Source organism: Podarcis vaucheri, assembly GCF_965113315.1.
Source record: "Podarcis vaucheri genome assembly, chromosome: 13".
NCBI classification, from domain to species: domain Eukaryota; kingdom Metazoa; phylum Chordata; class Lepidosauria; order Squamata; family Lacertidae; genus Podarcis; species Podarcis vaucheri.
The window spans coordinates 8,367,903-8,439,991 of NC_138751.1; the positions used below are offsets into that span (position 1 = coordinate 8,367,903).

Here is a 72,089-nt window from a genome sequence, read left to right on the forward strand (position 1 = left end):
TTCTGCTATGTGCATTTTTCTGCTATTATATTTTTATTTTTGAAAAGTAAGGGTTTAGCATAGAATGATATGGCTATTATATTAATCACACAATTTTATCTAAAATTATTTACTAATCTCTCCAGAAAGTTTCTGACGCTCCTAACCTCTGCTATTGCACCAATTGCCTGCACCACATAACTGTCACTAGGCCTGCCCCATGTGTTGGATTCTGCACATTTAAGTGAGCCAGGGAGCCAGCTGCACTGTTCAATTGTAGGAGAGCCAGCTTCATTGCAGCATAATATGGGATAGAATGGCATGGCTGTTAAATAACAGGACAATATGAAGATAAAAGATCGAATTCAACACAACAAAATGATGCTGAGGAGAGCTACAAACATGTGTAGCGGAGAACAGGCACAAGACACAAGGTTTCAAAACATCAGTGCCTTTTGATGGCTCATTTAATTGAGCTGAGACACAGTACATGTAGGATCTCCCCTCTTTCCCTGTTCTCATTCTTGAGGCTTTACTTTTGGAACAGGTATAAGGAAAACATTTTCCTTCTAATTTAGGGACTCATGAGCCAATTTGCATGAGAGGAAAGGTGAGTGTTCCTGCCCGCCCCTCTATGCCATCCACTACTGATTAAGTCCTAGACGTTTACCTTTTGTCACCACCTTTGCCTCAGTTCCTCACATTCCATTCCTGAGAAAGTTACTTCAGGCAAAAGGACCTGTCCTAAATCTTCTCCTGTGGTGACAACATATGGAAAAAATTCATTCAGTTTTTCTACAGTCTCTTTTTCTTCCCTTCACTTCATTGTTATTGAAAGGCCTAACTTTGGCAAAGGGTGTTTAAAGAGTTAACTGGAGTTAAAGCTGACTGAAAGTCCAGAGGTAGCATTACTATCAATTATATGGTGGGGTGGAAGGTACACAGACTATGAAGGACTTGCTCACATATTTATTGACAGCTGCACAAGTTATTATAGGTAGGAAGTGGAAGGGGCAAGGTGAATATAAAATGGAAGAATTGTACGAAGAGGTGTGGGATATAGCTATTAAGGATAAATTAACATGTGCTATTAAGGTAAGACAGGGGATATGCAGGAGAAAGGATTCTGAGGAGATATGGAAGGTGTTTGCAGAATTTGTACTGTTAAAACGGAAAGGGGTCAAACCATTGTAAGAGGTGTTGAAATTTTGGGATGTTGGATTGTTACAATAGTTTTGGGGGTGGGGTGCACATTTTCATTCTTATTTATTTACTATTACTACTTTGTCAAAATAAAAATAAAATTATTAATTAAAAAAAGCTACTAAAAGTAAAAGAAAGAAAGGCCTAACTGCCATCCAAGTGATCATCTGTTTCTTATGCATTGAAATAATGTTTTATTGTTGGTCTTTGTATCTATCATCTATCTATCTATCATCTATCTATCTATCTATCTATCTATCTATCTATCTATCTTGCAAAATCCTCTTTGAATTGTGCTTGCACTTCTTTTGCAGGATATGTTTCCTTTCATCTTTCTTATTTGGAAAAGGCTTTCTTTTTCTGAAGGAAGCTTTCTTGCAGCTTATAGCTTCCTTGACATTACTCATTAATGATACATGAATCCTGTTGGCCCTGAACCGTGGTATGCAGTCCAATAAAATTGCATTAAAAATATATTGATACAAAGACTCTCCTTCCTGCAAGAGAGGGGAGTGGTTGTGGCCGGGAGCCGGACTCCGCCTCAAGCAGGGGGCGTTTGCCCCCTGCCTCCCACTCACCTGGCTGGCGCCCATGCCCTCGGTCAGGCACCCAACCAGGTGCCTTCAAGGGGGCGTGTACAGCAGCCTGAATTGCTGCGGTGCCAGCCTCCAGCCCTCACTTTTGTCGTCCCGTCGCGAGTCACCCACCCTCCACTCCCTTAGAGCAGGGTTTCCAGTTTTCTCTTGGCCTTGCTATGGACCTTAGGTTGGTCGCCCTGGTTGTCCGGGGGGCCTGGTAGGAATTTTTCCATTTGGCATTAGGCTTTTTGGTTTTTTTCGCCTACCTCATAGCAATCGTCACAACTTTCGTGGTATTGGTGGGTAGGTTAGGCATTGGAATAATGTGTTGTGGTGTCAAAGGGCTAGGTGTGGCCATCGCCTGCGCCTTCAATTTCTGGGTATTCCGTTCAAGGAATCTGGCGGTCGTGTATTCTGTCCGATGCCTGCTTGGCGGAAGGCCATGGCACGACCCTCGGTGACATCAGGGGAGAACCTATAGTTGGATTAGCATCAACAGGCTCCACCTACTGGTGAATAAACCCCCTTTGTTTTTTAGACTCACCCCTCTCCGAGTGGGTGGAGTCAGCTGATGTAATCCAATGCCTAAGCCAATACCTTTTCACTTGCTGTAATCAATAAAGTTGTGGCCTTTTCTTGCCCATTAACCTTATATCACGTGTCCTTGTGTTACATTCCGCTGCGCGGGGTTCGGGTCCTCGAACCACAAATCAAACCGATTATATATATATATATAGAGAGAGAGAGAGAGAGAGAGTCACAGAATCATAGAGTTGGAAGGGACCCTGAGAACCATCTAGTCAAACCCCTGAAATGAAGGAATATGCATCTGTCCCTTACAGGGATCAAATCTGTAACCTCGGAGTTATCAGCACCATACTCTGAGCAAGATGATGTACATGATTCTTCCTATCCACATGTTTACAACAACCTGATGAGGTAGGGTAGGCTGAGAGAGAGAAAGCAGCTAGCCCAAGGACACAGAACAGGGCTTTCTAAACTTTGTGTCATGACAGGTTAGTAATTTGGCCGCAGTGTGCAGGTGTGTCACACAAACGGTCCCCACACTCCCACCCACCCACCCTGGGCTGGCAAGGGGTTAGCTTAACCTCTGGTTTGCAAGTAAAATTGAATTATTATGCCAAAAAATGATGCATGTTTAAAAAGTGTGTCACCAATATGAAAAGTTTGGAAAGCTCTAACCCAGAGTGAGCTTCATGACTGCATGGGGATTGTAACTCTAGTCTGAACCACAACCATAATGGTGTGTGTGTGTGTAATGGCTTTGCACAGCCTTTAACCCCGTCAGCCCAATAGCTCAGATATGGGGGCATCAGGTTGGCCCACCATGGATCAAACTGGGGGACAAGCCACACCCCATCCCAGCTGCACTCCTGAATAAATTTTGGGACATGGCTAATGCTTAATTTAAATAAATTATTCACATTCCACAGTATGTGTTTTCCCCAAAAAATATTTTATAAAATTTTAGTAACTAGACACAGGTTACATAGAAAAGAAAAGAAAAAGAATTGAACAAAATACATTCTCAGAAAATTGTTTGTCTGAAGCCTTCCAAAAGGCATACATGGAAGGAAAGTCAGCTTAGAATCATAGAATCATAGAATCATAGAATCATAGAATCATAGAGTTGGAAGAGACCACAAGGGCCATCGAGTCCAACCCCCTGCCAAGCAGGAAACACCATCGGAGCACTCCTGACATATGGTTGTCAAGCTTCTGCTTAAAGACCTCCAAAGAAGGAGACTCCACCACACTCCTTGGCAGCAAATTCCACTGTCGAACAGCTCTTACTGTCAGGAAGTTCTTCCTAATGTTTAGGTGGAATCTTCTTTCTTGTAGTTTGGATCCATTGCTCCGTGTCCGCTTCTCCGGAGCAGCAGAAAACAACCTTTCTCCCTCCTCTATGTGACATCCTTTTATATATTTGAACATGGCTATCATATCACCCCTTAACCTCCTCTTCTCCAGGCTAAACATGCCCAGCTCCCTTAGCCGTTCCTCATAAGGCATCATTTCCAGGCCTTTGACCATTTTGCTTGTTTCTTTACAGTACTAAACACACATTCAACTGTTCGGATATCTGAGTCTGTGGTGCATATAACAAGGTTTGGGTCCTAATTACTCATGTTAGAATACGAGATTTTTTCATATAAAAAGTATTTGGATAGTGGGACCTGTGTATTGAAAATATAAACAAATGGCAAAAAAGTGATCTCAGGTACGTTTGCTACTGGAATATATACAGAGGGAGAGAGAGAATTTGGTCTTCAACTTTTAACTATCACATATTTAAAATTTACCAGAGTGAAGGGAGAAAAACCTGTTTAATTCTTTTTTCTTATAAGTTGCTCCCTGTTGTTCAGTTCTGGCCTCAGAATAATGATGTAGCATTTAGGGGCAAAGATGCAGCCCAATAACCCAGCACTGGAGGCCAAGATGGAGAAGATCTCCACAGCCACCATGCTCTTTCCACTTGTGCTCAGGTAGGCTGGAAAAAAAGACAGCCAAACACTGCAAAAGAGCAACATGCTGAAGGTAATGAACTTGGCTTCATTAAAACTGTCAGGTAACTTGCGGGCTGCAAATGCGGCAATGAAGCTGGCAATGGCCAAGAGGCCCATGTAGCCCAGGACACAGTAGAACATGGTGACTGAGCCTTCATTACATTGCACAATGATTTCTTCTGTTGAAGAGTGCATGTCCAGATCAGGGAATGGGGGACATGTCATCAACCACACAGTACAGATAGTTGATTGAATAAGAGAACAGGGAATCACAACTGAGTAGGCCAGTCTTTTCCCTACCCACTTCCTTATGCTGGACCCTGGCTTGGTGGCCATGAAAGCTACAACTACAGTGATAGTTTTGGCCAAAACACAAGAAACGGCTACAGAGAAGATAATGCCAAAAGTTGGTTGCCGAAGGAGGCAGGAGACTGTGCTAGGTTCACCCAGGAATAATAAGGAAGAGAGGAAGCAGAGCAGGAGAGAGACAAGGAGAGAGTAGGTGAGGTCCCGATTGTTGGCTTTGACTATGGGAGTGTCTTTGTACTTAATGAATGTTCCTAGCACCAAAGCTGTGATGAAAAAGAAAGAAAGGGCAACCGATGCTAAACTGATCCCTAAAGGTTCTTCATAAGAAAGAAAGGTCATCGTTTTTTCAATGCAGGCAGTTTTGTTCTTGTTAGGATACTGAGTTTTGGGGCATCTGAAACAGTCATTCATATCTGAAAAATAAACAAGGTCAAATTTCATTACTGATTGAACAGCACTTTGTCTGCTATGTGACTGCTTCACTGAAATAAAATTATACCTATTGAAATGCATGTATTTTAGTGCTCCAATATAAATGCTTTGATCTCACTTATTCTGAAAGCTATCATACTTTTCAACAGTATTTTATCTTCCATATTGCTTCTTTGCGGGCATGAAATGAAACCTATTGGTTCCATATTTCTCAGTGTTCATATATGAGTGTTTTAAACTCAGTGTATTTTTTAGGCTTATTAAAATCATTTGTGTGCTAAGTTTATAATATCTGCGTTGAAATCGTTCTAACTGCCTTTCTTTTTCACAAAAGAACATAAGTGCCTGCTACATCAGGACAGTGACCCATCTCATTTAGATTCCTGATTTCACAGTGACCAACCAGATTCCTATGGGAAGCCTGCAAGCAGGACCTGAGTGAAACAGAAGTCCACCCCCCCAATGACCACACTTTCCAGCAACTGGTATTTGGAAGATTTCAGTCTCTGATGATGAAGGCACAGCAAAACCACCAGAGGTCATAGCCATTGATAGCCTTGTTCCCCATGACTTTGCCTTATCCTCCTTTAAAGGCTTTCAAGTTATTGCTTCCCACTGCATCTTATAGGAATGAATTCCATGGTTAAATCACGAACTTCATGAAGCAGTTAATTTTCTTTAGCCTGTACTGAATCATCCAGCACTCAATTTCCAAAGATGCCCACGAGCTCTAGTTTTCTGTTTATCGAGATTTTCCCATGCATTGAAGAATTTTAATCATTTTTATCATGTTGCTCCTTTCTTGCTTTTTGCTCTAAAATAACCCCCTGAAATGCTACCATCTAGCCTTGCTACTGTCCTTAGAGGAAGAAAAATATGAGCGCTGCATGACTTACCATCCTGGTTTGAAATTTCCCCTTCTGAACACGGAGCACAACCATAGCAGCAAAACTTTTCTCCTTCTTTTTTCTTCTTCTGATTGCCAGGGTGGCAGTGGGCATTACACAGAGAAAGGGGAATCACCTATCCATAGCAGAAAAGCCGTTCAGAAGGTCAGAAAAACTGATTGTTTATTTGACTTCTATTAATGAAGTTCACTACTCAGCAAATAAAGGTTTAATATAAAAGAGCTGCATTATGCAGTTGTGTTAACTATGAATCACGCTATTTGGGATTCCCTCCAAACCTATGACAAACTTTGCAATCATTTTGCAGCGAAATCCCCACATTTTGAAGTGTCCCAAAATATTGTCAAACTTCCCCAACAAGGTGCAATGCTGGTAACCCACAATCCAATATTCTTCAATTCACACCAAACCTGTGCCAAAGTTTTGCATTAATGGAGAGGGGGGACCAGTAGGGCACTAAGTTTGTCAGGTCAGCCATACAGTTCAAGGGCTATCCGAAATGTTAAGTTTGTTCTGCAAAATGCTGCAAAACAATTGAAAAACAGCTCACCAGGACTTCATTTTAACCCTGCCTGGAGAGGCAATGGATTGAACCTGGGAACTTTTGCATGCAGTACGTGTTCTATTACTGAGTTATTGTCTCCATGCAATAAGAAAAGAGGTTACCGAATGGGCACCTATGTAGTAATTTCATTTATGTATGCCAAGGCTTTGCTTTAGGTATATGGAAGATATAGTTACCGTATTTTTCTTCCTATAGGGCGCACCGGCCCATAGGATGCACCTCATTTTTTTGGGGGGGGGAAATGAATAAAATAAAATTATTTCCCCCCCCTCCGCCCTGGCTGCCGCCCCAAGCCTTGCGCTCACCTGCCCGAAGCACGGGAAACCCTCCAGAGCGCTCCCTGTGCTTCGGGTGACAGGCTGCCGCCCCAAGCCTCCCGCGCTTGGCGGGACCACCTGCTGGGCGCGCAAGGCTCACAGACACTCGCCCAAAGCACGGGGAGCCCTCCGGAGCGCTCCCTGTGCTTCGGGTGACAGGCTGCCGCCCCAAGCCTCCCGCACCCGGCGGGACCTCCTGCTGGGCGTGCGAGGCTTGCAGACACTCGCCCAAAGCACGGGGAGCCCTCCGAAGGGCTCCCTGTGCTTTGGGCGACAAGCTGCCGCCCCAAGCCTCACGCACCCGGCGGGACCTCCTGCCGGGCGCGCGAGGATTGCAGACACTCGCCCAAAGCACGGGGAGCCCTCCGAAGGGCTCCCTGTGCTTCGGGCGACAGGCTGCCGCCCCAAGCGTCGTGAGCTTGGCGGGACCTCCTGCCGGGCGCACAAGGCTTGCGGACACTCGCGGGGGCTGCAGGCTGCTGCCCGCAAGCCTTGTGAGCCCGTGGGAACTCCCACCCAGCTTGCAAGGCTTGCGGATAGCTTCCTGAAGCCTGGAGAGCGAGAGGGGTCAGTGCGCACCGATGCCTCTCGCTCTCCAGTCTTCAGCGCAAGCCTGCATTCGCCCCATAGGACACACACACGTCCCCTTCATTTTTGGAGGGGGGAAAGTGCGTCCTATGGGGCGAAAAATATGGTATAGAAAAATGTAATGTTTTTTCCTTTGCCATATTAGATAGAAACAACAGTTTTAAAGAAAATGGAATTTCCAACACCTAAAGAACATGTCATAAGACCAGTGAGGAACAGAAGGATTTGTAAACTGCAGACCTGATTAAAACCTCTGTGCCATACAAGCATATCTTCATGAAAATTGAATGCTTCTCCTTCAAAAGTATCAGGATCAACTCGTCCAACTTTCATTTGAAGGAAAGACTTGTTTGGAAATGTGATCATGTTTGTGATGTCAAATCCACCTCTCAGTTCCCTTTTATCATTAAAGGACATTGTTTCTCCTGCTGAGTTGTTAAATAAAGTGCCTTGCAGAAAATGGTGCAGCTGATTAAAAGAGAAAAGGGAAAAGAAGGAATATATATATCTAGAATGAAGGCCAAATATCAACAATGGGCTAAATTCATATAGCAGATGTAAAAGTTATGACAAAGCAACAGAAGGCAAAAATTCTGTACATACAAAATATATAGGAAATAATCACAATCACAAAATGTTATCACGTGATGTCTTGCCTCAGAGAAATTCACTCACTGAAATAATATTTTGTTTGCAGCAGGTTACCTGCCAGGGTTGCAGATCTTGAAGTTCAAACCTTTTGCCTCCAACCATTGCTCTTTGCTTTGATCTGTATGAATAAATAGCATGCAAAGCATGGGCGACAACATAGACAGCGTTGTGGATACTGTAGCTGTGGCCAGTCATGTCCATTTCAAACACATGCCCAGGAAGACACTCTAACTTCTCCTCCCCTGTACATGTTTCAATATCTTGCATGAGCAGATCTGGAAATGGACAGTCAAATGCTTGCTCCCAGAAGTCCTTGAGAAAACCATCACCTGAATTCCAGTAAGGTTTTATGATCTGAAGAAATTCATTGAACTTGAGAAGCTTTTTGGAGTGTATGGTGAAGGAAATGGCACCTTGAAAGAGCTCAAGATCCCAAGACTTTTGAAAACTCAATAATATGAAATCAATCTGTGTTGTCATGATCCACACCTTTCTAAATGATGCGCTTTCCTTATTTTCAGGATCTCGTAGATACATAACGGATCTCAGCCAGCTCAATGTCAGAGAATCTCCATAGACAATGAATGCATTGGCTTTATCATTTGTGACACCCACGTAATACTTATCAAGCATATCAAAAATTTCACCCACCATATCAAAACGAGCTATTTTTTCCATTCTTTGTGTGAAGGCTGAACAGATCCCATGCTGGTAAAGCATGGGCTCCAGGGCCTGCAGGAAATTTTCTCCTCCATCATCATCTGTAACAAAGAGTCCAACCCATATCCATCCAAAATGCTGGAGCAAGCTGATAATCGCCATATACTGATGAGCTTCATTGGGCACCATGCGGTAAAAGGAAAGGAAGTGATCTATATCACTCTCCTCTTGGGGGAATGAGCCATATGCAAGCTAACAGGAAAAGAACAGATATTATCAATATTATACAGCACCTCTCTAGCCCTGCAAATGACCAATAGTGCAAAATAAATTAGGTCCCTTTAATCCGTTACCCAGACTCTCCAATGAGGCAGGGCCTATGGTCAGCTTTGTAAGTCTTCAGGTCAACCTGGCCTCCTTGCAGAGACAACTTCTCTTGAAGTTGTTGTGTGGAACAGGTTGGTGGTATGGGAAGTGTCCAAGGTGCTCCTGCTGCCTGTTTGACTCAGAGTTTCACTGGTGTAGCAATATCTGCTGGTAAGGAGTAATCTACATTTTTTACAGACATTCCAGCTTGCAATGCTTCAGCATCAGTCATGTTTACTTTCTGAATCTCAAAATCACTTTCAGAATGATAAGAGAAGAGTGTGATTTGTGGAACAAAAATTTATGACCCTACTCATAAAACCTAAGAACTAATCAGAACCTGGATGCAGGTGGCACTGTGGTCCAAACCACAGAGCCTAGGGCTTCCCAATCAGATGGTCGGCAGTTCAAATCTCCACATCAGGGTGAGCTCCCATTGTTCAGTCCCTGCTCCTGCCCACCTAGCAGTTCGAAAGCATGTCAAACTGCAAGTAGATAAATAGGTACTGCTCCGGCAGGAAGGTAAACAGCATTTCTGTGTGGTGCTCTGGTTCACCAGAAGCAGCTTAGTCATGCTGGCCACATGACCTGGAAGCTGTCTGTAGACAAACGCCGGCTCGCTCGGCCTATAGAGCGAGATGAGCATGCAACCCCAGACTCATCCGAGACTGATCCTAAGTCAGGGGTACCTTTTACCTTTTACTGATAAAACCTACCTGTGGAATCTTGTAGAGGCTTAAGGTATCAGCCATCTGGAAGGAGGTATCAAAGTTAAGTCCTCCGATTATGGCTATGAGGTTTTCCTGCAAGTCACATTTGTAGTTGGGAGCAAATCTATGCATTTTAAAGAGCAGGTCCATGGTGTTACGATAGGTCATCCTTGCATCATAATAGCTGTCATAGATGTGGAACCCCAGTGTGGCATTGGGCAAGAGGTTGGGATTCTCATTTATCACTTTTACAGCAAATGCCAAGGCCAGGATGTGCTGGTAGAATTTTGTTATCATGCTGCAAATGAGGTTAGTTTAAAATTTCAGAGGAGAATTCTACAATGCAGGAAGTAGACAAAACAAATTGCCGTTCTGTCTTAAACTGATACATATCTTAAAATAATAAATATCAAACTCTTCAGCCCAAATAAAATATATTACTCATCATGCCATTTCTACATTTCTTTTACCACCATTTAGTTAGCTCTTGTTTGGTCTTTACTATCCACCCCCCACCACCCGCCAAAAGACTGCAACAACACCCAACTCTTTCTCTTTCTGCTCCAAATGGACATGAAGGTGATTATTCTATGTATCTAGACCAGGAAAGCAACAATATTTCATTGAATTAGTTACAGTTACTACCATCCTTATACAAGGCAGTTTCTGGTAGTCATTTATAGGACTGCACTATGCATTTGCTTTAAAAATAGTTATCAGTTTAATAAACAAGTTAAAATAAGACAAGTTAATGATTACTTTAAAAGCAATATTGTTATTAAAAAGAACTAATCAGAACCAACCTACCATAGTGTTATCCAATACATTTCTACTCAAATGCAAGTGCAAATGAGTTCAATGGGAATAACTTCCAAGTATTTTTGTATAAGATTGCAGACTTAGTTTAGGTGCAATCATTCACTTCTAATATACCAGAAGTCACCTCTTCTATGTAAGACAGGTATAGAAAAATAGGGTGAAATGTTTCTCTTCATCACAATTTTAAGTTTCTTTCCATCACCACTATCAAATATATTCAATTCTAAACCTCATAGAAGAATAAACTAACTCCTTTAGAGTTCACTTCTCTATCACTATACCATGGTCAGAAATGCATACAGAGCATATTGCTCCATATTTCACTAATTTAATGACTGTGTTCTTAAGCCACAAAATCTCCACAGGATTCAAACAATTTTGAAGCTTGCATTTGGAGTTCAAGGAATTGGAAAGACAAAAGTTTTGGAATACAAGTTCATGTCATTGAAGTATTTTAATTCAAACAAAAATTAGGAATTTTGCATATTAGAATGAAGAAAACATCCATATTAGTGCATGTAAATAATTGCAAGTAGCACACTCTAATAATATTTTTTGATCATTTATTATTTATACTTCATGCTAACAAGAGCAAAGCTCATACCTTTTTTTTAATCACCCATGCTTTGGGAAAGGAATTAATCTCCCATCAACTTACTGATGCTACAATCAGTTTAACAGACTCCCAACACATACATTTTGTTAAAATTTCTAGATTTCACTTATCAGCCAGTGCCAGGTGTCACTTCATAGATGAATGAAATATATTGAAACAGGTTTATATCTCACAAAGCAATTCTCAAACCATGAGGTCAATATCTCACAAATGACACTCAAACAGTGTCTGATTCATGGCATTTTTTCTAGGAAGATTGGACACTTTCAGATTAGGTGCCCCAAGAACATGCACAGCAGTAACCCTATTATCACAGAGAGCAAAGCAATTATTTACTGCCGGTCATTTTAGGAGAATACACAATACTAAACAAACAAACAAACAAACAAACAAACAAACAAACGCTGGAAGGATTAATCCCAAAAATGAAGGAGGAGGGAGAGTCTCTTACTGTGGATTATTATCAAACAGATTCTGTGAAGGATTTTCAACGAAGCGTTCTTCAATGATGGAATAATAGAACTGAGAAGCTATTCCACCAATGATGAGGCCACCTGACTGGTACCATTCATGTGGAACAGGAAATGTATCAGTCTCAGGGCACCTCATAGCTGCTTTGCACACAACAGGAGGCAGCAGAAAAATCAAAGTGAATGACCACAGCATCCTAGTAGGCAAGCTTCTCTGCAATCTTGGATGCTCTTTGCCTATCAGTCCCTGCAGAATGAGTTAAGCAAACTAGACGGCATGATACCTGGCTCTGTCAATAGAGCAGAACAAGAGAGATTGGCACACCTTATTTAAAAATCAAAGCAGTATAAACACATGCTTTGGATGCTAGGTTGATTTCCAATGCTCAACACTCAGATTTCAAGGCAGACCAATAATATGATGAAAATACTAAATGGGAGAAAGAAAATTGGGAGCCATGGCTACCTCTTGATACTATTCCTATCTCCTCATGATACAGAGATTCATCATTATAATCCCTTTCATGGCTGTTTATTGACAGTTTTCTTATGCCTCTGGTGTTCTGACCAGGTGGACAAATTATAGTGATTTGGATAATTGTACGTTGACTTAATAACTTTTGAAAAGTTTTAGTTCCAATGAGGGTTGGAGTCTTTTTCTTTTACTGCAACATGTTGAGTTTGGTGTTTATTCTCAGATCTGCCTATGATGCCCTACGCGCTACCTCTTCCCCTTTGTGGCACAAAAAGTGGCAATTAGCTTGAAGTGTTCCATGGTATGTGAAAACATCAGCAGGAAAGTCAAAGTGAGTCTATTTTGTTTTGTAACTCAAGGCAGCAAATCTTGAATGAAAGGTGACTGTCCAACTCCAGTTTTGCCACATGATCTGGCAGCTCTTCTTTTTCTATGTGATAAATTTGTGGCAAAATCCAGATGTGTCATCAAGATGAGGGAAACTATACTATTGTGACAATAGCCATGAAATAAAGAGGTGTGACGCAAGTGAAGTGTGTTTATTTAAATTGTACTAATTCTCTTCAGTGTGATTTTGCTCAAACTCAGCTGTTAACAATTCTGGGAAAGCACACACTGCCACCTAGAAGGGGTTGGATTTAACTTCACCTACTTCCATCAGACCCACACCAAAGGGGAGAGGGAGGCCTTCTTGACCCACCCCTTCTTGGTAGTTCCAAAGGTGATCTGTACTCAACGTATAGGCCCCAGAACCAAAAAGAAAATAATTAGGTCTCACATTTCTCTGCATCTGTAATTCCAAAAGGTTTCATGATCTATATCAACCCAATTACAAATGTTTATTCCAAAAAAGAAGTTTAAAATAACCTTGAACTTGTCTAAAGCCTTATCATCATCATCACCACCAACACCATCATGACCATTATTTTATTTATAGCCCACCCATCTTGCTGGGTTTTCCCAGGCACTCTGGACAGGTTACAGCATATCTCAAATCATATTAAAAACAACAAGCATTAAAAACTTCCCGATACAGGGCCGCAATCAGATGTATTCTAAAGGTTGTGCAGTTCTTAATTCCTTTACAGCTGAAGAGAGGCTTTTCCACAGGGAACTCAGGTATAGCGGTGATATCTGACACTCCTAAGCTGTTGTATTTGTCTACTTACAGATCACACTATTTGAAAAAAATACATTCTCAGAAAATTGTTTGTTAGGTGAGTGTTTCCCTAAGGAGCCAACAGTTTCCATTAATACCTATGAGAACATTCTAATGTGTTCTTGACCTCAAAATTTTGACCCTTAAAGTGTGAAAACCCCATGAAAACATTCTGAAGCCTTCCAAAAGGCATACATGGATGTAAAGTCAGCTTGTTCCTTTATAGTACTAAACACACATCCAACTGTTGCAATATCTGAGCCTGTGGTGCATATAACAAGGTTTGGGTACTAATTACTCATGTTAGAAAAAGTGATTTTTCATATAAAAGGCATTTGAATAGTGGGACCTGTGTTCAGAAAATATAAATAAACAAATGGCAAAAAAGTGATCTCAAGTACGTTTGCTACTGTAATATGCACAGAGAGACAGAGAGAGAGTGAGTATTTTGTCTTAACTTGTCTTAACTCTTAACTATCACATATTTAAAATTTACCAGAGCGAAGGAAGAAAAACCTGTTTAATTCTTTTTTCTTATAAGTTGCTCCCTGTTGTTCAGTTCTGGCCTCAGAATAATGATGTAGCATTTAGGGGCAAAGATGCAGCCCAATAACCCAGCACTGGAGGCCAAGATGGAGAAGATCTCCACAGCCACCATGCTCTTTCCACTTGTGCTCAGGTAGGCTGGAAAAAAAGACAGCCAAACACTGCAAAAGAGCAACATGCTGAAGGTAATGAACTTGGCTTCATTAAAACTGTCAGGTAACTTGCGGGCTGCAAATGCAGCAACAAAGCTGGCAATGGCCAAGAGGCCCATGTAGCCCAGGACACAATAAAACATGGTGACTGACCCTTCATTACATTGCACAATGATTTCTTCTGCTAAAGAGTGCATGTCCAAATCAGGGAATGGGGGACATGTCATCAACCACACAGTACAGATAGTTGATTGAATAAGAGAACAGGGAATCACAACTGAGTAGGCCAGTCTTTTCCCTACCCACTTCCTTATGCTGGACCCTGGCTTGGTGGCCATGAAAGCTACAACTACAGTGATAGTTTTGGCCAAAACACAAGAAACGGCTACAGAGAAGATAATGCCAAAAGTTGGTTGCCGGAGGAGGCAGGAGACTGTGCTGGGTTCACCCAGGAATAACAAGGAAGAGAGGAAGCAGAGCAGGAGAGAGACAAGGAGAGAGTAGGTGAGGTCCCGATTGTTGGCTTTGACTATGGGAGTGTCTTTGTACTTAATGAATGTTCCTAGCACCAAAGCTGTGATGAAAAAGAAAGAAAGGGCAACAGATGCTAAACTGATCCCTAAAGGTTCTTCATAAAAAAGGAAGGTCATCATTTTCTCAATGCAGGCAGTTTTGTTCTTGCTAGGATACTGAGTTTTGGGGCATCTGAAGCAGTCATTCATATCTGAAAAATAAACAATGTCAAATTTAAATACTGGTTGAACAGCACTTTGCTATTTGATTGCTTCACTGACATGAAATTATACGTATTGATATGCATGTATTTTAGTGCTCCAGTATAAATGCTTTGATCTCACTTATTCTGAAAGCTATTATACTTTTCAACAGTATTTTACCTTCCATATTGCTTCTTTGCTGGCATGAAATGAAACCTATTGGTTTCATCTTTCTCAGTGTTCATATATGGGTGTTTTAAACTCAGTGTATTTTTAGGCTTATTAAAATCATTTGTGTGCTAAGTTTATAATATCTGTGTTGAAATCCTTCTAACTGCCTTTCTGTTTCACATACGAACATAAGTGCCTGCTACATCAGGACATTGACCAATCTTATTTAGATTCCTGATTTCACAGTGGCCATCCAGATTCCTATGGGAAGCCTGAAAGCAGGACCTGAGTGAAACAGAAGTCTCCCCCAACGCCCACACTTTCCAGCAACTGGTATTTTGAAGATTTCAGTCTCTGATGATGGAGGCACAGCAAAGCCACCAGAGGTCATAGCCATTGATAGCCTTGTCCTCCATGACTTTGCCTTATCCTCCTTTAAAGGCTTTCAAGTTATTGCTTCCCACTGCATCTTATAGGAATTAATTCCACGGTTAAATCACGAACATCATGAAGCAGTTAATTTTCTTTAGCCTGTTCTGAATCATCCAGCACTCAATTTCCAAAGATGCCCACGAGCTCTAGTGTTCTGTTTATCCTATTTTCCCATGCATTGAAGAATTTTATTCATTTTTATCATGTTGCTCCTTACTTGCTTTTTGCTCTAAAATAACTGTCTGAAATGCTACCTTCTAGCCTTGCTATTGTCCTTAGAGGAAGAAAAATATGAGCGCTGCATGACTTACCATCCTGGTTTGAAATTTCCCCTTCTGAACACGGAGCACAACCATAGCAGCAAAACTTTTCTCCTTCTTTTTTCTTCTTCTGATTGCCAGGGTGGCAGTGGTCATTACACAGAGAAAGGGGAATCACCTATCCATAGCAGGAAGGCCATTCAGAAGATCAGAAAAAACTGATTGTTTATTTGACTTCTATTAATGAAGTTCACTACACAGCAAATAAAGGTTTAATATAAAAGAGCTGCATTATGCAGTTGTGTTAACTATGAATCATGTTATTTGGGATTTCCTCCAAACCTATGACAAATTTGCAATCATTTTGCAGCAAAATCCCCACATTTTGAAGTGTACCAAAATATTGTCAAACTTCCCCAACAAGGTGCAATGCTGGTCACCCATAATCCAATATTCTTCAATTCACACCAAACCTGTGCCAAAGTTTTGCATTAATGGAGAGGGGGGACCAGTAGGGCACTAAGTTTGTCAGGTCAGCCATACAGTTCAAGGGCTCTCCAAAATGTTAAGTTTGTTCTGCAAAATGCTGCAAAACAATTGAAAAACAGCTCACCAGGACTTCATTTTAACCCTGCCTGGAGAGGCAATGGACTGAACCTGGGAACTTGTACATGCCGTATGTGTTCTATTACTGTGTTATTGTCTCCATATATTATAAAAAGAGGTTACTGTATGGGCACCTATATAGTAATTACATTTATATATGCCAAGGCTTTGCTTTATGTATTTAGAAGAAATACAAAAATGTAATGTTTTTCCCCCTGTTATCAATTTTTAATGTGCTGGGCAGCCACATTTTTACTTGGCCATATCAGATAGAAACAACAGTTTTAAACAAAATGGAACTTCCAACACCTAAAGAACACGTCGTAAGACCAGTGAGGACCAGAAGGATTCATAAACTGCAGACCTGATTAAAACCTCTGTGCCATACAAGCATATCTTCATGAAAAATGAATGCTTCTCCTTCAAGAGTATCAGGATCAACTCGTCCAACTTTCATTTGAAGGAAAGACTTGTTTGGAAATGTGATCATGTTTGTGATGTCAAATCCACCTCTCATTTCCCTTTTATCATTAAAGGACATTGTTTCACCTGCTGAGTTGTTGAATGAAATGCCTTGCAGAAAATGGTGCAGCTGATTCAAACAGAAAAGGGAAAAGAAGGAATATATATATATCTTGAATGAAGGCCAAATATCAACAATGGGCTAAATTCATATAGCAGATGTAAAATTTATGACAGAAGGCAAAAAATCTGTACATACAAAATATATAGGAAATAATCACAATCACAAAATGTTATCACGTGATGTCTTGCCTCAGAGAAATTCACTCACTGAAATAATATTTTGTTTGCAGCAGGTTACCTGCCACGGCTGCAGATCTTGAAGTTCAAACCTTTTGCCTCCAACCATTGCTCTTTGCTTTGATCTGTATGAATAAATAGCATGCAAAGCATGGGCGACAACATAGACAGCGTTGTGGATACTGTAGCTATGGCCAGTCATGTCCATTTCAAACACATGCCCAGGAAGACAATCTAACTTCTCCTCCCCTGTACATGTTTCAATATTTTGCATGAGCAGATCTGGAAATGGACAGTCAAATGCTTGCTCCCAGAAGTCCTTGAGAAAACCATCGTCTGGATTCCAATAAGGTTTTATGATCTGAAGAAATTCATTGAACTTGAGAACTTTTTTGGAGTGTATGGTGAAGGAAATGGCACCTTGAAAGAGCTCAAGATCCCAAGACTTTTGAAAACTCAATAATACGAAATCAATTGGTGTTGTCATGATCCAAACCTTTCTAAATGATGCACTTTCCTTATTTTCAGGATCTCGTAGATACATAACGGATCTTAACCAGGTCAATGTCAGAGAATCTCCATAGACAATGAATGCATTGGCTTTATCATTTGTGACACCCACGTAATACCTATCAAGCATATCAAAAATTTCACCCACCATATCAAAACGAGCTATTTTTTCCATTCTTTGTGTGAAGGCTGAACAGATTCCATGCTGGTAAAGCATGGGCTCCATGGTCTGCAGGAAATTTTCTCCTCCATCATCATCTGTAACAAAGAGTCCAACCCATATCCATCCAAAATGCTGGAGCAAGCTGATAATTGCCATATACTGATGCACTTCATTGGGCACCATGCGGTAAAAGGAAAGGAAGTGATCTATATCACTCTCCTCTTGGGGGAATGAGCCATATGCAAGCTAACAGGAAAAGAGCAGACATTATCAGTATTATACAGCACCTCTCTAGCCCTGCAAATGACCAATAGTGCAAAATAAATTAGGTCCCTTTAATCCGTTACCCAGACTCTCCAATGAGGCAGGGCCTATGGTCAGCTTTGTAAGTCTTCAGGTCAACCTGGCCTCCTTGCAGGGACAACTTCTCTTGCAGTTGTTGTGTGGAACAGGTTGGTGGTATGGGAAGTTTCTAAGGTGCTCCTGCTGCCTGTTTGACTCAGAGTTTCACTGGTGTAGCAATATCTGCTGGTAAGGAGTAATCTACATTTTTTACAGACATTCCAGCTTGCAATGCTTCAGCATCAGTCATGTTTACTTTCTGAATCTCAAAATCACTTTCAGAATGATAAGAGAAGAGTGTGATTTGTGGAACAAAAATTTATGACCCTACTCATAAAACCTAAGAACTAATCAGAACCTGGACGCAGGTGGCACTGTGGTCCAAACCACAGATCCTAGGGCTTGCCAATCAGAAGGTCGGCAGTTCAAATCTCCACATCAGGGTGAGCTCCCATTATTCAGTCCCTGCTCCTGCCCACCTAGCAGTTCGAAAGCACGTCAAACTGCAAGTAGATAAATAGGTACTGCTCTGGCACGAAGGTAAACGGCATTTCCGTGTGGTGGTCTGGTTCGCGAGAAGCAGCTTAGTCATGCTGGCCACATGACCTGGAAGCTTTCTGTGGACAAACGCCAGCTCGCTCGGCCTATAGAGCGAGATGAGCATGCAACCCCGGACTCATCTGAGACTGATCCCAAGTCAGGGGTACCTTTCACCCTTTACTGATAAAACCTACCTGTGGAATCTTGTAGAGGCTTAAGGTATCAGCCATATGGAAGGAGGTATCAGAGCTAAGTCCTCCAATTACGGCTATGAGGTTTTTCTGCAAGTCACATTTGTAGTTGGGAGCAAATCTATGCATTTTAAAGAGCAGGTCCATGGTGTTACGATAGGTCATCCTTGCATCATAATAGCTGTCATAGATGTGGAAGCCCAGTGTGACATTGGGCAAGAGGTTGGGATTCTCATTAATCACTTTTACAGCAAATGCCAAGGCCAGGATGTGCTGGTAGAATTTTGTTATCATGCTGCAAATGAGGTTAGTTTAAAATTTCAGAGGAGAATTCTACGATGCAGGAAGTAGACAAAACAAATTGCCGTTCTGTCTTAAACTGATACATATTGAACTATGACCTTCTTATCTTTTATGGTGGTCTTAAAATAATAAATATCAAACTCTTCAGCCCAAATAAAATGTATTACTCATCATGCCATTTCTACATTTCTTTTACCACCATTTAGTTAGCTCTTGTTTGGTCTTTACTATCCACCCCCCACCGCCCGCCAAAAGACTGCAACAACACCCAACTCTTTCTCTTTCTGCTCCAAATGGACATGAAGGTGATTATTCTATGCATCTAGACCAGGAAAGCAACAATATTTCATTGAATTAGTTACAGTTACTACCATCCTTATACAAGGCAGTTTCTGGTAGTCATTTATAGGATTGCACTATGCATTTGCTTTAAAAATAGTTATCAGTTTAATAAACAAGTTAAAATAAGACAAGTTAATGATTACTTTAAAAGCAATAATGTTATTAAAAAGAACTAATCAGAACCAACCTACCACAGTGTGATCCAATACATTTCTACTCAAATGCAAGTGCAAATGAGTTCAATGGGAATAACTTCCAAGTATTTTTGTATAAGATTGCAGACTTAGTTTAGGTGCAATCATTCACTTCTAATATACCAGAAGTCACCTCTTCTATGTAAGACAGGTATAGAAAAATGGGGTGAAATGTTTTCTCTTCATCACAATTTTAAGTTTCTTTCCATCACCACTATCACATATATTCAATTCTAAACCTCATAGAAGGATAAACTAACTCCTTTAGACTTATCTTCACTTCTCTATCACTATACCATGGTCAGAAATGCATACAGAGCATATTGCTCCATATTTCACTAATTTAATGACTGTGTTCTTAAGCCACAAAATCTCCACAGGATTCAAACAATTTTGAAGCTTGCATTTGGAGTTCAAGGAATTGGAAAGACAAAAGTTTTGGAATTCATGTTCATGTCATTGAAGTATTTTAATTCAAACAAAAAATAGGAATTTTGCATATTAGAATGAACATCCATATTAGTGCATGTAAATAATTGCAAGTAGCACACTCTAATAGTATTTTTTTGATGATTTATTATCTATACTCCATGCTAACAAGAGCAAAGCTCATACCTTCTTTTTAATCACCCAAGGCTTGGGAAAGGAATTAATCTCCCATCAACTTACTGATGCTACAATCAGTTTAACAGACTCCCAACACACTACATTTTGTTAAAATTTCTAGATTTCTCTATTTCACTTATCAGCCAGTGCCAGGTGTCACTTCATAGATGAATGAAATATATTGAAACAGGTTTATATCTCACAAAGCAATTCTCAAACCATGAGGTCAATATCTCACAAATGAGACTCAAACAGTGTCTGATTCATGGCATTTTTTCTAGGAAGATTCGACACTTTCAGATTAGGTGCCCCAAGAACATGCACAGCAGTAACCCTATTATCACAGAGAGCAAAGCAATTATTTACTGCCGGTCATTTTAGGAGAATACACAATACTAAGCAAACAAACAAACAAACAAACAAACAAACACTGGAAGGATTAATCCCAAAAATGAAGGAGGAGGGAGAGTCTCTTACTGTGGATTATTATCAAACAGATTCTGTGAAGGATTTTCAACGAAGCGTTCTTCAATGATGGAATAATAGAACTGAGAAGCTACCCCACCAATGATGAGGCCTCCTGACTGGTACCATTCATGTGGAACAGGAAATGTATCAGTCTCAGGGCACCTCATAGCTGCTTTGCACACAACAGGAGGCAGCAGAAAAATCAAAGTGAATGACCACAGCATCCTTGCAGGCAAGCTTCTCTGCAATCTTGGATGCTCTTTGCCTATCAGTCCCTGCAGAATGAGTTAAGCAAACTAGATGGCATGATACCTGGCTCTGTCAATAGAGCACAACAAGAGAGATTGGCACACCTTATTTAAAAATCAAAGCAGTATAAACACATGCTTTGGATGCTAGGTGAGATTTCCAATACTCAGATTTCAAGACAGACCAATAATATGATGAAAATACTAAATGGGAGAAAGAAAATAGGGAGCCATGGCTACCTCTAGATACTATCCCTATCTCCTCATGATACAAAGATTCATCATTATAATCCCTTTCATGGCTGTTTGTTGACAGTTTTCTTATGCCTCTGGTGTTCTGACCAGGTGGACAAATTATAGTGATTTGGATAATTGTACGTTGACTTAATAACTTTTGAAAAGTTTTAGTTCCAATGAGGGTTGGAGTCTTTTTCTTTTACTGCAACATGTTGAGTTTGGTGTTTATTCTCAGATCTGCCTATGATGCCCTACGCGCTACCTCTTCCCCTTTGTGGCACAAAAAGTGGCAATTAGCTTGAAGTGTTCCATGGTATGTGAAAACATCAGCAGGAAAGTCAAAGTGAGTCTATTTTGTTTTGTAACTCAAGGCAGCAAATCTTGAATGAAAGGTGACTGTCCAACTCCAGTTTTGCCACATGATCTGGCAGCTCTTCTTTTTCTATGTGATAAATTTGTGGCAAAATCCAGATGTGTCATCAAGATGAGGGAAACTATACTATTGTGACAATAGCCATGAAATAAAGAGGTGTGACACAAGTGAAGTGTGTTTATTTAAATTGTACTAATTCTCTTCAGTGTGATTTTGCTCAAACTCAGCTGTTAACAATTCTGGGAAAGCACACACTGCCACCTAGAAGGGGTTGGATTTAACTTCACCTACTTCCATCAGACCCACACCAAAGGGGAGAGGGAGGCCTTCTTGACCCACCCCTTCTTGGGGCCCCACAGTAGTTCCAAAGGTGATCTGTACTCAACGTATAGGCCCCAGAACCAAAAAGAAAATAATTAGGTCTCACATTTCTCTGCATCTGTAATTCCAAAAGGTTTCATGATCTATATCAACCCAATTACAAATGTTTATTCCAAAAAAGAAGTTTAAAATAACCTTGAACTTGTCTAAAGCCTTATCATCATCATCATCACCACCACCATCACGACCATTATTTTATTTATAGCCCACCCATCTTGCTGGGTTTTCCCAGGCACTCTGGACAGGTTACAGCATATCTCAAATCATAATAAAAACAACAAGCATTAAAAACTTCCCGATACAGCGCCGCAATCAGATGTATTCTAAAGGTTGTGCAGTTCTTAATTCCTTTACAGCTGAAGAGAGGCTTTTCCACAGGGAACTCAGGTATAGCGGTGATATCTGACACTCCTAAGCTGTTGTATTTGTCTACTTACAGATCACACTATTTGAAAAAAATACATTCTCAGAAAATTGTTTGTTAGGTGAGTGTTTCCCTAAGGAGCCAACAGTTTCCATTAATACCTATGAGAACATTCTAATGTGTTCTTGACCTCAAAAATTTGACCCTTAAAGTGTGAAAACCCCATGAAAACATTCTGAAGCCTTCCAAAAGGCATACATGGATGTAAAGCCAGCTTGTTCCTTTATAGTACTAAACACACATCCAACTGTTGCAATATCTGAGCCTGTGGTGCATATAACAAGGTTTGGGTACTAATTACTCATGTTAGAAAAAGTGATTTTTCATATAAAAGGCATTTGAATAGTGGGACCTGTGTTTAGAAAATATAAATAAACAAATGGCAAAAAAGTGATCTCAAGTACATTTGCTACTGTAATATGCACAGAGAGGCAGAGAGAGAGTGAGTATTTTGTCTTCAACTCTTAACTATCACATATTTAAAATTTAACAGAGCGAAGGAAGAAAAACCTGTTTAATTCTTTTTTCTTATAAGTTGCTCCCTGTTGTTCAGTTCTGGCCTCAGAATAATGATGTAGCATTTAGGGGCAAAGATGCAACACAGTAAACCACCACCAGAGGCCAAGATGGAGAAGATCTCCACAGCCACCATGCTCTTTCCACTTGTGCTCAGGTAGGCTGGAAAAAAAGACAGCCAAACACTGCAAAAGAGCAACATGCTGAAGGTAATGAACTTGGCTTCATTAAAACTGTCAGGTAACTTGCGGGCTGCAAATGCAGCAACGAAGCTGGCAATGGCCAACAGACCCATGTAGCCCAAGACACTATAAAACATAGTGACTGGCCCTTCATTACACTGCACAATGATTTCTTCTGTTGAAGAGTGCATGTCCAGATCAGGGAATGGGGGAGATGTCATCAACCATGCAGTACAAATTGTTGCTTGAATAAGAGAACAGGAAAAGACAATGGAATTTGTCATTTTTTTCCTTATCCACTTCCTCATGCTGGACCCTGGCTTGGTGGCCATGAAAGCTAGAATCACAGTGATAGTTTTGGCTAACACACAAGAAACGGCTACAGAGAAGATGATGCCAAACATTGGTTGCCGGAGGAGGCAGGAAACTGTGCTAGGTTCACCCAGAAATAACAGTGAAGAAAGGAAGCAGAGCAGGAGAGAGACCAGGAGAGAGTAGGTGAGGTCCCGGTTGTTGGCTTTGACTATGGGGGTGTCTCTGTACTTAATGAATATTCCTAGCACCAAAGCTGTGATGACCAAGAGAGAAAGGGCAACTGATGCTAAACTAATCCCTAAAGGTTCTTCATAAGAAAGGAAGGTAATCGTTTTCTCAATGCAGGCAGTTTTGTTCTTGTTTGGATACTGAGCTTTTGGGCATCTGAAGCAATTAGTCATATCTGAAAAATAAACAAGGTCAAATTTCAATACTGATTGAACAGTACGTTGTCTTTTATGTGACTGCTTCACTGACATAAGAACATTAAGAACATAAGAGTCAGCTTAATCAGGCCAATGACCCATCTCATTCAGCTTACTTTTCTCTCTGTGGCCAACCAGATGCCTATGGGGATCCAGCAACCAGGACCTGAGTGAAACAGAAGTCTCCCTTGACCCCTCACGCTTCCCAGGAACTGGTATTTGGAATGATACAGCTTTTGACCATGGAGGCATAGCAGAGTTCATAACCATTCATAGACTTCTCCTCCCTTAGTTTCTAAAATTCTTTTAAAATTCTTTTAAAGCCTTCCATGTCCATGTCTATCCTGGCCTCTTGTGGGCGGAAATTTCATAGTTTAATCATGTGCTGCATGAAGAAGATAGTTTTCTTCTGTTTGTTCTGAATCATGCAACATTCAATTTCATAAGATGCCCCTGAGCTCTCATGGTATTAGAGAGGGATATCCTCCCCCCCTTATCTGATTTCTCAATGCCCAATTGAATTGATTTCTCAATTCCGTTATCTGATTTCTCAATGCCTAGATTTATACATTGTCATTATCTTGCCCCTTACCCACTTTTTGATCTATAATAACCCCCTCAAATGCTATTGTCTATTCTTGCCATTGTCCTCATAGGATGAAAAATATGAGTGCAACATAGCTTACCATCCTGGTTTGAAATTTCCCCTTCTGAACATGGAGCACAACCATAGCAGCAAAACTTTTCCCCTTCTTTCTTTTTCTTCTGATTGCCAGGGTGGCAGTGGTCATTACACAGAGAAATAGGAATCACCTATCCATAGCAGGAAAGCAGTTTCAGAGGATAGGAGAAACTGTGTTTAGTTCCCTACTCAGCACAGGTCTTTTTAAAAGAATTTTCCTATGCAGCTGTAAAATTCCATTATTTGGGATCCCCTCCAAACCTATGACAAAATTTGCAATTATTTTGCAGCAGAAACCCTAAATTTTGCAGTGCCCTCAAAACTGTATGGCTGATATTCCCAGCATGGTGCTCTATCGGTTACCACAAATGGAATATTTCCAAAATCACTCCCCCTTGTGCTATAGTCTTGCAATAGTTTTGCAGTGTTTATAGCATAACTTAGCACTGTCCGAAACACTTCAAAACTGTGCCAAAGTTTTGCAGTCATGGATTGGGGGTAACCTATGCCAAAGTTTTGCAAATGTTTTACAGCATTTTATAAGTTAAACTTCACCATTTGACTTATGAAATGCTGTAATACAATTGCAAAGCTTTGGCATAGGTTAGGAGCGGATCCCAATGTTTTTCATAGTTCACCCAGCTGCCTTATGCCAAGTCTGACTTTTGGTCCAAAAATCTCACCAGTATTTCCTTTCTAAACCTGCCTGGAGATGAAAGGGACCTTTTCCCAGCAGCACATGTGTTGTTACTAAGCTATTGATAAAGAGATTGACAAATGGGGGAATCTGAATAAATTTCATGTGGATATTCCAGAACTTTGCTTTATATATATGCAAGGCACTGTAAATATAAACCCCAAATTTAGCTGTTCAAAGTTACGTAGGGCTGCCATACCTCTAGATTTTCCTGGACATTACAGGGATTTCAAAGGTGGAAGTTATGTCTGGGGGGGATTTTACAGAAGGCGGTGGTTTCTCCAGGATCGTAGGCAAGTAAACAAAAAAATTGTGTTTTTTTTTGGGGGGGGGTTATTTAAAAAACCCCAAGTCATCAATTTTGGGATCTTGCTAAGGAAATGCTCAACAACAGTTGAAATATGGCAACCCTAAAGTTGCATTAGGGACGCGGGTGGCACTGTGGTCTAAACCACAGAGCCTAGGGCTTGCCGTTCAGAAGGTTGGCAGTCCAAATCCCCGCAATGGGGTAAGCTCCTGTTGTTCAGTCCCAGCTCCTGCCTACCTAGCAGTTTGAAAGCACGTCAAGTACAAGTAGATAAATAAGTTCCACTCTGGCAGGAAGGTAAACGGCGTATCCATGTGCTGCTCTGGTTTCTCCAGAAGCAACTTAGTCATGCTGGCCACATGACCCAGAAGCTGTCTGCAAATGCCGGCTCCCTCAGCCTATAGAGCAAGAGGAGTGCGCAACCCCAGAGTCATCCATGACTGGACCTAATGGACAGGGGTACCTTTACCTTTAAAGTTGCATTGAATGTGCCAGAGAACCAATTTCCCCCCTCTGCCCTATCAGATAGAAACAGCAATTTTAAAGATGGGAATTTCTGACACCCAAAGAACATGTCTTAAGAACAGTGGGCACCAGAAGGATTCTTAGAATGCAGACCTCATTAAAACCTCTGTGCCACACAATCATATCTTCATGAATGATGAATGCTTCTCCTTCAAGAGCATCAGGATCAACACATCCAACTTTCACTTGAAGGAAGGACTTGTTTGGAAATGTGATAATGTTCGTGATATCAAATCCACCTCCCATTTCCCTTTTTTCATCAAAGGACATTGTTTGCCTTGCTGAATTGTTAAATGAAATGCCTTGCAGAAAATAGTGGAGCTGATTCAAAGAGAACAAGGGGGGGAAAGAAAAAAGAAAAATATATACTGAAGGCCAAATATAAAAAATGAGCAATTTCAATCCAGTGCATAGAAAAGTTAGAATATTGCAGTAAAAGGCTAAAATTCTGTACATGCTAAATATACAGGAAAACGGGTGCACACAAAATGTTATCACTTTAAAAATATCATATTTCATGATTTGTGGCTTTGGAGTAATTGGCTAACTGAAATAATATTTTGTTTGCATTGTGTTACCCCCTTTTATATGAATATTGCTTATGAATCTGCACCTAACATAGACCACATATTTTAAATGAGCTATTTTCATACAGCAGATAGAAATGTTACAAAATGATATCACTTTAAAAATGTCCTGTGTCACGAAGTTCAGACTTGGGGTAATTGGCTCATGGAAATAATATATTGTTTGCAGCATGTTACCTGCCAAGGCTGCAGATCTTGAAGCTGAAACCTTTTGTCTCCTGCCAGTGCTCTGTGCTTTGATCTGAATGAATAAATAGCATGCAAAGCATGAGCGACAACAAAGACAGCATTGTGGATACTGTAGCTGTGGCCAGTCATGCCCATTTCAAATTGATGCCCAGGAAGACACTCTAACTTCTCCTCCCCTGTACATGTTTCAGTATCTTGCATGAGCAGATCTGGAAATGTACAGTCAAATGCTTGCTCCCAGAAGTCCTTGAGAAAACCATCTGCCGGGTTCCAGTAAGGTTTTATGATCTGAAGAAATTCATTGAACTCAAGAAGCTCTTTTGATTGAATGGTAAAGGAAATGGCACCTTGAAAGGGCTCAAGATCCCAAGACTTTTGATAACTCAGTAATATGAAATCAATTTGTGTTGTCATGATCCACACCTTTCTAAATGATGTGATTTCCTTATTTTCAGGATCTCGTATAAATAGAAGAAATCTTAGCCAGCTCAGTGTCAGAGAATCTCCATAGATGATGAATGCATTGGCTTTATCATTTGTGACATCCACATAATATTCATTGAGCATGTTGAAAATTTCACCTCCCAAATCAAAATGAGCTACTTTTTCCATTCTTCGTGTGAAGGCTGAACAGATTCCATGTTGGTAAAGCAATGGCTCCATAGTCTGCAAGAAATTTTCTCCTCCATTGTCATCTGTAACAAAGAGTCCAACCCATTTCCATCCAAAATGGTGAAGCAAGCTGATAATCGCCATATACTGATGAGCTTCATTGGGCACCATGCGGTAAAAGTAAAGCAAGTGATCTATATCACTTTCCTTTTGTGGAAACGAGCCATATGTAAGCTACAAGGAAAAGTGCAGACATTATAAAGGTACGTGAGTCTAAACAATTTTTTTGATCATTTTTCTGTTTATTCAACAAATGTTTGTTGAAGAAATTTCGAGATGGTTAAACTGAATGCTTCTTCCAGTTTAAATTTTTAGAGTTGTGGTGATATTTTCCAATTTCTGGATATTTTATTTCATAAAGTATTTGTGTCTTGTCAGACATGTCCCTTTGTTTCATTTGTAGGGTGCAATCCTAATCTTGAATTCCTCTGTCTGTGGAGATTTAGCATTTGGGAGAAGCTGCGCTACTTGGATTAACCCCAGATATATCTTTGCCATGTCTGATATGCTGGCCAAATCCCACTAATGCACCAGAAGAATGCTACACTAGTTCAGCTGTTTGGAATCATGAATGAGATGCACACGGCACAGGGAAGTATCACAGTTACCCTGCAACTGCATTGAGGAACTGTGGTTCACCTGTTCAAGGTGTTGTGTGTGTGTGGTAGATATTTTTTGAATGCTATTGTACTTCCTTGCATGGTGGTATGTTGGTGTCCTGTGCTCCTTCCAGCCAGGCTTTATGGGATCTCTCCAAAGAAGGAGAACACGAATTGTCATGACCTATCTCTGCTGCAATGGAATGCATGGCTGGGGACTTTCTTGAGAACAGACTATTTCCTTGGCAAGAAATTCAGGGCTAATTCAGGGCCACACTGATTGGAAGACACATCCCCCTATAGTCCTCTGAGCCAGATGATGAGTACCACACAAAACCTCTGTCTGTCCATTCTTGCAGAACTCAAATATTAAAAAATACTTTAGCACCCTTTCATCAGTCATCCAAGTTATCCAGGGAGGTAGAGCCTAAGGTCAGCTTATAGTCCTCAAGTGGTCCAAGCTCCTTGCAGAGACAGCTTATTTTGCAGTTGAAGGGAGGTACAGGGTGTTGGTGTTGGAAGTGTCCAATGCACTGCCTGCTGTCTCATTGACTCAGACTTTCACTAGTGTAGCAATTTCTACTGGTAAGGAGTAATCTACACTTCTGATAGACATTCCAGCTCGTAATGCATAAGCATCAGTCATATTCACTTTCTGAATCTCAAAATCATTTTCAGAATGGGAAGAGAAGAGTGTGATTTGGGAGAAAAAAATTCATGACCCAACTCATAAAACCTACCTGTGGAATCTTGTAGAGGCTTAGGGTATCAGCCATATGGAAGGAGGTATCAGAACTAAGTCCTCCGATTATGGCTATGAGGTTTTTCTGCGAGTCACATTTGTAGTTTGGAACAAATCTATGCATTTTAAAGAGCAAGTCCAGAGTGTTACGATAGGTCATCCTTGCATCATAATAGCTGTCATAGACGTGGAATCCCAGTGTGACATTGGGCAAGAGGTTGGGATTCTCATTTATCACTTTTACAGCAAATGCCAAGGCCAGGATGTGCTGGTAGAATTTTGGTATCATGCTGCAAATGAGGTTAGTTTAAGATTTCAGAGGAGAATTTTACAATGCAGGAAGTAGACAAAACAAATTGCCCTTTCTGTCTTAAACTGATACATATTGAACTATAACCTACTTATCCTTTATGGTGGTCTTAAAATAATAAACATCATACTCTTCAGCCCAAATAAAATCTATGATTCATCATGCCATCTCTGCATTATGTCTTGTTTGACTTTTAATCTCAGTGGCCTCCCATCCAAAAAAGACAACAATAATCTCCACCTCTTTCTCTTTATACACAAACAGGCTATGCAGGTGACCATTCTTTGCATCTAGCCCAGAAAAGCAACAATATTTCAATGAAATTCTCTCAAACAGTTTCTGAGTCATTAAATATGTTCTAGGAAGATGAAACAGAGCCTGTGCCCCAAGACTAGGTACAGCAGCTTCATCTCCATTCTCTTCTTCTTGGTCCTTATTACACATCCATTTGGTGCAATTAAAACCAAGCATACTAACCGCATCTGCACATTTTTTTTTCCAAATAGAAAGCATTCTCATTATCACAAAAGACAAAGCCATCATTTACTGCCTGCCAGTTTAGTAGGATGCACAATACTACATAAAGTACTGGGAAGGATTAATCCCAAAAATGAAGGGGGAGGGAGAGTCTCTTACTGTGGAGTATCAAACAGATTCTGTGAAGGGTTGTCCTTGAAGAAATCTTCAAAGAAGGAATAATAGAACTGAGAAGCTATCCCACCAATGATGAGGTCACCTGACTGGTACCACTCATGTGGAACAGGAAATGTATCAGTCCCAGGGCACCTTATAGCTGCTTTGCACACAACAGGAGGAAGCAGAAAAAGCAAAGTGAATGACCACAGCATCCTTGTAGGCAAGCTTCCCTGCAATCTTGGATGCTCTTTGCCTATCAGTCCCTGCAGAATGATTTAAGCAAACTACATTGCATGATTCCTGGCTTTGTCAATACAAAACAACACAACAAGAGAGATAGGCACACCTTATTTTAAAATAAAAACAGTATAAACACATGCTTTGGATGCTAGGTGAGATTTCCAACACTCAGATTTCAAGATAGACCAATAATCTGACAAAAATACAAAAGGAGAGGAGTAAAACTGGGAGCCATGGCTGCCTCTTGATACTACTCTTATTTTCTCATGGTACAGAGGTTCATAATTATAATCCCTTTTATGGATGTTTATTGACAGTTTACGTATGCCTCTGGTGTTCTGACAAGGTGGAGAAAGTATAGTGATTTGGATAATTGTACGGTGGCAGGAATCTCAACTTAATATTGCCCAGGCAGGTGCATTATGTGACCCATGAGAGCAACAAAATAAGCAGATTGTACAACAGTGGAGGGATATAATCAGTTGAAATCTTTATTGACAGCAGCAGGCATGACACTGGGTCTCAGAATTCATTATTCTGTGGGCCTTCTCGGTAGTGGCACCTGCCCTGTGGAACGCCCTTCCACCAGATGTCAAAGTGAAAAATAACAACCAAACTTTTAGAAGACATCTGAAGGCAGCCCTGTTTAGTGAAGCTTTTAATGTTTAATAGGTTATTGTATTTTAGTGTTTGGTTGGAAGCTGCCCAGAGTGGCTGGGGAAACCCAGCCAGATGGAAGGGGTATATAATAATAATAATAATAATAATAATAATAATAATAATAATAATAATTCCAGATGACCCATTTTGATGGATCGAATCTGCTGGGTTTAGACAGCCCCAAACCTATTCCATGGGAGTCAGCCATTGTTGAACCATGTTGTGGTGCAAGCCAAGCAAGCAGGGTCTCAATGGGTGACTGAGATGCAGATTTCTACCAGGCAGATACCCCAACACCAAGCTTGGGGGGGGGATGTTCAGTCCTCCCCTCATACTATGATGATCCTTCCAATGCCATTTCCACCTCAAGGGATGACCTAATGAGGTATACCTTCTGCCAAACCAGCCGTTTCCATCATCCCTTCTAGCTAGGGATTATGGGAGCTGTAGGCCAAAAACATCTGGAAGGCCGATGTTCCATCTTTAAGGAAGCCTGCCTTAAGGGGTAGCCCCAAGGCCTCCAGGGCTGATCTTAGCACTCTGGCCATCTTATACCTGGTCAACCGTGATCCATCCCGGTGAATGAACAGCTGGCTGCTAATGGTGGGCTGCAAGTTCAAAAGCCATGCATGTCCCTGACTAAACAAATTATGCAGCAAAGTATAGCATGGAAATACAGGCAATAAAACCTTAAAATGTGCCCTTTAAAGTGAGTTCCAAAGTTTCCCACTCCCCCAGTGTAGGGAAATGAGCATAAATTTGGTAAGTTAGAAACAGTTTACTTAAAAATTCTTCAAAGGTCAAATACACTGCTTAAGAAAACAGGCAGTACAACTTAGTTACAAAGTGGGGAAAGTTCCTCAATTATTGGTATAGAAACTCAAGACTGGCTAGAGACAGCCACATACTAACCAGCTCAAACCTTTTCACACATGGAGTTTCTCAGGTAGACTGAAGGGGAACAAAATCTTGATTACCTACTTTGTTCCAGGGTGAGCAAAACCTTGAAGAACAGCTTATTATATGATATTAATGCATTAATTAGACTTAATTCATGCACTAATTAGATTTAAATATGTTGGTGATATGAGGCTGGTTAACAAATCCAGAAAAATAGAACAGGACTTGCAGCAGCAATGGAAATGATGCACCAAGAGAGATAGATCATTTTAAACAAATATTAGTAATAATAGATTTTTTTTTTAAAAAGAATTTAAACCCTTCCCTCCATATATTTAATTTTTTTTCCAGAATAAGGTGAAATCAAAACTATTATTTAATTATTTCTTCTTATAAGTTGCTCCCTGTTGTTCAGTTCAGGCCTCAGAACAATGATGTAGCATTTAGGGGCAAAGATGCAACACAGTAAACCACCACCAGAGGCCAAGATGGAGAAGATCTCCACAGCCACCATGCCCTTTCCACTTGTGCTCAGGTAGGCTGGAATAAAGGACAGCCAAACACTACAAAAGAGCAACATGCTGAATGTAATGAACTTGGCTTCATTAAAACTGTCAGGTAACTTGCGGGCCGCAAATGCGGCAATGAAGCTGATAATGGCTAGCAGGCCCATATAACCCAAGACACAATAAAACATGGTGACGGACCCTTCATTACATTGTACAATGATTTCTTCTGTTAAAGAGTGCATGTCCAAATCAGGGAATGGGGGAGATGTCATCAACCACACAGTACAGATAGTTGATTGAATAAGAGAACAGGGAATCACAACTGAGTAGGCCAGTCTTTTCCCTACCCACTTCCTTATGCTGGACCCTGGCTTGGTGGCCAGGAAAGCTACAACTACAGTGATAGTTTTGGCCAACACACAAGAAACGGCCATTGAGAAGGTGATGCCAAAAGTTGGTTGCCGGAGGAGGCAGGAGACTGTGCTAGGTTCACCCAGAAATAACAACGAAGAGAGGAAGCAGAGCAGGAGAGAGACCAGGAGAGAGTAGGTGAGGTCCCGGTTGTTGGCTTTGACTATGGGAGTGTCTCTGTACTTAATGAATGTTCCTAACACCAAAGCTGTGATGAAGAAGAAAGAAAGGGCAAATGATGCTAAACTGATCCCTAAAGGTTCTTTGTAAGAAAGGAAGGTAATCGTTTTCTCAATGCAGGCAGTTTTGTTCTTGGTTGGATACTGAGCTTTTGGGCATCTGAAACAATTAGTCATATCTGAAAAATAAACAAATTCAAATTTCAATACTGATTGAACAAATTTTTGTCTTCTTCACTTACATAAAATTACACCTATTGGATCCATGTGTTTTAGTTTTCAGATATAAATGTTTTGATCTCCTTATTCTGAAAGCTATTATACTGATTCAGTTATTATGTTTCAAGCATATTTTGCCTTCCATATTACTTCTTTGCTCACATGAAATTCAACCTATTTCTTCCATGTGTTTTAAGTGTTCATATATCAGTGTTTTTTATTTTGGTTTTTTGGTTTTAAAATTTATATTCTGCTTTATATTTTTAATAAAAATCTCAAAGTTGTTTACATCATATTAAATCAATAAAACAATAAAACAATAGCAGGGTGATGGTCTTCTAGCCTCATGAGGGGCCTCTTTAGCAGGACTGCTGAGTCTGGACCTCGTCCCCTACCCCAGTTGGAAAGGTAGCTGCCTGCACGTTCGAAAGGGCCTTGCAGGGAGCTGCCTGCACGTTCAGTGTATTTTTAGGCTTATTAAAATCTTTAGTGTGCAAAGTTGATAAAATCTGTGGTGATAGCCTTCTAACTGCATTTCTTCTTCACAAAAGAACATAAGCACCTGTTACATCAGGCCAATGACCCATCTCATCCAGCTTCCTGATTTCACAGTGGCCAACCAGATTCCTATGGGAAGCCTACAAGCAGGACCTGAGTGAAACAGAAGTCTCCCCCAACGCCCACACTTTCCAGCAACTCGTATTTGGAAGAATTCAGCTCCTGATGATGGAGGCACAGCAAAGCCACCAGAGGTCATAGGCATGAACAGCCTCATCCTCCATGAGTTTGTCAAATCCTTCTTTAAAGCCTTCAAAATTTGTGCCCATTACTGCCTATTGAGGTAACAAATTCCATAGCTTAATCATGGACTTTATGAAGAATTTAATTTTCTTTTGCCTGTTCTGAATCATCCCACATTCAATTTCCTCATATGACCCAAACTCTAATGTTATATTTATCCTATTTGTGCCCATCACTGCCTCTTGAGGTAACAAATTCCACAGCTTAATCATGGACTTTATGAAGAATTTAATTTTCTTTTGCCTGTTCTGAATCATCCCACATTCAATTTCCTCATATGACCCAAACTCTAATGTTATATTTATCCTATTTGTGCCCATCACTGCCTCTTGAGGTAACAAATTCCACAGCTTAATCATGTACTTTATGAATTTAATTTTCTTTTGCCTGTTCTGAATCATCCCACATTCAATTTCCTCATATGCCCCAAACTCTAATGTTATATTTATCCTATTTTTATCATGTTGCTCTTTACTCCTTTTGCAGTAAAATTACCCCCTCAAATGCTACCGTCTAGCCTTGCCATTGTCCTTGTAGGATGAAAAATATGAGTGCTACATAACTTACCATCCTGGTTTGATATTTCTCCTTCTGAACATGGAGCACAGCCATAGCAGCAAAACTTTTCCCCTTCTTTCTTTCTTTTCTGATTCCCAGGGTGGCAGTGGTCATTACACAGAGAAAGGGGAATCACCTATCCATAGCAGAAAAGTCTTTTAGGAGATCAGAAAAACTGATTGTTTAGTTGTCTTCTATTAATGTGGTTCACCACTCAGGGGGGAAAAAAGGTTCAATATAAATAGCTGCCTTACACAGCTGCATTGTCGATGGATCCCATTATTTGGAATCCCCTTGAAACCTATAGCAAACTTTGCTATCATTTTGCAGCACAAACTCCCCTTTTTGCAGTGTCTGACTTTCCCACCATGGTGCTATACTGCTCCCTCCAAATCCAATATTGTTCAATTCACTCCAAACCTGTGCCAAACTTCTGAATTCATGGATTGGGGTGACTGGTAGGGCTTCAAGTTTGGCAGGTCAGCCACACAGTTTGAGGGCTCTCCAAAATGTTAAGTTTATTCTGCAAAATAATTGAAAAACATCTCCGCAGGAAGTCCTTTTAGCCCTGCCTGGAGATGCAAGGTATTGAACCTGAGACCTTTTGCAAACAGTATGTGTTCTATTACTGAGTTATTGTCTCAATGCAAGAGGAAAAGACGTTACCGAATGGGCTCCTGTGCATTGATTTCATTTATATATTCCAAAGCTTTGCTTTATATATATATATATGGAAAATATAGCTATACAAAATATACTGGGTTTTTTCCTTGGCATTTCTAGGTGATGCCAATTTTGAATGTGCTAGGCAGCCACATTTTTCCTTGGCCATATCAGATAGAAAAAAACAGTTTTAAACAAAATGCAATTTCTGACACGCAGAGAACACATCATAAGAACAGTGGGGACCAGAAGGATTGCTAGAATTCAGACCTGATTAAATCCTCTGTGCCATACAAGCATATCTTCATGAATGATGAATGCTTCTCCTTCAAGAGCATCAGGATCAACTTGTCCAACTTTCATTTGAAGGAAGGACTTGTTTGGAAATGTGATCATGTTTGTGATGTCAAATCCACCTCTCAGTTCCCTTTTTTCATTAAAGGACATTGTTTCTCCTGCTGAGTTGTTAAATAAAGTGCCTTGCAGAAAATAGTGGAGCTGATTCAAAAAGAAAAAGGGAACAGAAGGTACATATATATAATGAAGACCAAGTATCAAGAATCAGATACAGTGGTACCTCGGGTTACAGACGCTTCAGGTTACAGACACTTCAGGTTACAGACTCTGCTAACCCAGAAATAGTACCTTGGGTTAAGAACTTTGCTTCAGGATGAGAACAGAAATCATGTGGCAACAGTGCAATGGCAGCGGGAGGCCCCATTAGCTAAAGTGGTGCCTCAGGTTAAGAACAGTTTCAGGTTAAGAACAGACCTCCAGAAGGAATAAAGTACGTAACCAGAGGTACCACTGTATTTTCATATAGCTTATGGAAATGTTATAACAAAGCAATAGATGGATCTATACTGTACAGGAACGGGGGCAGTAACTAAATGTTATCTCTTGACGTCTGTCTGACCTAGGAGTAATTGACTCACTGAAATAATATATTGTTTGCAACAGATTACCTGCTGCAGATCTCGAAGTTCAAACATTTTTTTCTCCCCCCAGTGCTCTGTGCTTTGATCTGTATGAATAAATAGCATGCAACGAATGAGCCACAACAAAGACAGCATTGTAGATATTGTAGCTGTGGCTAGTCATGTCCATTTCAAACAGGTGCCCAGGAAGACACTCTAACTTCTCCTCCCCTGTACAGGTTTCATTAACTTGCATGATCAGATCTGGAAATGTACAGTCAAATGCTTGCTCCCAGAAGACCTTAAGAAAACCATCTGCTGTGTTCCAGTAAGGTTTTATGATCTGAAGAAATTCATTGAACTCGAGAAGGTCTTTTGAGTGAATGGTAAAGGAAATGGAACCTTGAAAAGGCTCAAGATCCAAAAACTTTTGATAACTCAATAGTATGAAATCAATCTGTGTTGTCATGATCCACACCTTTCTAAATGTTGAGCTTTCCTTATTTTCAGGATCTCGTAGAAATATAAGAAATCTTAGCCAGCTCAGTGACAGAGAATCTCCATAGACGATGAATGCATTGGCTTTATCATTTGTGAGACCCACATAATAACTTTTGAATATGTCAAAAACATCATGCATCATTTCGAAATGATATGTTTTCTGCATTCTTTTTGTGAAGGCGGAACAGATCCCATGCTGGTAAAGCAGAGGCTCCAGGGCCTGCAAGAAAGTTTCTCCTCCATCATCATCCGTGACAAAGAGTCCAACCCATGTCCATCCAAAATGCTGAAGCAAGTTGATTATCGCCATATACTGATGGGCTTCATTGGGCACCATGCGGTAAAAGGAAAGGAAGTGATCTATATCACTCTCCTTTTGTGGAAATGAGCCATATGCAAGCTAATGGGGGGCACACAGAAATTATAAAGATAAATATAAAGAATTACCTTTAGCATGTGGCTGTCTACTCAACAAATGTTTGTTGAATCAATTGCTAGTGTTTCAGACATTTAAGTTGAAAGATGCTCCCAGTTGAAATTTAATTTGAGTTGTGGTGATACTGAAGTATTGAAGAAATGTGGTTTGCATGTTCAAGGTGCTGTGTGTGTGTGTGTTTGTGGTGGATGTGTTGTTGTGGATGCCAGGGTACATGCATGGTGGGATCTTGAACTACATCCAGGCAGAATCGCTGGGGTCTCTTCAATGAAGAGAATGAGTTGTCACGACCTATCAATGGGACAATAGAGTGCAAGACAGAAGACTTGTCTTAAAATGGACTGTTTTCATGGCAGGGGAACTACCACTATGTAATTCAGAGCTACATTGGCTGGAGGATACATCTCCCTATAGACATCTGAGTCAAGATGATGAGCAACATACAGAAACTCTCTAGCCCTGCACATGCCCAATAGTGCAAAATAAATTAGGACCTTTAATCAGTTATCCAGGCTCTCTAAGGAGGCAAAGTCTATGCTCAGCTTTCTAAGTCTTCAGGTGGTCCTGGCTCCTTGCAGAGACAACTTCTCTTGCAGTTGATGTGTACCATAGGGTGTTGGTGTTGGAAGTGTCCAAGGTGCTGCCTGCTGCCTGCTTGACTCAGACTTTCACTGGTGTAGCTATTTCTACTGGTAAGGAGTAATCTACGTTTCTGATAGACATTCCAGCTTCTAATGCTTCAGCATCCGTCATATTCACCGTCTGAATATTAAGACCACTTTCAGAATGGTAAGAGAAGTGTGTGATTTGCGGAACAAAAATTCATGTCTCTACTCTTAAAACCTACCTGTGGAATCTTGTAGAGGCTTAAGGTATCAGCCATCTGGAAGGAGGTGTCAGAGTTTATACCTCCGATTACGGCTATGAGGTTTTTCTGCGAGTCACATTTGTAGTTGGGAGCAAATCTATGCATTTTAAAGAGCAGCTCCAGAGTGTTACGATAGGTCATCCTTGCATCATTATAGCTGTCATAGATGTGGAACCCCAGTGTGACATTGGGCAAGATACTGGGATTCTCATTTATCACTTTTACAGCAAATGCCAAGGCAAGGATGTGCTGGTAGAATTTTGTTATCATGCTGCAAATGAAGTTAGTTTAAAATTTCAGAGGAGAATTCTACAATGCAGGAAGGAGATGATACAAATTGCCTTGTCTGTCTCAAACTGATACATATTGAACTAAACATTGTTATCTTTTATGGTGGGTCTAAAATAACAAATATCAAACTCTTCAGCCTAAATAAAATGAATTATCATCATGCCATTTCTATATTACTTTGACCATCTTTTAGTTAGTACTTCTTTGATTTTTAATATCCCCCCCCCGCAAAAAAAGACTACAACAGTGTCTACATCTTTCTCTTTGTACGCAAACTGGCCATGAAGGTGATTATTCTATTCATATAACCCAGAAATTCAATAATATTTCATTGCATTAGTTACAGTTACTACCATTCTTATACAAGGCAGTTTATGGTATTCATTTATTGGATTGCACTATGCATTTGCTTTAAAAATAGTTTTCAGTTAAATAAACAAGCTAAACTGAGACAAGCTAGTGATTACTTTAAAAGCAACATTGTTTTTTTTAAAAGAACTAATCAGATCCAACCTACTACAGTGTGATCCTATACATTTCTAGTCAAATGCAAGTGCAAATGTGTTCAATGTGAATAACCTCCAAGTATTTTTGTATAAGATTGGAGACTTGTTTTAGGTGCAATCATTCATTCATATACCAGAAGTCACCTCTTAGATTGCTGTGTAAGACAGGCATAGAAAAATGGGGTGAAATGTTTTCTTTTAATCACAATTTGAAGGTTCTTCAGCTTTCCATCAACACTATCAAATATATTCAATTCTAAACTTCATAGAAGAATAAACTAACTCCTCCAGACTTATCTTCACTTCTCTATCACTATACCATGGTCAGAAATGCATACACAGCATATTCCACAGGGTTCAATGATTTTTGCAGTTCAAGGAAGATAAAGAGAGAAAAGTTTTTGAATACAAGTTTATGTCATTGAAGCATATTAATTCAAACAAAAAAAATGTGAATTTTAAGTATTAGAATGAAGGAAACATCTGGATTAGTGCATGCAAATAATTGCAAGCAGCATGCTCTAAGAGCTTTTTTTGACGGCTTATTATTAAACCTCATGCTATCTACAGCAAAGTTCATACCTTCTTTTTCTCCCCCATGCCTTGGGAATGTAATTAATTTCCCATCAATTTACTTCTGCTACAATCAGTTTAACAGACTCCCAACACACACTACATTTTGTTAAAATTTCTAGATTTCTCTATTTCACTTATCAGCCAGTGCCAGGTGTCACTTCATAGATGAATGAAATATATTGAAACAGGTTTATATCTCAAAATCAGACTCAAATTTGTGGCATTTGTTCTAGGAAGATTAGACACTTTCAGATTATGTCCCCCAAGAACATGCACAGCAGTAACCCTTCCATCCCCCTCTTGCTGGTCCTTGTTTGTGGAATAAAAACAAGGCATACAAAGACTCCCTCCCTTTCTCCACACTGCTTTTCAAAATAGAAAGTATTATTATTACAAAGAGCAAAGCCATTATTTATTGCTAGTCAGTTTAGTAGAATATGCAATACTAAAAAAAAAAAAAAAATACTGGAAGAATTCATCCCAAAAATGAAAGGGGAGGGAGAGTCTCTTACTGTGGATCATCATCAAAAAGATTATGTGATGGGTTTTCCTTGAATAAATCTTCAGAGAAGATATAATAGATTTGAGAAGCAATACCACCAATGATGAGACCACCTGACTGGTACCACTCATGTGGAACATAAAATGCATCAGTCTCAGGGCACCTCATAGCTTCTTTGCACACAACAGGAGGCAGCAGAAAAAGCAAAGTGAATGACCACAGCATCCTTGTAGGCAAGCTTCTCTGCAATCTTGGATGCTCTTTGCCTATCAGTACCTGCAAAATGATTTAAGCAAACTAGATTGCATGATTCCTGGCTCTGTCAATAAAGCACAACAAGAGAGATTGGCACACCTTATTTTAAAATCAAAGCAGTAAAAACACATACTTTGGATGCTAGGTGAGATTTCCAACACTCAGATTTCAAGACAGACCAATAATCTGACAAAAATACAAAATGAGAGAAGGAAAACTGGGAGCCATGGCTGCCTTTTGATACTACTCCTATTTCCTCATGGTACAGAGGTTCATTATTATAATCCCTTTCATGAATGTTTATTGACAGTTTACTTATGCCTCTGGTGTTCTGACAAGGTGGAGAAATTATAGTGATTTGGATAATTGTACAATGACTTAATAACTTTTGAAAAGTTTTAGTTCCAATGAGGTGTTTTGGTTTGGGTTTTTTGCATCATGCTGACTTCTGTGTTTATTTTCACATCTGTCTACGTGCTGCCTTTGCCCCTTTGTGGCACAAAAAGTGGCAATTAGCTTGAAGTCTTCCATTTTAAGTGAACACCAGCAGGAAAGTCAAAGTGAATCCATTTAGTTTTGTGACTCAAAGCAGAAAATCTTGAAATAAAAGTCCAACTCCAGTTTTGTCACATGACTGGGCAGCTCTTATCTATCTACAGAATAAATTTGTGGCAAAACAGATGTGTCATCAAGAAGAGGCAAATTATACTATTGTGACAAAAACCATGAAATAAGGAGTTGTGACACAAGTGAAGTAAGGGTGAAACACAGGTCTGTTTTTGGTTAAATTGTGCACATTTTCTTCAAAAGGTCAGTGGTTCGAATCCCTGTGACGGGGTGAGCTCCTGTTGCTCGGTCCCTGCTCCTGCCAACCTAGCAGTTCAAAAGAATGTCAAAGTGCAAGTAAATAAATAGGTACCGCTCCAGCAGAAGGTAAACGGCATTTCCGTGTGCTGCTCTGGTTTGCCAGAAGCGGCTTAGTCATGCTGGCCACATGACCTGGAAGCTGTATGCCGGCTCCCTCAGCCAATAGTGCGAGATGAGCGCCGCAATCCCAGAGTCGGCCACGACTGGACCTAATGGTCAGGGGTCCTTTTACCTTTAAGGGGAGAAGGAGGCCTTGTTGACCCACCCCTTCTTTGACTCAGTTGGTGACCAAGATGCAGATTCCCACCAGACAAAAACTCCAGAACCAAGTTTGGGGGTGCCATGTCAATCCACCCCTCAGGTCATTTATATCCCATCCATACTACTCTAATCATTCCCAATGTCATTTCTGCAACAAGGTAGTACCAACTGTGGTCCAATTTCTGCCAAACCAATCTGTTCCCACAGCCAATTCAGAAGGCCTGAATAAATATCTTCCAAAGAAATGTGATTGCTCCTCCATCCAGGTGAAACAAGTTCACAAGCTCAAACCTGATTGGGGGTGACAGATTTCCAGGCTCCCCTGTGCAAATACATCACATGCCACTGCCTTAGTGCTTTTTGTGAGGCCCAAGCTCCCCTTCAATAGCCTTGCTGCAACCAAGATGACCAGGTGATACACACTTCCAGGTGGCTGTAAGAAAACTAAACATCTTTTTAAATGGCCAACTCTAAGCCAACAGCCTTCTGTGTACACAGGTCATTCTCAGCCAGAAGAATGACCTGCATGTCATGCGGTCAGAAGCATTGAATGTGTTTGGAAAGCATTGATCTAAACTTATACCACTACAACCCACTCAAAACCCCAGGAAACATGCCCCCAAGAAACATGTGCCCAACATCGAAGGCATAGCTGTTGAGACTACAACATTAACCTTGTGTGTCATTCCTCCCAGTGCATTTTACTAAGCCCAATGACACACACCTGTTTGCAGTCTGAAAGTAAACAAACAAAAAAGCAAGCAAAAAAACAAACTAGAATTACTGGCAGTAGGGCACCCCCAGACAAGGCAGCATGGCTCTAAAATGCACATGAACTCCAAAGACCCATAGCCATTATCCACTTCTCACTAAGCCACCAAGAAGCAGCAGAATTAGCAGCACCAATTTGAAAAGAGTGAGTCCCATATCCCAAGGCCCCCAGGGCTGCTCTTAGCACTCTGGCCACCTTCATCCTGGTCAACCAGGAACCATCCCAGTGAATGAACAGCTGCCTGCTAACAGTGGGCTGCAAGTTCAAAACCCATGCATGTCCTAGAATGGATGTGGGCCATGGAAAGGGAAGAGTCTGAACAAAAATCTAGTGCCCCTATCCCATTGATCAGTCTTTGAACAACATAGGAACACTGGTAGCTCTGAACAGGGGTGGCAACTCCTGACTTCCGGTGCTTTCTGCCATGATGGAGGCATGCCCGCATGAACGGAGCTCGTTATGCGGAGTATAAACAAGGATGATTAAGGGCAATCGTCTTTGAAAACTCCCTCCAGGAATGGGGGGGGGGGTTGAGCTACATTTGCAGATCATCTGATACCTGGCTCTTATCCTGGATGGAATCTGAGTGACAGGAGGCGCTGAGTGCAGCCCTACATCAGAGCCATTATGAACAAATGTTCTTTTGTATCTTAGGATTTTGATTGATTGGACCTTATCTACAGGTGTGCACTGGACTAAGGAGAGAAGATAAACTGCTAAATAAATCAGCCACTGAGCGACAACAATTTGAATTGGAGAAAGAAGATTTTCTTCATAAGAATGTGAGGTATGACGGGGATGGGGGAGTCCTCACCCTCTTTCTATATATTATGCTTGCTGTTTCAATGATTTGGCAACCCTTCTCCTGAGTTCTAATGGATTGATTATAACCAAGACAAAAAAAAAGAGATAATATTTAAGGAGTTTATTTGGAGCCGGACAGTGTGAGAATGTTGAGATGATTGATCAACCAGAGCTCCCACTGAATTGCAATTAAAGCTATGGTTCTTTGATCTACGGTAGCCCTGGCAGAACATCAGGTCATTAAATAAGTATTGGATGAGAAAGGATATGTTGGAGGTCTGCCTGGAGCTATGGTGGAGTGCCAGACCTCCGCTCAGACAAACATGGCGCAGTGACACAGTGAAAATAACGTTTGAGAGCAGGAGACAGAGCGAGAATGTGGAAGAATAAGTGTCTATTAGGACTGGCTTACATCAGGAAAAATAAAGAAACAAAGGGAGAATCAATATCTCACACAGGAAATTTATTGGAAATGAATTCCTCTTGCAGAAATAAAGTTAATAAATACGTAACCAGAAATGAAAATCAAGAAACCAGTGCCTACTAAACAAAGGATAAAGATCGGAAATGTCATATATGTCATATATGTCAAGATTATGAAAGCAGGAAGAAATAAGAATTCTATATCCTGAAATTCAGTACACATATAGGTATAAGTACACACAGAGGTATAAGTCTTTTGAAAAATTGGCTTTGTTTTCTTTTAATTGGATTATAATTTGGCATTGTGATATTGTGTCCTTTATTGAATTTGTATGAAAAATTAAAATTATACAAAAAGAAAAAAGAAGAGGGGTGCCAACTCCTTGGGCCTGAGGCCTGTACAGCTCCCCCCTGAATTTCTGCAGGGATGGGGTCAGCCTCCTCAATCTTGAGGGGGTTGAGGATGCCTGGTGGTAAATTGCCTGGAGCTGTGTGGCATCTCCTAACACTGAGTGTCCTAGTGGGATATCACCCTGGGCTGTGTGGCATCTCTTGATGCTGTGAAGCCTGACAGGATGTTGCCCTGGGCCACGCAATGTTGGAGAGGCCATGTGGAGTAGTGTGGCCTGGTGGGCGAATGTCATATAAGGAGGAGGCGCAAAGAGGTGTGTTTTCAGCTGCCTTGATTCCCTGTAGATGCAACTGTTCCAGTAGGTCTGCACTAAAATTGTTATAGAATTTCTGGAGGCAACTTGTCTCTGGACAAGCCCATATTTGGTGAGCTTTTGTTTACCAAACGTTTAACTTGATTACCATTATTTGCAACCTAGATCCCTGATATTTCAAACAATGAAATTTCTGGATCCTCAGGACCTCATTGGAAAGGTCAAGCCTTGTACCAACAGAGCCAGGAGTTAACAGGCTTCTATGACCCTTCCCATGTTTTAAGATAATGTATCAGCCTACTTTGCATTGGTAAAAAAAGAACACTCTCCTTGTGAGCAGAGAATCCTCTCATGCCAATTATTTTTTTAAACTCAAATCTGGAGTAGAATATTTTGCTGAGATCAAAACTAAACACAAAAAGGGCAGCAGGGAACTCAAGTAAATGATTTCCATTTACTGTGTGACACAATTCACTTGATGAAGCCACCAGAAGTTATTTCTATTTTTCCAGAAAACAAAACAAAAAAACTCTTGCCAGGTGTCTGCTTTCTATGAACCTGCTGTGTACTTCTACCTTCCAAAGTATCCTACAGTTCTGCTTCATCCTTTAATATAATTATTTTTTCTAATATCTTTATCACTGAATCCAATATAATACTGTTGTGAATTTGCTTCACATTCCATGGAACACTGCATAATTTCTGGGTGCCTGCCAAGATCCAGGTTTTCGGCAAGTACTATTTACACCCATAACTTTCATATATTTAAATTTTACCAGACTGAGGTAAACCTAAAACTATTAATTAATTATTTCTTCTTATAAGTTGCTCCCTGTTGTTCAGTTCGGGCTTCAGAATAATGACATAGCATTTAGGGGCAAAGATGCAACACAATAACCCACCACCAGAGGCCAAGATGGAGAAGATCTCCACAGCCACCATACCCTTTCCACTTGTGCTCAGGTAGGCTGGAATAAAAGACAGCCAAACACTGCAAAAGAGCAACATGCTGAAGGTAATGAACTTGGCTTCATTAAAACTGTCAGGTAACTTGCGGGCTGCAAATGCGGCAATGAAGCTGGCAGTGGCCAACAGACCCATGTAGCCCAAGACACTATAAAACATGGTGACTGACCCTTCATTACATTGCACAATGATTTCTTCTGCTAAAGAGTGCATGTCCAAATCAGGGAATGGGGGAGATGTCATCAACCACACAGTACAGATACTTGATTGAATAAGAGAACAGGAAATGACAACTGAGAAGGCCAGTCTTTTCCCTACCCACTTCCTCATGCTGGACCCTGGCTTGGTGGCCATGAAAGCTACAACTACAGTGATAGTTTTGGCCAACGCACAAGAAACGGCCATTGAGAAGGTGATGCCAAAAGTTGGTTGCCGGAGGAGGCAGGAGACTGTGCTAGGTTCACCCAGAAATAACAAGGAAGAGAGGAAGCAGAGCAGGAGAGAGACCAGGAGAGAGTAGGTGAGGTCCCTGTTGTTGGCTTTGACTATGGGAGTCTCTCTGTACTTAATGAATATTCTTAGCACCAAAGCTGTGATGAAGAAGAAAGAAAGGACAAATGATGCTAAACTGATCCCTAAAGATTCTTCATAAGAAAGGAAGGTAATCGTTTTCTCAATGCAGGCAGTTTTGTTCTTGGTTGGATACTGAGCTTTTCGGCATCTGACACAATTATTCATATCTGAAAAATAAACAAGGTCAAATTTTAATACTGATTGAAAAGTACTTTGTCTTCTATGTGCACGCTTCACTGACATGAAATTAAACCTATTGGATCCTTGTGCTTTAGTTTTTGATCTCACTTATTTTTTGGCTTCTTATAATCATTTGTGTGCCAAATTGTATTCTTTTTTGGATAAGCTTCTGACCATGGAGGCATAGTAGAGCCACCAGAGTTTGTAGCCATTGATAGCCTTCTCCTCCATAAGTTTGTCTAAAATTCTTTTAAAGCCTTTCATGTTGATGACTATCCTGGCCTCTTGTGGGTGGAAATTTCATAGTTTAATCATGTGCTGCATGAAGAATATAATTTTCTTCTGTTTGTTCTCAATAATCCAACACTCAATTTCATTAGATACCACTGTGCTCTTGTTATGAGAGGGGTATTCCCCCCTTTATCTGATTTCTCAATGCTTTGCATAATTTTATGCATTGTCATCATCTTGCTCTACCTCTCTTTTAAATCAGAACCAGTGAAGGTGGTGAAGGTCCTGTGTGAGTGCCTGGAGGCGGTTGGAGGATGGATGGTGGCTAACAGATTGAGGTTGAATCCTGACAAGACAGAAGTACTGTTTTTGGGGGACAGGGGGCAGGTGGGTGTGGGGGACCCCCTGGTTCTGAATGGGGTAACTGTGCCCCTGAAGGACCAGTTGCGTTGCCTGGGAGTCATTTTGGACTCACAGCTGTCCAAGGAGGCACAGGTTAATTCTGTGTCCGGGGCAGCTGTCTACCAACTCCATCTGGTACGCAGGCTAAGACCCTATCTGCCTGCGGACTGCCTCGCCAGAGTGGTGCATTCTCTGGTTATCTCCCGCTTGGATTATTGCAATGCGCTCTACGTGGGGCTACCTTTGAAGGTGACCCGGAAACTACAACTAATCCAGAACGTGGCAGCTTGACTGGTGACTGGGAGTGGCTGCCGGGACCACATAACACTGGTCCTGAGAGATCTGCATTGGCTCCCAGTGCGTTTCTGGCAACAATTCAAAGTGTTGGTGCTGACCTTTAAAGCCCTAAACAGCCTCGGTCTTGTATACCTGAAGGAGCGTCTCCACCCCCATCGTTCGGCCCAGACACTAAGATCCAGTGCCGAGGGCCTTCTGGCGGTTCACTCATTGCGGGAAGTGAGGTTACAGGGAACCAGACAGAGGGCCATCTCGGTAGTGGTGCCTGCCCTGTGGCACGCCCTCCCTTCAGATGTGAAGGAAATAAGCAGCTATGTTCTCTTTAAAAGACATCTGAAGGCGCTGCGGAAGATGGCTGACAATACCATCTCTCCAGCTCCCACGAGGTAATTTAGAGGCTGAGGCAGGAGTACTCAGCCTTCCAAATTCTTCCCTGTGTAAGGGAAGATGCAGTCTAATCTGCGGATGCCCAATAAACCACCCCCAAGTTCATAAAGAAAGAGGGGGGCACTGGATGGAAAGCCCCCGAGGGAGTTTGGATCTCCCACGAGCGCACCAAGTTCAATTTCTTAAGATAAAAAATTGGATTTAAGTTTTTGGACATGCTTCAAGCAAAGAAGGGAAAATTAATCTACCAATGAAGCCAGCCACTGAGGGGCCAAGAGTAACATCTAAGAATAACATCTAAGCCGGTACATTGGAACGTAATGGAAAAAGAGGGGGGGTAAAGCTTTTTTTTTTACTACGATTTATTACAATACCTGACACCCCCCCAGAATAACTGTTTACATTACTTATAGCAAGCTGTTATATTACTAATAGCAAGTTATATAAACTGTGTGAAAATAATAAAACTATATACCGTATTTTTGCACCATAACACTCACCTTTTTCCTCCTAAAAAGGAAGGGAAAATGTCTGTGCGTGTTATGGAGGGAATGCCTACGGGTGGCATGCCTACGGATTTTCCTCCTCTAAAAACTACGTGCGTGTTATGGTTGGGTGCGTGTTATAGAGCGAAAAATACGGTAACTAAAGCTTTTGTTTTTTGAAATGCTTAGAAGAAGATAAAAAAACTCTCCAAATATTGATATTAGAAAGAAGCAGCATCTCGTTAGCTGCTGGAGAGACTTCAAAAAGCTTTGGAAAGTCCGAGCTGCAGAGATAAATAGTCATAGGGGGAGGTGAGTTCTTAATTTGTTATTATATCTGCACTTCAAGTCCGATTTGGAAAATCTCCTCTGGAAAGGCTAATGTCTGATACAACCGGTCTGGGAAAATTAATGAGCAAATGCCTAGATTTGATTTGATTTGATTTCATCGGAACTGAGAAAAGATGGCGTCTGCCAGCTATGAAAGGACTTTTGTATTAATCCGGCATAAACACCAGCATGTGAGGATAGGCCTACCAGCAAACAATAGGCCTACCAGTAATAGTGAGGCATCAGGCATAAGCCTGCATTTTATTAATGTTTGATCAGGACTTGTATATTAAAGAGAGAGCTTAGATTTTCAAAAGTTTCAAGCCAGCAGTTTACAACCTTGGTAATGTTTATTCTCCTAGACAAGGGCCCCTTTGATTGATAGCAGAAAACAATTCTCAAAGTCGTAAAAGCTGGAATTACAGACTGAGTGAGGACACTGAGCCTATATGTTACAGAAGATAAAAAAGGCAGAAATAAATAATTAGGAATGAGTAAATAGTAAAATAATGCCAATGTGCCTCCCAGTAAAATGAGCCAGATCTTCTTTCCAAGGTTAAAGACCAAATGGAGAAGCATCTGGCTGGCAGAAAGAAAGCATTTTTTGGGAAGTCTTTTTAAAGCTGTTTCTTTCTTAAACTGAAGAGAGTTAAAGGGCAATAAATGTTGGGAAGAGCTAATGGGAAAAGCAGCTGGCTGGAGAAGGGGGGGGAATGTAAACTGGAGAGGCTTCTTTTAAAGCGGTTTTTTACTGTGTTCCTTTTTACTGAGTTCCTTTTCTACTTTACAAAGGCCTTATTCCTTTTAAAAGGCTACCTATGTTATGTATTAAATATATTGTCTTAAATGTAATTATGCAAAGGATTTAAGAAATGCTAGATTTCATATAGTTGTAAGAGTTAAATTAAGTCAGCCACCAGCCTAGCCCTGCCAGACGGAAAGACGCCATCTGAGCAGTCCTGATATATTAGTTGTCAGACATTTGTTTAGAAACCTTCAAATGAAGGAGATCTTTCAATGTTGATGTGAAACTCAAGATCCTTGACATATGTTTAAGATAAAAATTTAAGATTAACCATTTGTTTTAGAAGGCAATAGGGCAAGGAGGGCAAGAGGTGAGCTGGTAATTAAGATGCCTTGTTGAGACACATGTAAGATATATTACTACTTATTTGTCATTTATAGATGTAACAATATATAGCTCTTTGTGTTCCATATAAGGACAGGAGGATATGGGTGTATCTTCTAGGATTGGTTCTAGCAATCAGCCAATAGGAAATTCAACCAGGCTGATTGGACAGAGGTAGCCACAGGAGGAGCAAAGGGGGCTGGATTAAGGGAATATAAGTGCTGGCCATAATGGCAGGAGGCCAGGCCAGAGCTTGGTAACCATATACCACTGTGCCTCTCATTTATTTGTCTGACAAATAAATAATTATTTTAATTTCTCTATTGCTGCGTTGAATATTTCATTCCAGCTAAGCGTTAACCACAAGCAGGGTGCTACAATAGGAGAGTAAAGCAGACAAGTTTCACACAGAAGCATATCATTGCTTACCTCAACTCACCTGTGGAAACAACTCAGAGGCCATGAAAGAAGGAAAGGTAACAAAAGGAAGAATTAAAGGAACTGTTGGAAACTCAAGGCAGTAGAGATATAAGATGATCAGAGCCCCACCGAACTTGAAGCATGGGAAGTCCTAAGAAAAATTTATAATTTGGCAGAATATTCGGACTATATGATATGTATTTGTATAATTTGGAATATTTAATGTGATTTGATTGGATTGTTAAAATGGAAAATTTAATAAAAATTATTTTTTTTAAAAGACATCTGAAAGCAGCCCTGTTTAGGGAAGTTTTTAATATTTGATGCTGTATTATTTTTAACACTTGATTGGAAGCCGCCGAGAGTAGCTTGGGAGACTCAGCCAGATGGGCAGGGTATAAATAATAAATTATTATTCTTATTATTCTTATTGCCCCTTACCCACTTTTTGATCTGTAATAACCCCCTCAAATGCTACTGTCTATTCTTGCCAGTGTCCTCATAGGATGAAAAATATGAGTACTACATAACTTACCATCCTGGTTTGAAATTTCCCCTTCTGAACATGGAGCACAACCATAGCAGCAAAACTTTTCCCCTTCTTTCTTTTTCTTCTGATTCCCAGGGTGGCAGTGGTCATTACACAGAGAAAGGGGAATCACCTATCCATAGCAGGAAAGCAGTTTCAGGAAATAGGAGAAACTGATTGTTTATCAGACTTCCATCAATAAATTTCACCACTCAGCACAGTTTATATATATATATATAACTGTCGGAAATCAAGCCTTTATCAGGAGAAACTGGCAACTCTCCCAGGCACCCGGCTTGATCTCCTGTTGACCTCCCTGTCTGCATTCCTCAGCAAGATCCAGGCAGAGGTCGCGATAGGCGATCCTTCTCAGCGTGAGAGGAACACCCCCCCTCTTTGTTGCCCCCTGGCAGGGGAAAGAGGTAGACAGAAATGTATTTACATGCCTTTACAGTGGTGCCTCGCAAGACGAAAATAATCCGTTCTGTGATTCTTTTTGTCTAGTGGTTTTTTCGTCTTGCGAAGCAAGACCATTGACGGATTAGTGGATTAGCGCTATTAGCGCTATTATTAGCGGCTTTTAGCGGCTTATCGGCCAATCGGATCAGCTGATAAGCGGCTTAGCGGCTTAGAAAAAGGAGGGGGGGGAGGAAAAAACACCCGCAGGAACTCGCAAGACGTTTTCGTCTTGCGAAGCAAGCCCATAGGAGATTCATTTTGCGAAGCACCTCCAAAACGGAAAACTCTTTCGTCTAGCGAGTTTTCCGTCTTGCGAGGAATTCATCTTGCGGGGCACCACTGTATTTCTGTCTTTGCAGCGTTACAAAAAACATGACTGCTCTCTTCAAACTCCAGCAGTCGAGAGAACAAACACTTCCTGTACAGCTCATATTACACTCTGAGCTAATTCCGGTGCCCTCTGTTTCCCACGGACAGTCCCAACATCATGTGATGTTTTCAAGCAAGCAGCTTGCAGCTGCATTGCTTCTATATCGTAACAATAACTATATCTATCATCTATCTATCTATCTATCTATCTATCTATCTATCTATCTATCTATCATCTATAATTGTCTTATATAAGGCAATCCCATTATTTGGGATCCCCTCCAAACCTATGACAAAATTTGTAATTATTTCACTGCACAAACCCTAAATACCCTCAAAACTGTATGGCTGATAAGCACAACACAGTGCTCTAATTGTTTCCTCAAATGCAATATTGTCCAATTCACTCCACCTGTGCTATAGTTTTATAATAGTCTTGCAATGTTTATAGCGTAACTCATGCAGTTTGAGGAACCCGGAGAGGAAACAGAGTAACAGATACATCAACCTGGGTTCCTAGGTAACGCCACTCAAAATCCAGCACTTTCTGATACACTTGTGCCAAAGTTTTGCAATCATGGATTGCGGGTGACCAGTAGACTAAGTTTACCAGATTTTTTTCAATGAATATGGGGACACTTTTCAACTTCAGTCAAATTCAGTGGGTTTTGTCAGGTTACTAATTTGTAAATCTGGGGACCGTCCTCACAAAACAGTGACGTCTGGTAACCTTACTAGGCCCCAAGTAGGCAGGCCAGTCACATGGTTGGGGGCCCCTGCAATTGTGAAGTTTGACCTGTGAAATGCTGTAATACAATTGCAAAACTTTGGCATAGGTTTGGAGGAGATCCCAGTTTTGGGGGGATTCCCTTGTGCTATAGTCTTGCAATAGTTTTGCAGTGTTTATAGCATAACTCCTGCAGTTTGAAGAACCAGGGTGGGGGAAAGAGTAACTGATACATCAATCTTGGTTCCTAGTTAACACCACTCAAAATTCAGAACTGTCAGATACACTTCAAAACTGTCAAAGTTTTGCAATCATGGATTCGGGGTAACCTATGCCAGAGTTTTGCAGTTGTATTACAGCATTTCGTAAGTCGAACTTCACAATTTGACTTATGAAATGCTGCAATACAGTCATACCTCAGGTTACAGATGCTTCAGGTTGCGTTTTTTCAGGACCGACAAAACCAGATGTACCAGAACAGGTTACTTCCAGGTCATGCATGCACTTCCAGGTCATGCATGCACAGAAGCAATAAATGACACTTTGCGTATGCGCAGAAGCACCAAATTGCAACCTGCACATGTGCAGTCTCGCAGACGTGGGTTGCGAATGCTGCAAGTTGTGAATATGCATCCCACACTGATCACATTCGCAACCCTAGTGTCCACTGTACAATTGCAAAACTTTGGCATAGGTTAGGAGGGGATACCATTTTTTTTCATAGTTCACACAGCTGCCTTATGCCAAGCCTGGCTCTTGGTCCAAAAATTTCACCACTATTTCATTTCTAACCCTGCCTTGAGATGCAAAGGACCTATTCCCAGCAGCACATGTGTTGTTACTAAGATATTGATAAAGAGGTTGACAAATGGGGGAATTTCAAGTAATTTCATGTGGATATTCCAAAGCTTTGCTCTATCTATCTATCTATCAACTGGTTTGTCATGGATCTTAGGCACAAACCCCAAAAATATTTTTCTTGGTGTCATAGTAAAAAAAAAACTCAGAAATTTTGGGGTCTTCCTAAAAAAAAGCCCCCCCAAAAAAGCTGAACAACTGTTGAAATATGGCAAACCTTAACAATGGGGTCAGAAGGATTCCTAGAATGCAGACCTGATTAAAACCTCTGTGCCACACAATCATATCTTCATGAATGATGAATGCTTCTCCTTCAAGAGCATCAGGATCAACTCTTCCAACTTTCATTCGAAAGAAGGACTTGTTTGGGAATGTAATCAAGTTCATGATGTCAAATCCACCTCTCATTTCCCTTTTATCATTAAAGGACATTGTTTCCCCTGCTGAGTTGTTAAATAAAATGCCTTGGAGAAAATAATGGAGCTGATTCAAAGAGAAAAAGGAAAATTATATATATATATATATATATATATATATATATATATATATATATATATGTGAAGGACAAATATAGAGAAATAAACTATTTCAATCCAGTGGATAGAAAAGTTATAACAATAGAAGGCTAAAATTCTGTACATGCTAAATATATAGGAAAAGAGGTGCTAACAAAATGTTATCACTTTAAAAATATTGCATTTCAGATGTGGTTTTGGAGGAATTGGCTAACTGAAATAATATTTTGTTTGCATTATGGTACTCCCTTCTTTATGAACATTTCTTATGAATCTGCACCTAACACAGACCAAGTATGAAAAATGAGCTATTTTCATATAAACATGCAGAAAAGTTACAAAACTATATCACTCTAAAAATGTCCTATATCACTCTATATCACTCTAAAAATAATATTTTGCTTGCAGCATGTTACCTGCCAAGGCTGCAGATGTTGAAGTTCAAACCTTTTACCTCCCATCATTGCTCTGTGCTTTGATCTGTATGAATAAATAGCATGCAAAGCATGAGCGACAACAAAGACAGCATTGTGGATACTGTAGCTGTGGCCCGTCATGCCCATTTCAAACACATGCCCAGGAAGACACTCTAACTTCTCCTCCCCTGTACATGTTTCATTAAGTTGCAGGTGGAGTTCTGGAAATGTACAGTCAAATGCTTGCTCCCAGAATTCCTTGAGAAAACCATCTGCTGGGTTCCAGTAAGGTTTTATGATCTGAAGAAATTCATTGAACTCGAGAAGCTCATTTGAGTGAATGGTGAAGGAAATGGCACCTTGAAAGAGCTCAAGATCCCAAGACTTTTGAAAATTCAATAATATGAAATCAATCTGTGTTGTCATGATCCACACCTTTCTAAGTGATGTGTTTCCCTTATTTTCAGGATCTCGTAAAAACATAAAAGTTGGCAGCCAGTTAATTGTCAATGAATCTCCATACAGGATAAATGCATTGGCTTTATCATCTCTGACATCCACATAAAAACTTTTGAGTATGTCATAAAGTTCATCCAAATTATCTAAACGAAGTATTTTTGGCAATCTGTTTGTGAATGCTGAACAGATTCCATGCTGGTAAAGCAATGGTTCCATAGTCTGCAAGAATTTTTCTCCTGCATTGTCGTCCATAAAAAAGAGTCCAACCCATGTCCATCCAAAATGAAGGAGCAAACTGATAATCGCCATATTCTGATAAGCTTCATTGGGCACCATGTGGTAAAAGTAGAAGTGATCTACATCAGTCTCCTCTTGGGGAAATGAACCATATGTCAACTAAAAGGAAAAGCACAGACATTATAAAGATAAGTAAGTATAAACACTCATTTTGAGGATATGGCTGTTAAACTGAATGATTCTTCTAGTTGTGATGATATTTTTTCAATTTCAGGATATTTTATTTATGTCTTGTCAGGCATGTCCCTTTGTTTCATTTATAAGGTGCAATTTTAATCTGGAATTACTCTGTCTGTGGAGATTTAAGATTTGGAAGGAGCCGCACTCTTTGGATGAATCCCAGATATATCTTTGCCATGTCTGAAATGCTGGCAAAATTCAACCAATGCACCAGCAGATTCCTGCTCTAGTTCAACTGTTGGGAATCATGAACAAGATGTATATGGCATAGGGAAGTATAATAGCTACCCTAGATCCAAAAGTTTTGCTTTCATTTGTTGAGAAGAGCTGTTCTTTGCATGTTCAAGGTGCTGTGTGTGTGTTTGTCGTTAGGCATTGGTGCCGTGAACACCTCCAGGCTTTTTGATGTCTTCAAAGTAGGAGAGTAGTCATGATCTAGGACTGGTACAATGGAATGCATAAATGGGGACTTGGCTGAGAACAGACTGTTTCCTTGGCAGGAGAATTATGATTGTCTAATTCTGCTTGACTCAGACTTTTGGTGGTGTACCAATCTCTAGTGGTAAAGAATAATCTATGTTTCTGATAGACATTCCAGCTTGTAATGCTTCAGCATCAGTCGTATGCACTTTCTGAATCTCAAAATCACTTTCAGAATGGTGTGATTTGTGTGGCAAAAGTTCATGTCCCTACTCATTAAAACCTACCTGTGGAATATTGCAGAGGCTTAGGAGGTCAGCAATATGGAATGAGGTATCAGAGCCAAGTCCTCCAATGATGGCGATGAGGTTTTTCTGGGAATCACATTTGTAGTTGGGAGCAAATCTACGCATTTTAAAGAGCAGGTCCAGAGTGGTACGATAGGTCATCCTTGCATCATAATAGCTGTCATAGATGTGGAAGCCCAGTGTGACATTGGGCAAGAGGTTGGGATTCTCATTAATCACTTTTACAGCAAATGCCAAGGCCAGGATGTGCTGGTAGAATTTTGTTATCATGCTGCAAATGAGGTTAGTATGGAATTTCAGAGGAGAATTCTACAATGCAGGAAGTAGACAAAATGCCATTTCTGTCTCATATTGACACATATCAAACTCTATCTTGTTATCTTATATGGTGGTTCTAAAATAATAAATATCAAACTCTTCAGCCCAAATAAAATGTTTTACTCATCATAGAATCATAGAATCATAGAGTTGGAAGAGACCACAAGGGCCATCGAGTCCAACCCCCTGCCAAGCAGGAAACACCATCAGAGCACTCCTGACATATGGTTGTCAAGCCTCTGCTTAAAGACCTCCAAAGTAGGAGACTCCACCACACTCCTTGGCAGCAAATTCCACTGTCGAACAGCTCTTACTGTCAGGAAGTTCTTCCTAATGTTTAGGTGGAATCTTCTTTCTTGTAGTTTGGATCCATTGCTCCGTGTCCGCTTCTCCGGAGCAGCAGAAAACAACCTTTCCCCCTCCTCTATGTGACATCCTTTTATATATTTGAACATGGCTATCATATCACCCCTTAACCTCCTCTTCTCCAGGCTAAACATGCCCAGCTCCCTTAGCCGTTCCTCATAAGGCATCGTTTCCAGGCCTTTGACCATTTTGGTTGCCCTCCTCTGGACACGTTCCAGTTTGTCAGTGTCCTTCTTGAATTGTGGTGCCCAGAACTGGACACAGTACTCCAGGTGTGGTCTGACCAGAGCAGAATACAGTGGCACTATTACTTCCCTTGATCTAGATGCTATACTCCTATTGATGCAGCCCAGAATTGCATTGGCTTTTTTAGCTGCCGCGTCACACTGTTGGCTCATGTCAAGTTTGTGGTCAACCAAGACTCCTAGATCCTTTTCACATGTACTGCTCTCAAGCCAGGTGTCACCCATCTTGTATTTGTGCCTCTCATTTGTTTTGCCCAAGTGCAATACTTTACATTTCTCCCTGTTAAAATTCATCTTGTTTATTTTGGCCCAGTTCTCTAATCTGTCAAGGTCGTTTTGAAGTGTGATCCTGTCCTCTGGGGTGTTAGCCACCCCTCCCAGTTTGGTGTCGTCTGCAAATTTGATCAGGATGCCCTTGAGTCCATCATCCAAGTCGTTGATAAAGATGTTGAATAAGACCGGGCCCAAGACAGAACCCTGTGGCACCCCACTAGTCACTCTTCTCCAGGATGAAGAGGAACCATTGATGAGCACCCTTTGGGTTCGGTCAGTCAGCCAGTTACAAATCCACTGAGTGGTAGCATAGTCAAGACCGCATTTTACCAGCTTCTTTACAAGAATATCATGGGGCACCTTGTCAAATGCCTTGCTGAAATCAAGGTAGGCTACATCCACTGTGTTCCCTTCATCTACCAGGCTTGTAATTCTGTCAAAAAACGAGATCAGGTTAGTCTGACATGACTTATTTTTCAGAAATCCATGCTGACTATTGGTGATCACAGCATTCCTTTCTAGGTGCTCACAGACTGTTTGCTTAATGATCTGCTCCAGAATCTTCCCTGGTATTGATGTCAGACTGACTGGGCGGTAATTATTTGGGTCCTCTCTTTTCCCCTTTTTGAAAATAGGGACAACATTTGCCCTCCTCCAGTCTGCCGGGACTTCGCCTGTTCTCCAGGAATTCTCAAAGATGACTGCCAGTGGTTCTGAGATCACATCTGCCAGTTCTTTTAATACTCTTGGATGCAGTTCATCTGGCCCTGGAGACTTGAATACATCTAAACTAGCCAAATATTCTTGTACTATCTCCTTAGTTATTCTGGGCTGTGTTTCCTTTGCTGAATCATTTGCTCCAAATTCTTCAGGTCGGGCATTGTTTTCTTTATCGGAGAAGACTGAGGCAAAGAAGGCATTGAGTAGTTCAGCCCTTTCTGTGTCCCCTGTTTGCATTTCACCATCTTCTCCTCTGAGTGACCCCATTGTTTCTTTGTTCTTCCTTTTGCTACGAACATACCCATAAAAGCCTTTTTTGTTGCTTTTAACCTCTCTAGCAAGCCTGAGTTCATTCTGTGCTTTAGCTTTTCTGACGTTGTGTCTACACGTGCTGGCTATTTGTTTGAATTCCTCTTTGGTGGTTTCCCCCCTTTTCCATTTTTTGTACACATCCTTTTTTAATCTTAATTCAGTTAAAAGTTCTTTAGATAGCCACCCTGGCTTCTTTAGGCACCTTCCATGTTTCCGTCTCATTGGTATTGCCTGACGTTGTGCTTTTAGTATCTCCCTCTTAACAAACTCCCAGCCATCATGAACTCCCTTTCCTTTTAGTATTGTTGTCCATGGGATCTCACCCAGCACTTCCCTAAGTTTTATGAAGTCGGCTTTCTTAAAGTCAAGAAATTGAGTCCTAGTATGCTTGGCTACTCCTTTCCGCTGTATAGTAAACTTCAGAAGAGCATGATCACTCGCGCCTAATGATCCTTCCACTTCTACCCCACTAACCAGGTCATCAACATTGGTTAGGACCAGATCTAAAATGGCTGTTCCTCTTGTTGCTTCTCCCACTTTCTGGACAATGAAGTTGTCTGCAAGGCCAGTGAGGAATCTGTTTGACCTTATGCTCTTGGCTGAGTTTGACGTCCAACAAATATCTGGGTAATTGAAGTCCCCCATTACTACTATCTCCCTTCCTTTTGCATGCTTGGCCATCTGTTCCAGGAAGGCATCATCTATGTCCTCCGTTTGGCTTGGGGATCTATAGTAAACTCCCACAATGAGGTCTCTGTTATTCTTCTCTCCCTTAATTTTGACCCAAATGCTCTCACTTTGGCTTTGAGGATCTAAATCTTGGATCTCTTCACAGGTATACACATCCCTGACATATAACGCCACTCCTCCTCCTTTCTTGTCTGGTCTGTTTCTCTGAAATAGATTGTATCCCCCCATTATTACATTCCAATCGTGGGACTTATCCCACCAGGTTTCAGTGATGCCTATTATGTCATATTTAGTTTGCTGTACCAAGAGCTCAAGCTCATCTTGTTTATTTCCCATGCTTTGCGCATTAGTGTACAGACATTGAAGTCCATTAATCATTCCCCCGTGTCTCTTATTTAAGGATTTTTTCCTCCCACCACTAGGTCCGCGTGCTGTTTGCTCCATTTGGTCTATGACATTTGGATGATCATCTTCATTAATTGATAGACTCCTACCTTCAGGAGCACTGTCTCCCTCCCCCACATTAGTCAGTTTAAAGCCCTCCTGATGAGGTTTCTGAGATTTTTTGCAAAAACATTTCTCCCAACCGTTGTGAGATGCAGCCCATCACTTGCCAGAAGTCCATCTTCAAGAAACTGCAGTCCGTGATCTAAGAATCCAAACCGTTCCTGTTTACACCATTTGCGAAGCCAGCTGTTCACTTCCACTATTTTCCCCTCTCTCCCTGGGCCACGTCATTCAACTGGGAGGACAGATGAGATGACAATTTGTGCATTTAGTTGCTTCAATTTCCTGCCGAGAGCCTCGTAGTCTCTTTTGATCTTCTGGAGGCTATTGCTTGCAGTGTCGTTGGTTCCCACATGAACCAAGAGGAAGGGGTATTTGTCAGTGGGTTTTATGATTCCTTGCAGTCGTTCAGTTACATCTTGGATCTTAGCCCCAGGGAGACAGCACACTTCCCGAGACATCTTGTCAGGCCCACAGATCACTGCTTCTGTTCCCCTCAGTAGGGAATCCCCTATCACCACTACACGCCTCCTCTTGGGTTTGGTCGGGGTTCTTCCGTGAGCTGTCCGTTCCAAGGTCGCCTGCACATTCCCTGAGGACTGACTTTGCTGCTCGTCTTCATATACCTGATCGACTGTAATGAGGGAGAGATCCTCAAATGGAGTCTGCTCTTCGTCTTCCATGCTAGGGGAGAGGACCTCAAAGCGATTGTGTATTTCTAAGCAATCAGAGTGAACCCTGGGCCTCCTACTTCTTTGAGTCACGTTTCTCCATATATCTGGCTCCTGTGTTGGTGAACTAGACTCCTTCTCAGGGGAGTCCCCTGTCTCCTCCTTGGTGGAGACGGTGTGCTCTGTTGCTTCCAAGAAGAGCTCCAGCTCTCTAATTCTTTGGAGCGTAGCTACACGTTCCTCCAGTTGCTGGACTTTGTCTTTTAAGAGGGCAATCAACATGCAATTGCTGCAGGTAAAGCTGCCTGCAACCTTTGGCAAGATGGCAAACATTGCGCAGGAATCGCAGGCGACTGCAGCTGTTCCCTCCCCTTCCATCTTGAGATCGTGTCGTTGGGGTTGGCTACAGAGGTCCTCCATCATAAAAAGCTTGAAGACAGGACAAATAACTTCCCTCACAGAAAAAAACACCTAGATCTCCCTCAACAAACGTTTGAGACTAGCTCCCCTAAATCATGCCATCTCAGTTTCGTCCTCCAAAAAAAGACAGTGATAATCCCCACCTCTTTCTCTTTGTACTCAAACTGGCTGTGCATCTAGCCCAGGAAAACAACATTTATTAAAAAAAAATTAGTTACAGAGTTACTATCATAATTATATAAGGCAATTTCTGATATTCATTTATAGGACTGCACTATAGATTCCTGCATTGCAGTGGGTTTGACTAGATGACCCTTCTGGTCCCTTCCAACAGTGTAATTCTTTGATTCTATGTCCTTCCTACTACCTTTTTGTTTTGAGTGAACATCCTAAAATCCTGGGCAACCATCATCTGTTTTATGGGGAAGATTGGCATGCGTGGGGCGGGGGGGGGGGAGATGTCATGGCGTCCCATCGAAATGAACAAGGCAGTACACTGCATGTAGTTTGGAAAAGAGACTTGTCGTATCAAGTGGATGCTGTTTTTGAATCTTCTCTGGGGCGTGTGCAACTTTACATTTCTCTATTGCACTTATCACTCAGTGCCAACTGTGCCTTCACTGCTGAGTGAAAATTATAGAGAAAGGTGTATTTCTCACAAAGCAATTCACTCAAACAGTGCCTGATTCAAGAAATTTGCTCTGGGAAGATTAGACACTTGCAGATCCTGTGTCCCAAGACCAGGTACAGCAGTATCACCTACATACCCCTCTTGGTAGTCCTTAGCATACAAAGTCTCCATAGCCATCTCCACATTGCCTTTTAAAAGAGAAAGGAATCTGATAATCACATTTCTTGTCACAGAGAGCAAAACCATCATTTATTGCCTGTAAGCTTAATAGAATGCACAACCAAAAAAATTACTGGGAAGGATCAATCCCAAAAATGCAGGTGGGGGAAATTCTCTTACCATGGAACATCAAACAGATTCTGTGAAGGGTTTTCCTTGAAGAAAGCTTCATAGAAAATATAATAGATCTGAGAACTAATCCCACCGATGATGAGGCCACCTGACTGGTACCACTCATGTGGAATAGGAAATGTATCAGTCGCAGGGCAATTCATAGTTTCAGCTTTGCACACAACAGGAGGCAGAAGAAAAATCAAAGTGAATAACCACAACATTCTTGTAGTCAAGTTTCTCTAAAAATGTACCTGCTGAAACAAACTACCTTGCATGATGCTGGGCTCTGTCGATACAGCACAAGAGATTTTTGTACACCTTATTTTAGAATCAAAATAGTATATAAACACATGCTTTAGTGCTAGGTGAGATGTCCAACATTCTGATTTCAAGTGCAACCAATAATATGAAGAAAATTAATATGGGAGAAAGAAAATGGAAAGTCATGGCTGCCTCCTGCCACTCTTCCTATCTATTCATGATACAGAGTTTCATTTAATATAATCATCTTCATAGCTGTTTATTGGTTGTTTTCTGGTGCCTTCAGAAATGCCTCTGGAGTTCTGACCAGGTGAACCAATTATAGTGATTTGGATAATTGTAATTTGATTTTAAAACTTTTAAAAGCTTTTTGTCCTGAGGGTTTCTGTGGTTTTAGTTTTTGCAACATGTTGAGTTGTGTGTTTATTCTACCCACCTGTTACTCCATCCCTTAGAGGCACAAAAAGTGGCAATTAGCTTGAAGTGTTCCATTGTAAGTGAACACTAGCAGGAAAGTCTAATTGAATCCATTTTGTTTTGTGACTTCAGGCAACAAATCTAATAATCGTCACTGCCCAACTTCATTTTTTTAAATCAATTCTATTAAAGTTTTGCAGTATATGACACAATGAAAAGGAAAGAAGAAAGAGAAGAAGTAAGAAAAAGAAAAATTAATATCTATATAGCTTCCATCACCTTTCTTTCTTGATCATCGATGGACTTACAAAGAAAGGAGTCTCACCAGCTCTCATCTAGTAAAGCTTCCCCCTTTCTCAGCCTCCCACTCTGATAAAAACTATTCTGGCAAATAATACACAATAGATTTGTTGCAGAATCCAAATGTGTCATCACATGTGGAACCAGGCAGAGGGCCTTCTTGGTAGTAGCACATGCCCTGTGGAACGCCCTCCCACCAGATGTCAAAGAGAACAACAACTACCAGACTTTTAGAAGACATCTGAAGGCAGCCCTGTTTAGGGAAGCTTTTAATGTTTGATGTATTACGGTATTTTTATATTTTGTTGGAAGCCTCCCAGAGTGGCTGAGGAAACCCAGTCAGATGGGCGGGGTATAAATAATAAATAATAGTAATAGTAATAATAATAATACCCAGAAGGGGAAAAATATACTGTTGCAACAATAACTATGAAAGAAAGAGGTGTGACACATGTGAAGTCAGAGTGAAACACAGGGCTGCATTTATTTAAATTGTGCAGAAATTAGTGAATCACATGTGATGGATCTCTGTAGTATGTGGGTCTCAGAAAGGGAAATAAAGTGCACTGATCCCCCTTCTAACGTTGTAGAGAAGGAAGGGGAAGAAGCAGAAATTAGGCACAACCACAGCCATTCCCAATCTTTGTCTCATGACATATTTGTGCCTACGGCTCCCTGGTGAACAAACCCTTCATTGTCATTGAAAGGCCTAACTCCCTTCCAATTGGTCACACAAACAGTCCCCACTCTCCTCCCAGCGCTCAAAAGGGGTTAGTTTAACCTCTGGTTTGCAAATAAAACTGTATTATTATGTCAGAAAATGATGCATGTTTAAAAACTGTGTCACCAACATGAAAAGTTTGGAAAGCTCTGACACAGAGTGAGCTTCGTGACTCCACGGGCATTGGAACCCTAGATTGAATCACAACCATACTGGAATATATATATGCTAGGGCTTTGCACAGCTTTCAACCCAATCAGCCCAATAGCTCAGATCTAGGGGTACCAGGTTGACCCACCCTGGGTCCAACTGGGGACCACCCACACCCCATCCCAGATGTACTGCTGAATACATTTTGTGACATGACTAATCTTTAATCAGGCTTTTAAAATCCCTAATTCACATTTCACAATGGGTTTGTCCTTTTCAAATACTTATTATTTAGTTTTTGTGACCAGTAACAGGCTACATAAAAAAGAAAAACAAAAGAAAAAGAAATTAGCTTTAAAAGGGGGGGAAGGGGGTGACAAGCTGCCACAATTGGCAACAAAGAAATTTGGATATAGCTATAGGATATTCTAAGTTAATAATAAAACATACAAAAATGAAAAGAATGTGTTGTCTGTAATTACAAAGGGTTTTGTGTTCGAAAGAATAACCATTACAAATATTTATATCAAAAAATAACTTAAATGGTAACAATGCATTGTGTTCAGATAGTGATATTTGTGAGAATACAAATATTAAGTACCACAGCTGCATGTGTGCATTTCGCTTTAGACTAAGCTAAATACTCACATAAAGCTGTGATACTTAACACTCCTGAGCTGTTTCATTTGTATCCTCACAAATCTCACTATCCAAACACAATGCATTCTCAGGAAATAGTTTGTTGGGTGTCCATTTGCATAAAAAGTCAACATTTCCATTAATTCCTATGGGAATATTTCTAATGTGTTCTCAGCCTCTAAATGTTGATGTCCTAAAAGGTGAAAAAACCAGGAAAACCCTCCAAAGCCTTGTAAAAGGCAGTCAAGGTAGAAAACTTTGCTTATTTGTTTACAGTACAAAACACAGTTCCAATGGTTTGGATATCTGTGGTGCATATCACAAGGTTTGGGTACAAATTACAGTGGTACCTCGGGTTAAATACGCTTCAGGTTACAGACGCTTCAGGTTACAGACTCCACTAACCCAGAAATAGTACCTCGGGTTAAGAACTTTGCTTCAGGATGAGAACCGAAATTGTGCAGCAGTGGTGCGGCAGCAGCAGTAGGCCCCATTAGCTAAAGTGGTACTTCAGATTAAGAACAGTTTCAGGTTAAGACCTCTGGAACGAATTAAATTCTTAACCCGAGGTACCACTGTACTCAAGTAAGTATATGTGAATTTTGTATGAAAAGCATTTGGTTACTGGGACTGTATAAAATAAAATTAAACAAGTGGCAAAAAAGTGAACTCAAGTACTTTTGCTACTAGAATATATATATATATATATATATGCAGGTTTTGGTGTCTTCGGGTGTCTTCCCGTGTAAGAGTCGGGGTGTCTGTGCGACGTTTCGACGAGGTCTCACTCGTCATCTTCAGGCTGGTGCTTTCGGCTTCTTGTTACTGGAACAGGGCAGAATCTGGTGTTTGAGTTCCTATAAATACTGTTGAGGGGTGTGGTGTATAGCCTCCAACGTTCTGGGCAGAGAGGAAGTTCCTAGATTAGTGTGCCTTTTCTTCTTTTGTTCCTTAATTACTTGAGGGATATCTTGGGTGATTTCATGAGTGATATTCTGAATATCACTGGGTGGGTCATTAATTACTTGAGGGATATCTTGGGTGATTTCATGAGTGATATTCTGAATATCACTGGGTGGGTCATTAAGTGTAGATTAGTTGCTAAAGCTCTCGTGTCTTGACCTCTTGAGCTTGTGAAGAGTTTTTCTGAGAAGATGGCTGTGCTGCATTTAGTTGTGCTCTGGCTTGGCTTCGTGTATAGGGGCGAGCTATGGTTTTGTGCCTTGTGCCAGCCAGATCTGTGTAGGGATTGCAGGGGGGTGCAGCATCCGGAGGTGCCACTATAGTTTGGTTGCTGGATGGAGTCTGTAATATGTCTGTGGAGAGGGTCTGGGTTTGGGTCTGGTGTGGTTGATTGGTGACGGCGTTCTGTGTGCCTCTGGTTCTGGTGTCGGTTTTTGTGGGGAGGGCTAATTTCCAGATGTCTGGCAGGCGGGACGTGTCGTCACGCTTGTTCATGTTGTGAGGGTGTTTCTCTATCTCGATGGCTTCCATGATTATTCTCTTGTGGTGATGTTCCATGTTAAAGAGCAATTTGGAATCTGCAAAATTAATTTCGTGTCCTGTTTCTTTCATGTGTTGGAAAAGAGAGGAAGTTTTTTCTTCTTTTTTGACGGCATTCTTGTGTTCTGCGATACGTGCATTTATTCGTCTGTTTGTTTGTCCAATGTACGTGGCTGGGCAGACTTTGCAGGGTATTTCATAGACCCCTTGGTTTTCCAGCTGGATTTTGTCTTTTGGGTTTCTGAGGATATTGGCTATTTTTTGGTTGGTGCAGAAGGCTGTTTTGATATTGTGTTTATGGAGGATTTTGCTGATTTTGTCTGTAGTGCCCTTGATATAAGGAAGGAGGGCCATGCCATTGTTTTCTTCTGTGTCTTGGTTTTTGGGGGGTGTTTCTTTTTGGATTAGCTTCGTAACCCTGTTTTTCTGGTATCCATTGGCGATTAACACATTTGAGAGATTCTGTAACTCAGTTGTCAAGTGGTCTTTGTCAGCCAGGCGTTTGGTTCTGGAGATGAGAGTCTTGGCTACGGAGTTTATTTGTGCAGGGTGGTGGTGAGATTGTGCATGTAAGTAGCGGTTGGTGTGTGTTTTTTTCCGGTAGATAGTGTGTCCTAGGGAGCCATCAGGTTTTTTGTAGATTAGGACGTCAAGAAAGGGGAGTTGGTTGTTGTCTTCTATTTCCATAGTGAATTGTATTTTGGGGTGTAGGCTGTTGAGATGTGTGAGGAAGCTATCTAGTTTTTCTTTCCCGTGTGGCCACTCAGACCAATAGTCAGCTCCATAGGCTCACCTCTACAAAATCTCGCTAAATTTCTCGCTAAGCAACTTCAGCCCTATGCAGAATCCATCGCTTCACATGTTACTAACTCCTTCCAGTTCATAGAAACAATAAAGAAACAATACCTACATCCCGATGACCTACTTGTGAGCTTCGATGTTGTATCTCTCTTCACTCAAGTGCCCATTAATGAAGCCTTGACAGCCATTCAAAACAAATACAACCCCCCCAAATACATCCTGGACCTGACCAACCACTGCCTAACCAACACGTACTTCATCCACAATGGACAAAGATACAAACAGATAGAAGGAGCACCCATGGGATCACCCCTCTCACCGGTCATCGCAAATCTGTACATGGAACACTTTGAAACCAATGCTTTAGACAAGTCAGAACACAAACCCAAACTTTGGCTCAGATATGTCTCCCCCAACACCCACGCTTCCCAGCAACTCGTATTTGGAAGACTACAGCTTCTGTCCATGGAGGCACAGCAAAGCCATCAGAGATAATAGCCATTGATATTCTACATGAGTTTGTCTAATCCTCCTTTGAGGCCTTCAAAATTTATGCCCATAACTGCCTCTTGAGGGAACAAATTCCACAGCTTATCGGTAATCATGTACTTGTTGAAGAGCTTAATTTTCTGGTGCCTGTTCTAAATTATCCAACACTCAATTTCCTTTGATACCCCTGAGATCTAGTGTCATTTTTATCCTACTATCCCCATCCATTGAATAATTTTATCATATTTTTTATCATATTGTTTATTGCTCTAAAATATCCCCCTCAAATGTCTAGGATTCCTTGAAGGAAGAAATATGTGAGTGCTACATAACTTACCATCCTGGTTTGAAATTTCCCCTTCTGAACATGGAGCACAGCCATAGCAGCAAAACTTTTCTCCTTCTTTCTTTTTCTTCTGATTGCCAGGTTGGCAGTGGTCATTACACAGAGAAATGGGAATCATCTATCCATAGCAGAAAAGCAGTTTAGGAGATCAAAGAAACTGGTTGTTTATTTGATTTCTATAAATAAAGTTCACCACTCAGCAAAATAAGTTTAATACAGTGGTACCTCGGGTCAAGAACTTAATTTGTTCTGGAGATCTGTTCTTAACCTGAAACTGTTCTTAACCTGAAGCACCACTATAGCTAATGAGGCCTCCTGCTGCCGTTGCACCGCTGCTGCATGATTTCTGTTCTCATCCTGTAGCAAAGTTCTTAACCTGAGGTAATATTTCTGGGTTAGCAGAGTCTGTAACCTGAAGCGTCTGTAACTCAAGGTACCACTGTATGAAAGATCTGCATTATTTGGGATCCCCTCCTAACATATTGCAAACTTTGCAATCATTTTGCAGAAAAAACTCACATTCTGAGGTGCCCCCAAATAGTGTCTGACTTCCCCAACATGTTGCTATTTTGGTCACCTCAAATCCAATATTGTTCAATTCACTCCAAACCTGTGCCAAAGTTTTTCATTAGTGGATTGGGGTGACTGGTAGGGCCACAAGTTTGGCAGGTCAGCCACACGGTTTGAGGCCTCTCCCAAATGCAGTTTGTTCTGCAAAATGCTGCAAAACAATTGAAAAACTTGGGCATAGATTAGCAGGGAGTCCCAAATTTGAGGGTTCATTGTTGAGACAGCTGCCTTGTGCCAAGTATGGTTCTTGGTCCAAACAACAAACCAGTATTTCATTTTTAATCCTGCCTGGAGATGCAATGGATTGAACCTGGGACTTTGCTTTGTGTATATTGAAGATATAGTTATACAAAAATGTACTGGGGTTTTTTCATTGGCACTTCTAAGTAGAAGCAATTTTGAATGTGCTTGGCAGCCACATTTTTCCTTGGCCATATCAGATAGAAAGAACAGAATTTCCGACACCCAAATAACACATCATAAGAACAGTGAGGACCAGAAGGAATCCTAGAATGCAGACCTGATTAAAACCTCTGTGCCACACAATCACATCTTCATGAAAAATGAATGTTTTTCCTTCAAGAGCATAAGGATTAACACATCCAACTTTCATTTGAAGGAAGGACTTGTTTGGAAATGTGATCATGTTTGTGATGTCAAATCCACCTCTCAGTTCCCTTTTGTCATTAAAGGACATTGTTTCTCCTGCTGAGTTGTTAAATAAAATGCCTTGCAGAAAATAGTGGAGCTGATTCAAAGAGAAAAAGGAAAAAGAAGGAAAATATATATAATGAAGACCAAGTATCAACAATCAGCTATTTTCATATAGCATATGGAAAAGTTATAACAAAGCAACAGATAGATATATTCTGTATATAAATATACAGGAAAGGGGGCACTCACAAAATGTTATCACTTGATGTCTGACTTTGGAGTAATAATATTCTGTTTGCAACATGTTACCTGCCAAGGCTGCAGATCTTGAAGTTCAAACCTTTTGCCTCCCACCATTGCTCTGTATGAATAAAGAGCATGCAAAGCATGAGCCACAACAAAGACATCATTGTAGATATTGTAGCTGTGGCCAGTCATGCCCATTTCAAACAGATGCCCAGGAAGACACTCTAACTTCTCCTCCCCTGTACATGTTTCAGTATCTTGCATAATCAGATCTGGAAATGTACAGTCAAATGCTTGCTCCCAGAAGTCCTTGAGAAAACCATCTGCTGGGTTCCAGTAAGGTTTTATGATCTGAAGAAATTCATGGAAATTGAGAAGCTCTTTTGAGTGAATGGTGAAGGAAATGGCACCTTGAAAGAGCTCAAGATCCCAAGACTTTTGATAATTCAATAATACAAAATCAATTTGTGTTGTCATTATCCACACCTTTGTAATTGATGTGATTTCCTTATTTGCAGGATCTCGTAGAAATATAAGAAATTTCAGCCAGGTCAATGTCTGAGAATCTCCATAGACGATGAATGCATTGGCTTTGTCGTTTGTGAGACACACATAATAACTTTCAAGTATGTCAAAAAGTTCATCCAACTTATCAAAATGAGCTACTTTTTCCATTCTTTGTGTAAAGGCTGAACAGATCCCATGCTGGTAAAGCATGGGCTCCAAGGCCTGTAAGAAATTTTCTCCTCCATCATCATCCATAACAAAGAGTCCAACCCATGTCCATCCAAAATGCTGAAGCAAGCTGATAATCGCCATATATTGATGAGCTTCATTGGGCACCATGCGGTAAAAGGAAAGCAAGTGATCTATATCACTCTCCTCTTGCGGAAATGAGCCATATGCAAGCTAGCAAGGGGAAAAGACCAGACATTATGAAGATAAGTATAAACAATTACTTTTAACATTTGGCTGTTCATTCAACAAATGTTTGTTGACACAGTTGGTGGTTTTCCAGACAGTTAAATTTATGGATGCTTCCAGTTTTAGGATGCTTCCATTTTCTAGAGTTGTGGTGATACTTAAGTATTGAACAGCTGTGGGTTGCATGTTTAAGGTGTTGTGTGTGTTTGTGGGCGGTGTTGTGTGGATGCCAGGGTACATGCATGGTGGGAAATCATGCACTCCTTGCAAGCAGGCTCTCTGGGGACTCTTCAAAGGAGATTGATTTGTCAAGATATATGAATGGGACAATAGAGTGCATGGCAGTAGACTTGTCTTAAAAAGTACTGTTTTCAGGGCAGGAGAACTACCACCATGCAGATGTCCAATAGTGCAAAATAAATTAGGACCCTTTAATCAGTTGCCAAGGCTCTCCATGGAGGCAGAGTCTATGCTCAGCTTTCTAAATGTTCAGGTGGTCCTGGCTCCTTGCAGAGACAACTTCTCTTGCAGTTGATGGGCGGTACAGGGTGTTGGTGTTGGAAGTGTCCAAGGTGCTGCTTGCTGTCTGCTTGACTCAGACTTTCATTGGTGTAGCAATTTCTACTGGTAAGGAGTAATCTACATAGATAGACATTCCAGCTCATAATGCTTCAGCATAAGTCATATTCACTTCCTGAATATTAAGACCACTTTCAGAATGGTAACGGAAGAGTTACCATCTCCCTACTCTTAAAACCTACCTGTGGAATTTTGTAGAGGCTTAAGGTATCAGCGATATGGAAGGAGGTATCAGAGCTAAGTCCTCCAATTACGGCTATGAGGTTTCTCTGTGAGTCACATTTGTAGTTGGGAGCAAATCTATGCATTTCAAAGAGCAGGTCCAGAGTGTTACGATATGTAATCCTTGCATTGTAATAGCTGTCGTAGATGTGGAACCCCAGTGTGACATTGGGCAAGAGGTTGGGATTCTTATTTATCTCTTTTACCGCAAATGCCAAGGCAAGGATGTGCTGGTAGAACTTTGTCATCATGCTGCAAACGAGGTTAGTTTAAAATTTCAGAGAAGAATTCTACAATGCAGGAAGTAGATGATACAAATTGCCATTTCTATCTCTAACTGATACATATTGATGTATAGCCTTGTTAACTTTTTTGGTTTTTCTAAAATAATAAATATCAAACTCTTCAGCCCAAATAAAATGTATCACTCACTATTTCTTTCCTATATTACTTTGACCATCTTTTAGTTAGCTCGTTTGATCTTTAATATCTCTTCCCTCCCAAAAAAGACTAAAACAATGTCCACCTCTTTCTCTTTGTACTTAAACTGGCCATGAAGGAGACTTCAATGGGAATAACTTCCCAGTATTTAAGACTTCATTTAGGTGCAACCATTCACTTTTAGTATACCAGAAGATACCTCTTAGATTGCTGTGTAAGAAAAATATGAATGGAATGTTTTCTCTTAATCACAATTTTAAGGTTCTTCAGCTTTCCATCACCATGATCAAATACATTCAATTTTAAACTTCATAGAAAAATAAACTAACTCCTCTAGACTTATCTTCACTTCTCTATCACTATACCATGGTCAGTAATGCATACAGAATTTATTACTCTATATTTCATTAATTTAATGGCTGTGTTGTTAAGCCACAAAATCTCCACAGGATTCAGTGATTTTTCAAGCTTTCATTTGCAGTTCAAGGAAGATGGAGAAGACAATTTTTTTTGAATACAAATTCATGTTATTGAAGTATTTTAATTCCAACCAAAAATTGGAATTTTGAATATTAGAATGAAGGAAACATCCATATTAGTGCATGCAAATAAGTGCAAGTAGCATGCTCTAAGAGTTTTTTTTAGTGGAATATTTATTATTTATACCTCATGCAAACTACACTAAAGCTCATACCTTTTTTTTATCACCCAAGGCTTGGGAAAGGAATTAATTTCCCATCAACTTGCTGTTGCTACAATCAGTTTAACAGACTCACAACACACATTACATTTTGTTAAAATTTCTAGATTTCTCTATTTCACTTATCAGCCAGTGCCAGGTGTGACTTCATAGATGAATGAAATATATTGAAACAGGTCAATATCTCACAAAGCAGACTCAAACGGTGTCTGATTCATGTCATTTGTTCTAGGAAGATTAGACACTTGCAGATTAGGTGCCCCAGGAACATGCACAGCAGGAACCCTTCCATAACCCTCTTCTTGGTCCTAGTTGGTGGAGTTAAAACAAGGCATACAAAGTCTCCCTCCCTTTTTCCACATTGCTTTTCAAAATAGAGAGTATTTTCATTATCACATAGAGCAAAGCCACTATCTACTGCGGGTCACTTTAGGAGAATACGCAATACTAATAAATAAATAAATAAAATACTGGAAGGATTAATCGCAAAAATGAAAAGGGAGAGAAACTCTTACTGTGGATCATGGTTAAACAGATTCTGTGAAGGGTTTTCCATGAAGCCTTCTTCCATGATGGAATAATGGAACTGAGAAGCAATCCCACCAATGATGAGACCACCTGACTGGTACCACTCATGTGGAACAGGAAATGTATCAGTCCCAGGGCACCTCATAGCTGCTTTGCACAAAACATAAGGCAAAAGAAAAATCAAAGTGAATGACCACAGCATCCTAGTAGACAAGCTTCTCTGCAAATTTGGGTGCTCTTTGCCTATCTGTACCTACAGAATGTCTTAAGCAAACTAGGTAGTATGATACCTGGCTCTGTCAACAGAGCACAACAAGAGAGATTGGCACACCTTATTTTAAAATCAAAGCAGTATAAAAACATGCTTTGGCAGATAGGTGAGGTTTCCAACACTCTGATTTCAAGTCAGACAAATAATATGAAGAAAATACAAAATGAGAGAAAGAAAATTGAGAGCGCTGGCTGCCTCTTGCCACTACTCCTATCTCCTCATGGTTCAGAGGTTTGTTATTATAATCCCTTTCCTGGCTGTTTATTGACAGTTTACTTACGCCTCTGGTGTTCTGATGAGGTGCAGAAATTATAGTGATTTGGATAACTGTATGGTGACATAATAACTTTTGAAAAGTTTTAGTTCCAAAGAGGTGTGGTGTTTCCCCCCCTCCCCCATCATGTTCTGTGTTTATTCTCAAATCTTCCTACGTGCTACCTCTGCCCCTTGGTGGAACAATAAGTGGCAATTAGCGTGAAGTCTTCCATTTTAAGTGAACACTAGCAGGAAAGTCAAAGTGAGTCCATTTTGTTTTGTGACTCAAAGCAGCAAATCTTGAATGAAAGGTCACTGCCCAACTCCAGTTTTGCCACATGACTGGGCAGCCCTTATTACTCTATTACTGCTAACATTTTCTGTTTCTACTTCCCCCTCCTCTTTGTCATTTTTCTCATGGACTTCTAAAAGCTTTAGGTTTGCACAGATTGAAACCAGCTTTTCTACCCTTTCACAGGTCAGTTTGTTTCTTGATTTGCTATGAATACTACCAAATATAGAACAGATTCTTTCACATGCAGCAGAAGATGCAGGAATCTGCAGTAAGTGAGATGCAAGAAGTGTCAAAGGTTGTGTGGTGCAGGGACTTTGCCACCATGTTGCAGGAGGGATGTTTTGCAGAATCCCAGAATGCACTTGTGGCCCAAATCTATATTCTGTTCTAAATTCTGCAGCTTTTGAAAGTACTTTTCCAACATCAGGTCCTAAGCGTGCAACTTGTTTGTCAAATGCACCAGCTATATTCTCATCACTCATACCTAGAGATGGGAAGGCCTGGGGGATAAACAGAAAAATTGGGGGAGAGCAGGTTTCCCCCCCATTTTTTTACAAAGCTGCCCCCCCCAGAAAAAATGAAAAAAATAAAACAAACGAGTTTGATATACGGTAGTTTGAATATCCCACACACTTTTTTTTCATTTTCCCCAGAAGAAAAAAAAACGGCTTTGGAAAAACCAGGGTGAAAACTATCCCCCCCAATTTTTCCAGTTTTTCCCCAGGCCTTTCCATCTCTACTCACACAACTGCCTTTGAATCTTGGATCCTGTAGATTTGTAGCAGCATGTATTGGATGGCAACAAAATCATTATTGTTGCTTGCAGAGCTTCTTTGTTTCTTAGTTAACTTTCAAAGGAGATCACCACTCCACCCCAACGTGTTTT

At 40.7% G+C, this 72,089-nt stretch overlaps 1 protein-coding gene and 1 long non-coding RNA gene across 2 annotated transcripts; both read right to left on the minus strand.

Annotated features, from left to right (window-relative positions):
- Positions 1–16,765: 16,765 nt before the first annotated feature.
- On the minus strand, positions 16,766–17,683 carry LOC309516957. Its single transcript, XR_014213090.1, has 3 exons — positions 17,637–17,683; positions 17,040–17,103; positions 16,766–16,808 (listed from the first exon to the last, which is right to left on the minus strand). It is a non-coding gene; the product is annotated as an uncharacterized lncRNA (long non-coding RNA).
- A 14,177-nt stretch (positions 17,684–31,860) lies between these two features.
- Positions 31,861–49,488, minus strand: LOC309517400 (vomeronasal type-2 receptor 26-like; the record flags this gene model as incomplete). Its single annotated transcript, XM_082196637.1, has 4 exons — positions 49,404–49,488; positions 35,095–35,322; positions 34,171–34,297; positions 31,861–32,762 (listed from the first exon to the last, which is right to left on the minus strand). Exons 1-4 carry the CDS (start codon positions 49,446–49,448, stop codon positions 31,861–31,863), a joined length of 1,302 nt encoding a protein of 433 aa, XP_082052763.1. The 5' UTR covers positions 49,449–49,488.
- Between the last annotated feature and the right edge of the window lie 22,601 nt (positions 49,489–72,089).